At 42.5% G+C, this 72,089-nt stretch overlaps 1 protein-coding gene and 1 pseudogene across 2 annotated transcripts; one reads left to right on the top strand and one right to left on the bottom strand.

The window, feature by feature from the left end:
• Positions 1-1,134, bottom strand: part of LOC139386728 (calcyclin-binding protein-like) — a 4,659-nt pseudogene extending 3,525 nt beyond the window's left edge.
• A 36,682-nt stretch (positions 1,135-37,816) lies between these two features.
• Positions 37,817-71,461, top strand: LOC139386847 (tenascin-N-like). Of its 2 annotated transcripts, XM_071132701.1 has the most exons (18): positions 37,817-37,925; positions 42,969-43,394; positions 44,274-44,645; positions 48,970-49,233; positions 50,038-50,220; positions 50,835-50,924; positions 55,439-55,702; positions 59,053-59,316; positions 61,029-61,292; positions 62,952-63,215; positions 63,934-64,197; positions 67,552-67,682; positions 68,128-68,266; positions 68,569-68,720; positions 68,878-68,974; positions 69,121-69,285; positions 69,467-69,630; positions 70,176-71,461. In XM_071132701.1, exons 2-18 carry the CDS (start codon positions 42,971-42,973, stop codon positions 70,299-70,301), a joined length of 3,627 nt encoding a protein of 1,208 aa, XP_070988802.1. In that variant the 5' UTR covers positions 37,817-37,925; positions 42,969-42,970; the 3' UTR covers positions 70,302-71,461. The 2 variants fall into 2 exon arrangements, with proteins under 2 accessions (XP_070988802.1, XP_070988801.1); XM_071132700.1 differs by lacking the exon at positions 37,817-37,925 and having other exon boundaries at positions 42,914-43,394; positions 70,176-70,420.
• Positions 71,462-72,089: the final 628 nt, after the last annotated feature.

The following is a 72,089-nucleotide window of genomic DNA, read 5'->3' as shown; positions in this document are numbered from 1 at the left end:
CAAACTTCCAAATACGAATGTTAGGCTATTTTCTGGCAATTGTGCTGTTATTATGTGCCAGATGTTGACCACAAACTTTTATTAAGGGCCTATTTGCGAGATTGACTTGTTATAGGCATAGGCTACTGACTAAAATCTGGGTTTATAATTGCAATTCAACTTTGCCATGGTTTGCTGAGCTAGATGCAGGAAGCCTGTAGCCCTGTGAAAGGCCAACATGCCAACATCTAATTTCAGGGAAAAGTCTACAATGAAACTGATATTAAATGTAGAGAATGATACATTTGCAATAGAGCTGTGACCATGATCACAATTGATAACTTCAAATTTAATTAACTAAACATGGCCATTAATAAAATGTAATGAACTAAACATGCCCATTAATAATTGCATAATAACACAAGGCAACAACAAAAAACTTTTTTTATAGAATATTTTGATATTTATTACAACACTCCAAATTTTGCCAAAGCATATTCTGTAGGAGGGGTTAATGTGAAATCAAATAATTTAACATGATTTAAACGAATCGGGTCATGAACATATGGATTTTGAAATGAACAAGGGAGAGGTTAAACATAGGCTAAGTCTGGCATGAACTTATTCCTACACTTTACAATAACTCTGTTGCAGTGGTGTTAGGTATTCTCTGTATAGACTATTCCCTCCATCGTGACACTGCTGCCCAGTTGAAGAGCTTGTGATCTCCATGCAGCACCACAGCACCATGCGCCTTCAGAAAGGCACCACTCAGCCTCAGAAGATGCCCTTCTGGAGGCATGCAGTCATAGTCATTATACCCTTAATGTAGGTCTTGTCACACCCTGATCTGTTTCACCTGTCCCTGTGATTGTCTCCACCCCCTCCAGGTGTCACTTATTTTCCTCAGTGTATTTATCTCTGTGTTTCCTGTCTCTCTGTGCCAGTTCATCTTGTATGTTCCAAGTCAACCAGAGTGTTTTTCCTGTGCTCCTGCCTTTTCTATTCTCTTTTGCTAGTCCTCCCGGTTTTGACCCTTGCCTGTTTTCTGGATGCCTGCCTAACCATTCTGCCTGCCCTGACCTCTAGCCTGCCTGCCACACTGTACCTCCTGGACTTTGAACTGGTTTTGACCTTTTGCCCGTCCACAACCATTCTCTTGCCAACCCCTTTTGGATTATTAATAAATATCCAAGACTTAAACCATCTGCCTCCCGTCTGCATTTGGGTCTCGCCTTGTGCCCTTATAGGTCTATTTGCCTACTAGCCAAATAAAGTGCAGAGCGTGCAACTCGTCGTTCAAACATATTTGAACATTTAATTCATCCTTCATTCAGTTCAGTCAGTATGTCATCCATTTGGTCTGAGTTGCAATAGGAACTAAATCAAAGAGAATAGAACAGTCATCCATTTGTCTATTGAAATCCATATGTATTCACAATTATCTAAATTCTCAAAAGTTCTTTAGCCTATCATTTTGACAATTACATTTTTAATTTAGGCCTATCCCCCCCAAAAAATAGTCCTTCAACTTGTAGGCATTGCAATTTAGGCTATAATTTTGCGTACTGGTGTTTTGCAGAATAATTTCAGAACTCAATTTGTGTTTTTATTAGAGTGCTCCCCTAAAAAGAGATCCTAGCTCACAGGCCTCTAAATATAGCCTCTAAATAAATGTTAAACAAAATAGTTGAAAAAGCACATGCAGTGGCTGATAGGGAAAACATATCTGGCAATAAGAATAGGCTATATATATAGTCTTGACCATTTGGAACCCCTTGCCTATTTTACTCAGGACAGGTTATAAGCCAAGACTTAATCAATATTTAGTTTTGTCTCATTTATTGATATGGATCTAGCCTCTGCGTGATGAGGTGGTGCAACGCAAATGGCTATAGCAAGCTTACATTCCACAGAGTAGAATTCACAAATACAATAGTCAAAATGCCTAATATAAGGCCTACAGTCCGTGCTCCCAAATACTGGAAAAAGTGTGATACATTACATTACATGATCACCATAATAGTCCCATGCGGCTATAACAATGTATTATGCAATTATATAGCGATTAAATAACACACAACAAACAGCATGGCCTATTTAGATATCGGAACAGGCATGGCCTTAATCATATTTACTTTCTTTTTTGCAGCTCAGGTGGCTATTCTAGACAAGGCCAATCTGTGTCTTTATTATTCTCACACAAGTCATTTCCTGAAGGTCCAAGCCTATAACTACATCATCTACTGGTATAACGTAGATGATGCCTCCGGACTACCCGGCCTGATGACTCCTGGCTGCCCCCATTCAAATCAAATTGCATTTGTCACATGAGCCAAATAGAATAGGTTTAGACCTTACAGTGAAATGTTTACTTACAAGCCCTTAATCAACAATGCAGTTTAAAGAAAAATACCTAAAGAAAATAAGAAATAAAAGTAACAAATAATTAAAAAGCAGCAGCAAAATAACAATATCGAGGTTATATACAGGGAGTACCGGCACAGAGTCAATGTGCGGGTGCACCGGTTAGTCGAGGTAATTGAGATAATGCATAGATAACCTACTTGTACATATTATCTATGCATAGATAGAGAGTAGCAGCAGCGTAAAAGGGGAGGGGCGAGGGGGGGGGCAATGCAAATAGTCTGGGTAGCCATTTGATTAGATGTTCAGGAGTCTTATGGCTTGGGGGTAGAAGCTGTTTAGAATCCTCTTGGACCTAGACTTGGCACTCTGGTACCGCTTGCCGTGCTGTAGCAGAAAGAACAGTCTATGAATAGGGTGGCTGGAGTCTTTTTTTGGGAGGGGTCTTCCTCTGACACCGCCTGGTATAGAAGTCCTGGATGGCAGGAAGCTTGGCCCCAGTGATGTAATGGGCCATACGCACTACCCTCTGTAGTGCCTTGCGGTCGGAGGCCGAGCAGTTGTCATACCAGGCAGTGATGCAACCCATCAGGATGCTCTAGATGGTGCAGCTGTAGAACCTTTTGAGGATCTGAGGACCCATGCCAAATATTTTCAGTCTCCTGAGGGTGAATAGGTTTTGTTGTGCCCTCTTCACGACGGTTTTGGTGTGTTTGAACTTTGGACCATGTTAGTTTGTTGGTGATGTGGACGCCAAGGAACTTGAAGCTCTCAACCTTCTCCACTACAGCCCCGTCGATGAGAATGAGGGCGTGCTCAGTCCTCCTTATCCTGTAGTCCACAATCATCTCCTTTGTCTTGCTCACGTTGAGGGAGAGGTTGTTGTCCTTGCACCATACGGTCAGGTCTCTGACCTCCTCCCTATAGGCTGTCTCATTGTTGTCGGTGATCAGGCCTAACACTGTTGTGTCATCGGCAAACTTAATGATGGTGTTGGAGTCATGCCTGGCCGTGTAGTCATGAGTGAACAGGGAGTACAGGAGCGGAATGAGCACGCACCCCTGAGGGGTCCCCGTGTTGAGGATCAGAGTGGTGGATGTGTTGCTTACCACCTGGGGACGGCCCGTCAAGAAGTCCAGGATCCAGTTGCAGAGGGAGGTGTTTAGTCCCAGGGTCCTTAGCTTAGTGATGAATTTTATGGGCAATATGGTGTTGAACACTGAGCTGTACATGCAGCAGAGACAGTTTCACCTTCCAAGCAATAAGACTGTTGATGAAAACTCTTTGCTGCTATGGCACCTACTGATCTGTACTTAATATACTGAAGTTATCTACTTATTTCATTGTATTGTGCACACTACGCTGTATTCCTGCGCAACTTTGATTTAGATTTAATTTGATCTAGTTTACTATAACCCTGTTCACTCTGTTGTTATGAAGTCATTTTGAACGTTTTTAAGACATGCATCTCACCAACATCGGATGTAATGCTTAGCAACGCAATCTAAGAAATGGAAATTCCTCATTTCAGGAAGAGCTCATGACGTCTGGCTGCAGTTTGCAGCTGTGAGCTGTAACCTGTCACCCTGATCCGCTACAGACTCTGGCCTGCCACCCCCCAATCAGCCGCAAGCAGTAATTTCAGTGTAACTCCTGCAGCTGGAGTGTGGGGTGTCTTTGAGGGGGATTAGCTTGACTTTCCATAAATCCAATGCATGCTGGTAGGTAGTTATTGTATTTTAAATTGGAAATCAAACTATACATGCAAGTGTTTCTTGCTATGAGGAGTAGTTATCTTCAGACATTTGAGCTCTAACGGAAGCTCACAAACGAGTCATTTGAGAAGTTCAAACGCTGGCAGTTTGAACAAGAGACTGTCAGGAAGTTGGCACCAGACCTCAGACGGAAGAAAGTGTGCTCTCTGTTCACTGGTATGTCAATGATAACAATTAAGGAACAACCATAAAGTTTCAGTAAGCTAAGATTCTTATTTGTCCTGATATATTTAGAATTTAATGTTGTTCATAATTGTTTAGGGGAAATATATCTGGATCCTACCACCTCAGAAGATCTATAAAAAAGACAACTATCACTGCCTTGCCAAACAGTAGTAATGTTATGCAGCAATACCACTGCAAGCCTCTGAAAAACCTAACCCCTCATCCAAGTTGTGGGAGGCGGAAACAGCTGAGGTACGGGATTCCCAGGCAGGGCAAAGTTTTGTGGGTGGTTTTGCCACCCAGGCTGCTACGGTTGCCATGAAGGCCTGTCTGGATCCATCACACGCTGGATAATGGGGCTCTGGTAAAGTTAGGCGGACTAATCGTCCCCTTAGTGGATACTACCGATTACAGATACAATCACAAATAAACTACAGTGTAAATTACCTATGCTTCCCAAAGAGCAAAGGGGTTTAAGTAATACCCATGCAAATGTACATTCCCTGCATTCCTAATCATTTTGTATAATTCATTATTTGCATCATTGTTTTAAAGGAAAACATTCATCAAATTATTGCAGCTTGTGCACTATTTGTGCTCTCCATGAAAAGATTGTCTGTGACCAGCAATGATGGTCTCAAACATGTTGAGCGGTTCTTTGGTAAGCATTTCACGATAAGGTCTATTCTATTGTTGTATTTGGCGCATGAGACAAATAAAGTTTGATTTGATTTTGTGACCAAGACAAAGTTGACTGATCAGTAGGAGCATCAGACACACCAACTGAGGTATACTGGATTTTGAAGAATGAGATATATCTCACAATCGGTTAGTTTCACAAACCCTCTTCTGTGTGACTTGTGTGATGTCTGTTTTTGTGTATAACCAACAGCTGGGCTAATGTTGAAAGGTTTGATTGAAATCAGGGAGAAGCCATTTATCCTTGGTGATACGACTATCATTGAACTATTCTGTCCTTGTTTTTTTTATTGTTTTTTTACAGATTACATGAACTGCTTAGTGAATATGGAGGACTTTTTTCACTCATGCTAATCCACTTCATTTACAGGGGTGCCCAGAATTTCAAGCCAGGGATGCGCTGCGATCCAAACCCAAAACCTGGACGTACCTGATGTGTTAGGGATGGCGTGCCGGCACGAGCATCCACTGAAATTCCTGAACCTGAAGACAGGATAGTAGTATGTGGATGGAGGCTAATGTTTAGTTGATACATTTTTGTTATATATCACATTGGCTACGATGACTGATGTTGAACGTCATTTAAGGCTTGCAAATGCTGTGTTCCTGCTGGGGACCTAGAAGCAATGCAGGAACCAAACATCACAACGCTTCTTCACTATGACATTGCTTTCCAGCTGAAGCCTCATTTACAGGTAAAATTGATAGATTGACCTATGTCAGCTATAACAATACATTAGATAATGTATAGAATATTTAACCATCTTACCCTGTAGTAAGAGATTCATGAATCACATGATATGGTTTTATGAATGGCTTGAAACAGATTGCTTCATACCTGCTTTGTAATCATAAGTAATGTTTTACACAAAAATTCACAAAAGACCTGCTCCTACACTAAATTATTTTTCCATTTAGAAAAATAATAATTTTGCACACCCAATTTTTCAGTTTTTGATTTGTTAAAAAAGTTTGAAATATCCAATAAATGTCGTTCCACTTCATGATTGTGTCCCACTTGTTGTTGATTCTTCACAAAAAAATACAGTTTTATATCTTTATGTTTGAAACCTGAAATGTGGCAAAAGGTCGCAAAGTTCAAGGGGGCCGAATACTTTCGCAAGGCACTGTACCTGAGAAAAGTAGCTACATATCAGTCAGAGTGCTGTCTTTTGTTAGAATGCCCTTTATTGAATTCTCATCTGAGAGATGTGCAACTGAGGCATAAAATAAGTTTGATGCTGAGCAGATATTACAATAAGAAGCATTTTAGATCTGCATTTACAAAACGCAGCAAGATATTTCTTATGCTCTTATATTTTTTTCCTGCGTGAAATAACTAAGAATTCTGCATTAGGGCAACCTCTAAGTTCAACTGGCTAGATATCTAAGTAAGTAGCTAAATTAATATTGTGTTTGCTTTTTCCTGTGTTTGAGAAGTCAAAGCCCTTTGGATGAGTTATCTGGACAGATGCCACTGCAGCTTGATTCCTTCTGTTTTTTCTCTCCATTCTGGTCCGTCTGCTCCTCCCTATCTTCTCTGAGCAGGCATGCCCAGTTGCCCTAGCAACTCTAGACTCCACACAGACACATGTAACAATTTAGTGTGAATTCCTTTTAACTGCACCCAACAAAGGATTGAATGTTCTCCAGCACACAACCCCAACACAGAAGACCAGGACAGGTAAGTATGCTCAAGGTAAGTTTTAGTTTCAATTCATGGGTTAAAATGGATTGGACCCCGTTTCCCCACAGCAGACTGTACGATTTCCCAGACGGTGTCCACAAAATAGACCCTCCCCTTACTCCCTCAGGTAAATATCAGGCATGCAAAAGTGACACATTGCGAATTACTCTGATATGGCACTGCAAACAATATGGTGAAAGGCACTACAATCTCACTCTGGTGCGGCACACAATATGGGACCCACCCTTGGCCCTGCTCTACTCTGCCAACCCCTCTAAAATTACTTTCTACTGCTATGGGACAAAATAGGGAGGGGAAAAGACAGAGGGTGGCAGAACCAGATCCTCACAAAAATTGAAATATTAACATCTGTCTGGTGATACCCAGATCCGCACAACTCCCGGTCCTGGAGCACACATGGTCTGAGTCTCTGGCTTGCCTATATCACCGATGGCCCCATCTCCGATGCTGAACGAGAGGGAGACAGACGGCAGGGAAACCTGCCGACAATAGTGGCTTCCAGTAGTGTGGCAAAATGGCCCAGAGAGAAAGAGTAGTGTAAGGTGAAAACAGGAAGAAGCTAAAGCTCCTAGATGTGCGTTGTACCAATGCCTCTCTCGGTCCTCTGCTCCCCACAGCCCAGTTCGTCGTCAGGGCAGCCGCCCACTTCCTCACTTGAATTCGCCACTAAGACTTTGTCCTGCAGATACTGGTCCAGTGTGATCACAGCAAACACCTAAGACATGGACACTTGCATAAAGGCCCGATCCCACCTCAGAGACATTCTCCACTCAACTCCAAGCATCAAACACCACAAAACACAGAGCTTTAAAGGAAATGACAGCCAATCCCCAGCTACCTGTCTGATTAGCTAACTCCCTGCAGGTGCATCTGATCACACCAGCCCCTACCCCCCCCACCCCAACACACACACACTTTCTCTGTAGTCGTCCCGACTATACTGAACTAACCAACGCAACGAACCAAGTAGGGGCCCTCGGTTCTCTCTGTTGGACCTGTACCCTTGGGGGTGCAGCGGGCTCTTCTCTGGCCTGGGGAATGGCAGGGTACCTACCATGTGTAGTTCTGCCCGTCTGGCCTAGGTGCCTGGCTCAGCTGAACATTGAAGTAACTCCCCAGCCAACCAATCACTTTTTACATCAGCCGATGTCACAAAGTGCTATACATCTGGGCGAAGTCTAAAGGATGGTTAGGGGCAAGGCCGCACATGGATCCAATGAATGGTCTGTATTGTCCCCCCCCCCCTCTGGTCGGACACGAAGGACTGGCAGTCCAGGCCGAAGGTGTCCTAGAATGACAAACGGCTGGGGTTGCCATCGGGGGATTAATTTATCCTGATCACATCGGAGGTTTTGCAGGAGCACCCGTTCAGCAACCATCAATGGAAGGTCCTTTGCCTGCTTGTCGTACCGCTGTTTCTCTTGCTGCTGCTGATATCGGGTCCTTGTCTCAACCGGACTGTAGGCCCATCGTAGCTGGTCATGATGGTGCCTCACCCATCCATCTAGGTCCATCCGCAGCATCAGGGCCTCTACACCTAAAACCTCAACAGGAAGACAGGCATGCCTGCCACACGTTACAAAGAATGGGGTAAGCCCAGTGATGCTATGTTTACTGTTGATGTATGGCTGGAGAAGCATGGGTAACTACTGTCGTAGAAAATACCACTAAGGACTCCAAGTTAAATTAACATATCTTTATCATCACGGCCGGAGAGGTTACAACAAACTTAAGTCTGTCTGTCGGAAGCTTATACAAGTCTGTCGGAAGCTCTGAAGGGATGTTTTCCCTTCAGCACTCTTTATACTCATGCACAAACTAGGCGTTGCTGCTCTCAGCGTGCAATAAGCTGATCGTGACCTTGCATACATCGTTACTTTGGCCCAACGCCCAATCAGTCCTCCCTGAGAGAAGTCACAGAACATCCTAACCCAACAACAAGAAACACGTTACACGTAGTCACAGATTTGCAGAGACAGAACACATTAAACATTTCTATTACACTCCCTCCTTGTACCACCATATGGGATAATAAAAATACATTTTAATTAACATAGTCAGTCTATCATCAGGAGTGCATTTAGTAAATACTGATTCTTACATACAATAGGCATTACAATAGACAAAAATCCATCTTCATATCTGATCCTTTTTCCATTACATTCTACGGTTGCTGTCATTTAACAACATAACTAAAAACCTTCAGGTACTTAATCAAACATGGATACCAATTCATTCTTGCATATCATCCATTATGGGGGCAAAAGGGAGTTCCTGGAGAGACAGCAAGTTATCAGTATCACCACCTTTAGTGGCAATTAACATTCTCAGACTTGAGTTCCCAGGGAAGAACAAAATGGCTTACAACAAGGAAGAAAAATGATCAAACACATTCAGAGGGTGAAGACAAAATATTTAAGTGCCTTTGAAAGGAGTATCGTAGTAGGTGTCAGGCACACCGGTTTGTGTCAAGAACTGCAATGCTGTTTGGTTTTTCACGCTCAACAGTTTCCTGTGTGTATCAAGAATGACATCCAGCAACTCAATATTAGGAAGGTATTCTTAATGTTTTTAATAGTTTGCCCCTATATAACACACACACACACACACACACACACACACACCTCAACCACTTTCATCTTCTGAATCACTGTCCTCCTATACATATGTGCTGACCGAGCCTACATTGTGTATGTCTGCCTGTATACGGTGCCTGTCCTTAGCTGCCCTAAGGCACATTTTTTATTAATTTTTTCACCGTTATTTAACCAGATAGGCCAGTTGAGAACAAGTTCTCATTTACAACTGTGACCTGGCCAAGATAAAGCAAAGCAGTGCAACAAAAACACAGAGTTACACATGGGATAAACAAACATAGTCAAAACACAACAGAAAAAGTAAGGAGGTAAGGCAATAAATAAGCCAATAGTGGCAAAGTAATTACAATTTACACTGGAGTGATATGTGCAGATGAGGATGTGCAAGTATAAATACTGGTGTGCAAAAGAGCAGAAAAATAAAAACAAATATTGGGATGAGGTAGGTAGTTGGATGAGCTATTTACAGATGGGCTGTGTAGATATAAAATATAAGTCATATAAATGATTCCAGTCATTGGCAGCAGAGAACTGGAAGGAGGTGTTGGCTTTGGGGATGACCAGTGAAATATACCTACTGGAGCGCGTGCTACAGGTGGGTGTTGCTGTGGTGACCAGTGAGCTGAGATAAGGCGGAGCTTTACCTAGCAAAGACTTATAGATGACCTGGAGCCAGTGGGTTTGGCAACGAAAATGTAGCAAGGACTAGCCAACGAGAGCATACAGGTTGCAGTGGTGGGTAGTATATGGGGCTTTGGTGACAAAACGGATGGTACTTTGATAGATTACATCCAATTTGCTGAGTGTTGGAGGCTATTTTGTAAATGACATCGCCGAAGTGAAGGATCGGTAGGATAGTCAGTTTTACAAGGGTATGTTTGGCCGCATGAATGAAGGAGGCTTTGTTGCAAAATAGGAAGCCGGTTCTAGATTTCATTTTGGATTGGAGATGCTTAATAGGAGTCTGGAAGTAGAGTTCACAGTCTAGCCAGACACTGAATATGTGGACAACTATAAATACCTAAGTCAGAACCGTCCAGAGTAGTGATGCTAATAGGGCGGGTGGGTGTGGGCAGTGATCAGTTGAAGAGCATGCATTTCCTTTTACTAGCATTTAAGAGCAGTTGGAAGCATTGAAGATTGTTTGGAGGTTTGTTAACAGCGTCCAAAGAAGGGCCAGATGTATACAGAATGGTGTCGTCTGCGTAGAGGTGGATCAAAGAATCAACCGCAGAAAGAGTGACATCGTTGATATATACAGAGAAGAGTGTCGGCCCGAGAATTTAACCCTGTGGCACCCCCATAGACTGCCAGAGGTCCGGACAACAGGCCCTCCGATTTGACACACTGAACTCTATCTGAGAAGTAGTTAGTGAACCAGACGAGGAGGTCATTAGTGAAACCAAGGCTGTTGAGTCTGCCGATAAAAATACTGTGATCGACAGAGTCAAAAGCCTTGGCCAGGTCGATGAAGTTGGCTGCACAGTACAGTCTTTTATCGATGGCGGTTATGATATCGTTTAGGACCTTGTGCAGCATCACTGCACACTGCTTGGCCCAGAGCAGACTATCCTCCAAACGTTTGGACACCTGGGACCAGACTGGATGGTCTTGCTGGAGAACATCAATGTACTCCAGTCTTAGGGGGAATTGAGGTGACTTGTTCCCTCCATTGTAGGAGATGATCTGCTTTTTTATTCTCTCCGATGTCCACCTGGCTTTTCTGGAGAGCTGCACAGCAATAGTCTGTGCATCTGAAAAACAATTGAAAGAAATGGTCATGAAAATCTTGAAGTTTGATAGAAATCTTTCATATAGTTCAAAACACCTGTGGGAATGACAATTAGATATCAACAGCAGTGATATGCCAGGGAGTGATGCCGTGTTCAACAAGACTGAATTGGCTGCAGTACCTGCATACTTTCAGACCAGGCCACAATAGAAAGAGCACTTCAGGACCAGCCTATGGATTGTTGCCAGCAGACAGCGAGTCATCTTAGTCTGCAGACTTTCCAAAATTGCTGCAGTGTAGAGACCAGCATTCAATCCAGTCAGAAGACTTAATGTTGAACGGATTAAGCAGGAGAGAGGGGGCATTCAGTCTTTGGGATATGTAGTGGAAAGGGGCTGGTGGTGGTGATAAGAGTATAAAGTAACAGGGAGATCTAGTAGATTGTGGGACCAGGATAAATAGTAGGGTATACGACCGTGTCAGTCATGACTGGTAGGGCTAAGCCAGACAGAAAGGGCTATTTAGAGATGGGATAAAACCTTAGGTCAGAGATGTAGCAACTACTTACGCGACTCGATGTTGCTCTGCAAGAGTTTCCACGTCTCTCTCCTGCCAGGTAAGGAACAACGTCCTCTTGTATGAGGTTTTCCTTTATCTTACAGGTCCAAACTTCCACGTCCGACCGTGTGCTGCCTAGGACATAATCACAGGCATAATTAAATCTATTGCCGAACAAAATAAAACCACACTGCCAGTTTTGTGCTGACTTCTACATGTGCAATGCCCACAAAGTAGACAAACACGTCTTATGGAAAATGTTGGGAGTTTGACTAAAATATTGAATTGTCAATGAAACCACAGCAAGGATTTCATCACCAAATTAATCAAATGTATTTTAAAGCCCTTTTTACATCAGCAGTTGTGAAACAGCATCAAAGTGCTTTACAGAAACCCAGCCTAAAACCCCAATTGCAAGCAATGCAGAGGTAGAAGCACAATACAAGCGGTTCATGGTGTGCATGCTTGTCGGACTGATGAATAATCAGAACAGGAAACATTCACATAGATGACCAGCAGAGCCAGGTAAAGACCATAATGGCTATAAGGGGTGTAAACACTTCAAGACTCTAGGATCAGATGGCTTTCATGTTTTAGGAAGTGAAGGTATATGGGTGGGGTGTGAGGGCTAGTAACTTGCTGTTCACCTTCCCACAAATGGGCCAGAATACACTCAACCATAGGACTGACAGAAGAGAAGTCTTCAGTCTATATTTGAAGGTTGAGACAGTCTGATTCTCTCACATCGGCAAACCATTCCATAAAGAGGAGCTCTGTAGGAGAAAGCCTTGTCTCCAGCTACTGAAGCCCTGCTTCCAATTCATCTGATTGAATTAGCAGAAAAGGATCATTACATATAAACAAACATTATGAGCAAAACACATAGAATCTAACCTGGAATGCAGTCGAGCACACAACAACTCCTCCTTTGCCTCAGTTTCCTCCTTCAGGACCTCCTGCTGACAGAGTTGTATTGTCGTTGCTATAACACACGAAGGTGAACATACATTTCATAGATTGTTTCAAATAGATCAGTATGTTCTTCGCAAAATTATATTAAAAGAATCCTGAACAATGTGTCATCGCAATGCTTAACTGATTTCCTGTTACACATTGATACCTTGCTTCTCCCGGACCACGTAATAGAGGGCATCGGTGAGGGTGTCAACACGATGAGATGGTGTCATCTTTTTTGTGATCTTTAAAATTTTCCAAACTAGAACAACAACCTCTCCATCTGTTCTCTGTCAGCAAGCCCACTACCAGTCACATACCTGGTACCATCAGTGACCTGAAATTTATAGTAAAATCAGAAGCCATAATTACAATGGGAGAAGATGATTAATTAAGGGACTAGGACAAATGACAACTAGCTGTTTCTTAACCCTGTTTGGGCAACTGTCTGCAACTACAAAGAAGTGTTGTTTAACAGAATAAATGATAAATAAAATGTTTTCTTTATTACCTGACAGTCAGCATTACGAGCATAGGCATGAAAGGCTGGCACTGCAAATGTGGGGTCCACCATCAGATCGGGACTGTTTTTCTAAATGGAAAAATAATTTAGTGTAGGAACAGGTCTTTTGTGAATTTTTGTGTAAAACATTACTTATGATTACAAAGCAGGTATGAAGCAATCTGTTTCAAGCCATTCATAAAACCGTATCACGCAATTCATGAATCTCTTACTACAGGGTGGTGGTTAAATATTAAATACATAATCTAATGTATTGTTATACCTGACATAGCAATGTCATAGTGAAGAAGCGTTGTGATGTTTGGTTCCTGCATTGCTTTCAGGTCCCCAGTAAGAACACAGCATTTGCAAGCCTTGAAATGACAGTTCAACATCAGTCATCATAGCCAATGTCATACATAAATACAATACATAAACTATACATCTGAAGCATCCATTCCATCCACAAACTTCTCTCCTGTCTTCAGGTTCAGGAATTTCAGTGGATGCTTGTGCCTGCACGCCATTCCAAACACACCAGTTATGTCCAGTTTCTGGATTTTGGATCGCAGCACATCCCCGGCTAGAAATCCTGGGCACCCCTGTAAAATGAAGTGAACAAGTATGAGTGAACAACGTCCTCCATATTCATTAAGCAGTTCATTTGTATTTATTAGGGATCCCCATTAGCTGCTGCTGAGGCAGCAGCTACTCCTCCTGGGGTCCAGCAAAATTAAGGTGTTCATACAATTTTAAAAACATTACAATACATTCACAGATTTGACAACACATTGCATGCCCTCAGGCCCCTACTCCACCACGACCACATATCTACAGTAGAAAATCTGTGTGTACGTTATCGTGTATGCCTATGTGTTGCTTTACAGTCCCCGCTGTTGCATAGTGTATTTGTATGCGTTTTTAAATCCAATTTTACTGTTTGCATCAGTAACTTGATGTGGAATAGAGTTCCATGTAGTCATGGCTCTATGTAGTACTGTGTGTTGTCTGTTCTGAACTTGGGGACTATGAATAGACTTCTTGTGGCATGTCTTGTGGGGTATGCATGTGTGTCCGCGCTGTGAGGCAGTAGTTCAAACAGACAGCTCGGTGCATTCAACATGTCAATACCTCTCATAAATACAAGTAGTGATGAAGTCACTCTCCTCCACTTTGAGCAAGGAGAGATTGACATGCATATGATTAATATTAGCTTTCTGTGTACATCCAAGGGCAAGCCGTGCTGCCCTGATCTGAGCCAATTGCAATTTCTTAAACCCATTTTTGTGGCACTTGAACACTCAACCAGGTGGAACAAAACTAGGGCCTGTAGGATCTGCTTGGTTGATAAGTGCTGCTCTACCTTAACAGCACTTTATTATGGACAGACTTCTCCCCATCTTAGCTACTGTTGTATCAATATGTTTTGACCATGACAATTTACATTACAGAGTTATTCCAAGCAGTTTAGTCACATCAACTTGCTCAATTTCCACATTATTACAGGATGTAGTTGGGGTTTAGAGTTTAGTGAATGATTTGTCCAAAATGCAATGCTTTTAGTTTAAGAAATATTTAGGACTAACTTATTCCTTGCAACCCACTCTGAAACTAACTGAAGCTATTTGTTAAGTGTTGCCGTCATACTCAAAGCTAGTGGCATGTCATTAGTAAAGGTTGAAAAAGTAATGGGCCTAGACAGCTGCCCTGGGTAATTCCCAATTCTACCTGGATTATGTTGAGGCTTCCATTAAAGAACACCCTCTGTAGCCATGATATAGCAGGGGGTGTAAAGCCATAACATACGTTTTGTTCAGCAGCAGACTATGATGGATAATGTCAAAAGCTGCACTGAAGTCTAACAGCCCCCACAACATTTGATCAATTTCTTTTAGCCAATCATTTGTCATTTGTGTAAGTGCTGTGCTTGTTGAATGTACTTCCCTATAATCATGTTGAAAGTTTGTTTACTGTAAAATAGCATTGTATTTGGTCAAATATTTTCGCCAAAAGTTTACTAAGGGTTGGTAACAGGCTGGTCGGCTATTTGAGCTAGTAAAAGGGGGATTTACTATTCTTTGATAGCGGCATGACTTGCTTCCCTCCAAACCTGGGGGCACACAATTTCTAGTAGGTTTAAATTGAAAATATTTAAAATAGGAGTGGCAATATCGTCCTCTATTATCCATAGTAATTTTCCCATCCATGTTGTCAGACCCCGGTGGCTCGTCATTGTTGACAGAATGTTTTCACATCTTCCACACTTTACGGAATTCAAAAGTACAATGGTTGTCTTTCATAATTTGGTCAGATATACTTGGATGTGTAGTGTCAGCGTTTGTTGCTGCCATGTCTTGCCTAAGTTTACTAAATTTGCAACACTTGCCCAATCGGTTGTGCAGCCAGACTTAGAAGTTCAGATTTGGTCTGGACCGGCCCCGATTTAGCCCAAACATAGACGTCTATCATAGACATTCATGTTTCACAAGTCTGGCCAGAACAGTAGAGCACAGTAAGATTGGGCGGTAACCAGATATCCACCTTCATACCGTGCCTGTGCCATCCGGGGATATATTATTTCCGTGCTCACAAGGGGTGCCATTTTTTGCCCAAATGTAAATATTGTCCCATAAATGTAAATGACCAGAATGATGACAAAATGCTAACAATTTCTAAGGAAGTTATAGCGGATGCTAGGTAAATGTCAATTTCTAAGGAAGTTATAGCGGATGCTAGGTAAATGTCAATTTCTAAGGAAGTTATAGCGGATGCTAGGTAAATGTCAATTTCTAAGGAAGTTATAGCGGATGCTAGGTAAATGTCAATTTCTAAGGAAGTTATAGCGGATGCTAGGTAAATGTCAATTTCTAAGGAAGTTATAGCGGATGCTAGGTAAATGCTAACGAGCACATGCAAACATTTACTACTAGGACACAACCCAGCTCATAAGGTTATGCAACTATGTCAAAATGCAGTTTGCAGTACACACAAAACAAATAACAGGCAGCAGGGATCTAAATTAAGGAGGGGATTATCTCGGCTGCTGTTACCAAGAAGCTTGATCTTGCAAGATAACATTAAACACTTAGCTGACATTAGCAAGTTAGCAAAACCCAGCTGGAAATAATTTATTTGGATAGTTAACTTAACAGTTATAGGATTTATAGCTAGCAAACAGTGAATTTCATACAAGTGTAACTTCATCACCTCACTTAAGTTGTGCTGCAGGAGCGACTCCCCTCACATTTTCTTGTTGTGCTTCTTTATTAACAAACACAAGTGACTGGCTCAAACCTCTCTTTTGGGCTAACTAGTACCGGTAAGCTTCATAAAGAAAAAATATTTAAACAGGCGAAATGATGAACGCGATCTGCTTTATTACCCAGTGCACAAGTTGACTGCAGGTATTTATTTCAAAAGTACTAATATTCAAACTAAGCCCCCCCCCAAAATGCACTTCCCAGAATGCTAGCAAAAAGTACTAAGGAAGCCTTATAGACAACGCTAACTAAATACTAATGAGTACATTGCGAACTTTTGGAAGTTTCTGACCTAAAATCTATAAGTATCTCAAATCGCTACTGACAGTTTGTTTCATGCACAAAACAAATATTAGCCAGCAAGGCTCTTGACCCAGGAGGGGATTCTCTGCTGTTCCCAAACAAATGCTTGTTTATATTTCTGTGGAGTCACACTTTAAATGCTAGAACAGTCCACATTTAATTTCTCTGCAAACAAAACTTGTCATGAATAGAAGCATTTGCTAAAAGGTCTACAAACATGTTTTCACTTTGTCGTTATGGGGTATTGCGTGATTTTTTTATTTATTTTTTAAATTCATTTTGAATTCCAGCTGTAACACAAATGGGGAATTAGTCAAGTGGTATGAATACTTTTTGAAGGCACTGTTTATGCATGTTGTTAGGGACATAAAATTCTTAAAATAATTTTTTACATGTCACATGCGCCAAATACATAAGGTGTAGACTTTACAGTGAAATGCTTACTTAAAAGCCCTTAACCAACAATGCAGTTATGAAAAATACCAAAAGAAAATAAATAAAAGTAACAAATAATTCAATCAGTAAAATAACAATAGCGAAGCTATATACAGGGGTACCTGTACAGTGTCAATGTGCAGGGGCACCGGTGTCGAGGTAATATGTACATGTAGGTAGAGTTATTAAAGTGACTATGCATAGATAAGAGAGTAGCAGCAGCATAAAAGACGGGGGGGGGGGCAAATGCAAATAGTCTGGGTAGGCATTTGATTAGTTGTTAAGGAGTCTTATGGCTTGGGGGAAGAAGCTGTTTAGAAGCCTCTTGGACCTAGACTTGGTGCTCCGGTACCATTTGCAGAGATTACAGTCTATGACTAGTGTGGCTGGAGTCTGACAATTTTTAGGGCCTTCCTCTGACACCGCCTGGTATAGAGGTCCTGGAAAGCAGGAAGTTTGGCCCCAGTGATGTACTGGGCCTTATGCACTACCCTCTGTAGTGCCTTGCGGTTGGAGGCTGAGCAGTTGCCATACCAGGCAGTGAAGCAACCATGCTTTCGCTGGATGGTGCAGCTGTGGAAGCTTTTGAGGATCTGAGGACCCATACCATATCTTTTCAGTCTCCTGAAGGGGAATAGGTTTTGTTGTGCCCTCTTCACGACTGTCTTGGTGTGCTTGGACCATGATAGTTTGTTGGTGATGTGGACGCCAAGGAACTTGAAGCTCTTAACATGCTCCACTACAGCCCCATCGAAGAGAATGGGGGCGTGCTCGGTCCTCCTTTTCCTGTAGTCCACAATCATCTCCTTTGTCTTGATCACATTGAGGGAGAGGTTGTTGTCCAGGCACCAAATGGCCAGGTCTCTGACCTCCTCCCTATAGGCTGTCTCATCGTTGTCGGTGATCAGGCCTACCATTGTGGTGTCGTCTGCAAACTTAATGGTGTTGGAGTCATGCCTGGCCGTGCAGTCATGAGTGAACAGGGAGTACAGGAGGGGACTGAGCACGCACTCCCGAGGGGGCCCTGTATTGAGGAACAGCATGGAGGATGTGTTGTTACCAACCCTTACCACCTGGGGGCGCCCGTCAGGAAGTCCAGGATCCAGTTGCAGAGGGAAGTGTTTAGTCCCAGTGTCCTTAGCTTAGCGATGAGCTTTGAGGGCAATATGGTGTTGAACGCGGAGCTGTAGTCAATGAATAGCATTCTCACATCGGTGTTCCTTTTGTCTTGGTGTGAAAGGGCAGTGTGGAGTGCAATAGAGATGGCTACAGACGTGAGTGCTATGAGTCGGTAGTCATTTAGGCAGGTAACCTTAGTGTTCTTGGGCACAGGGACTATAGTGGTCTGCTTAAAATATGTTGGTATTACAGACTCGGACAGGGAGAGGTTGAAAATGTCAGTGAAGACACTTGCCAGTTGGTCAGCCCTGCGGCCTTGTGGATGTTATGTTTAAAAGGTCTTACATCGGCTGCAGAGAGCATGATCACACAGTCATCCAGAACTGCTGGGGTTCTCATGCATGTTTCAGTGTTACTTGCCTCGAAGCGAGCATAGAAGTTATTTAGCTTGTCTGGTAGGCTCGTGTCACTGGGCAGCTCTCGGCTGTGCTTCCCTTTGTAGTCTAATAGTTTTCAAGCCCTGCCACATCCGACGAGCATCAGAGCCGGCGTAGTACAATTCGATCTTAGTCCTGTATTGACGCTTTGCCTGTTTGATGGTTCGTCGGAGGGCATACCGGAATTTCTTATAAGCTTCCGGGTTAGAGTCCCGCTCCTTGAAAGCGGCAGCTCTACCCTTTTAGCTTAGTGCGAATGCTGCCTGTAATACATGGCTTCTGGTTGGAGTATGAACGTACAGTCACTGTGGGGACGAAGTCAGTGACTGTACGTACAGTAGATTTGCTTCTACACCTGCATTGCTTGCTGTTTGGGGTTTTAGGCTGGGTTTCTGTACAGCACTGAGATATCAGCTGATGTACGAATGGCTATATAAATAAATTTGATTTGATAGATGCTAACTAGATAAAAAATATTTGCCTACATTTGAAATCTAGCTAATGATGAACCCAATAGGGTAAATGCAGATTGGCAACCCCATTCTTCAGCCTATTTATTTATAGCCACTATGCTGCATCAGTTGGGCTACAGGTGATAATGCTTATTGCTAATAATATACCTGATAATATGGACCATGCATAGACTATTTGCATGGTCCAACATGTTGAAATAACTTAAATAAATAATTTTACCAATATGTTATCGAGCTCATCTCTGGAGGAGGAAATTACATTTTAGCATCATTTTCATACATTTTGAGTAGACAGTCCTTTTAAAGTCACTAGAACTGAGTTTCTCAGTGATTATAGATTAAGAAAATATCTAGGGGGGGACACCACGGGCCCCCAAAACAAGGAGGTGGGCAACCTCCCCCCACCGCTACAAATTCTTCCAGAGGGAACACCGGTATAGTATACTGTATTGTACCCTACTTTATTCTAATGTACTCTACTGAACTAAACTGCACTCTACTGAATTTAACTCCATTATGCTCTAATAAAACTACCGTACAATATACTGTAATGTACTCTGTCCTGTACCACACCGTACTGCTCTGAGTTGGGAGTTTATTCTTGCTCACAGATAAAACTGAAGAAATGCAGAATTTACATTACTACTAATTGCTAAACACTCATTTAAAATACATAACGTGATATAAATAGAATAATGAAGAATTGAAAACATTACAGGACATTTATGATGGAAATGTAAATATTAAAAGGTGATTAAAAAATATATAATTTTTAGGGCCTCCGGGTGGCGCAGTGGTTAAGGGCGCTGTACTGCAGTGCCTGCTGTGCCACCAGAGACTCTGGTGGCCGCGACCGGGAGGCCCGTGGGGCGACGCACAATTGGCCTAGCGTCGTCCGGGTTAGGGGGGGGTTTGGCCGGTAGGGAAATCCTTGTCTCATCGCGCACCAGCGACTCCTGTGGCGGGCCGGGCGCAGTGCGTGCTAACCAGGGTTGCCAGGTGCACAGTGTTTCCTCCGACACATTGGTGCGGCTGGCTTCCGGGTCGGATGACGCTGTGTTAAGAAGCAGCGCGGCTTGCTTGGGTTGTGTATCGGAGGACACATGACTTTCAACCTTCGTCTCTCCCGAGCCCGTTCGGGAGTTGTAGCGAAGAGACAAGATAGTAGCTACTAAAACAATTGGATACCACGAAATTGGGGAGAAAAAGGGGCAAAAAAATATATATATAATTTTTGGGAGAACCATTTAAGAGCTAGAGTTATACTGTCTGATAGCAATGTGGCGTTTCGCAGGCGGTTCATACGGGCAGTTATACAGGACAGTTCGTGGCTGTTTCTCAGGAGCCTGGTGGTGCAGTTACCTCTTTTTGGAGGGAGCAAGTTATTCAGTGGATGGTCAAGAGTGTGCATGTCCTTCACCAGATACACTGCAGCCTGCTCTCGCCTACTCTGCAGTGAGGGGAGCTGTGGTTGGACTGCTCAACCTCTGGAGATGATCTTCAAGACCCTCAACTGCACCCCGTCTAGTTGGGCCTGCTGCTTTTTAGTGCATCCAACTAACAGCACTCCACCGTATTCCAGACAAGGCCTCACCAATGTAGTATAGACCAGATCTTCAGTGGGTAGGCCATTTCTGTCAAGAACAGTCAAAAAGTGCAGGTGTTTTGAGGCCTTCCTCACTGACTACTCCCCATGTGTGTCACCACTGAGGTTAGAGGCTAGATGAAAACCAAGATACTTAGCTGTTACCACTGGTACTTCCTGTCCTCCTATGATCAGTGGTGCAGGTTGTGGATGGGTTCTAGAAAAACATATCTGAATTTCCATAGACTTTTTCTCATTCAGGAGCATGTTGTTGGATGTGGTCCACTCTTCCAGCTGTTTTGCCTCCAAGCCCATGGAAATATCCTCTTTGATGCTGGTTAATGGTATGGCTCGGAACAGCCCTACATCGTCTGAATATCCCATGTCCAGAGTAGAGGTCGGCTGATTAAATAGGGCCGGTTTAAAGTTTTCATAACAATCAGTATTTTTGGACAGGGAGACTGAACATCTGACTCCCAGCATAACATATTTTTTCAATTTATTTAACCTTTATTTAACCAGGAAGGGCTCATTGAGATTAAAATATATTTTTCAAGAGCGCCCTGGCCAAGATAGGCCGCACCAAGTCATTACAAAAAAATTACAGACAGACAACATGAAAAACTACAAGTAATCTAGTAAAAACCATTGAAATCACAAGAGTATAAAACAGCAAATTAAAAACATTGACAGGTCAGGGAATCAGCCTCAAAATCCTTCATCAGTGATTTAAAAACACCAATCGGGACAAGTTCTTCAAGTTTAAAAGTATTTTGTAAGGTGTTCCAAGACGATGGCGCAGAGTTCATAAAAGCCCTTTTACCAAATTCAGTTCGGACATTTGGAACAGTTAGCAGGATAAAGTCCAGCGAACGAAGAGAGTACCCACCACATTTCTGAACAATAAAAATGCACAAATAAAAAGGTAGTAAACCCAAAATGGCTTTGTAAATAAAAGTATACCAGTGACTGAGCCTACGAGTGACTAGAGAAGGCCAGCCAACCCTGGTATACAAAGTGCAGTGGTGTGTAAGGGTTTTGCAGTTTAAAATAAACCTCAAAGTGCCATGGTAAAGAGTGTCAATTGATCTCAAACACTGAGCGGAAGCATTCATATATCAAATATCCCCATAGTCTAGTAAAGGCATAAATGTAGCTGATATTAGCCTCCTTCTGGCTTCAAAAGAAAAACAGGCCTTATTCCTAAAATAAAATCCCAATTTCAGCTTCAATTTTTTTGTAAGTTGTTGAATATGCAATTTAAAAGAGAGACCGTCATCAATTAAAATTCCAAGATATTTATATGAGGTTACAACCTCAATCTCCTTACAGGTCGTAATAGGTGAAAGTTTCAGAGGTCTATTTCTTGCATTAGAAAACACCATTAGTTTAGTTCTCTCAGGATTGAGGATAAGCTTCAATTGACACAAGGTATGTTGAACAGTATAAAAGCAGTTTGCATGTTCTGGAAAGCTTTTGTGAGAGACGAGGCACAACAGTAAATAACAGTACCATCAGCATAAAAATGAAGTTGTGCATTTTGGACATTTTTGTCTAAATCATTTATAGTAGCTACTAAAACAATTGGATACCACAAAATTGGGGAGAAAAAGGGGTAAAAAAGAGAGGACCAAGTACAGAGCCTTGGGGCACACCATTCAAGACAGACAATTTAACAGACATAAGCCCATCAAATTGAGTGCACTGAGTTCTATCAGACAGATAGTTAGCAAACCATGCAACTGCATGCTCCGAAAGACCTACACTCGACAATCTCTGCCTTAGTATAGCATGATCAACTGTATCAAAAGCCTTAGAGAGATCAATAAAAAGTGAGACAGTGATGTTTTTTGTCAATGGCTTCAGTGATATCATGTAAAACCTTCATGGCTGCTGTAATTGTGCTATGCTTCTTCCTGAAGCCCGATTGGTACATTGATAAAATAGAGTTAGTAAATAAAAACTATTTTAGCTGTTCACTTACAAGGGTTTCAAGTATTTTCACCAGGGGTGACAGCTTTGAGATTGGCCTATAATTATTTAAAAGAGTTGGATCTCCCCCTTTTAAAAGTGGTAGGACAAATGCTGATTTCCAGATCTTTGGAATTTCATTACATTCCAGGGTTAGATTGAACAGAGATGTAAGTGGTTCAGCTTTGAAATCAGATGCCAGATTTAAAAAGCAGGGATCCAAAAGATCAGGACCTGCAAGCTTTCTCTAATCTAAGGATTTCAGGGCTACCACCTGCACTGAGAATGGCAAAAAGCTCAAAGTTTGACCAACTCTCACTGGTGTACAGAGACAGAGGACACTGAATCAAACATCCTACCAGATGATACAAAGTGCTCATTGAAACAATTCAGCATTTCAGTTGGGGCATGTTTGTTTACTATTTGGGAAAAACCATCATGAAAGAATTTCCAGGCAGTTTCCACATCAGGGATAAGCTCAATCTTGCTCCAGTGAAAATAAAACAAATCATGAAAGAAAGAAAGCCTGCTCATTAAAACACTTCAAATTTCTCTTACGAATAAAACGTGGGTTTGTCTTTGGAACCTTAGTATTTCTAACAGCAACAGCACAATGGTCACTTAAATCATTACAAAAAACACCAACCGCAGATTATTTATGTGGAACATTTGTCAATATCAAATCAATCAGGGTAGATTTATCTGGGCATTTAAGATTTGGGCGAGTGGGTGAATTAATCAACTGGGTAAGATTCATAGAATTACAAAATATTTTTAAAACATCAGACATCGGCTTTAACCAACACCATCTTGATTTGTCCTCTCTAAATAAACACATTTTTCTCCCCCTGATTTGCTTTAGCAATTTATGTTATTCTTCAATAACACAAACTCTAATAAATGTGTGTGATGACAGAGGCTAGATCTTCTGCATGCTTTTCCAGTAGCCAGGTTGGAATGACACCAGGCCCACACTCTTTACATGGGGCGAGTCTGGTCAGAGCTTGCTTTATCTGGCCAATGCTGCACAGCTCAACCTGCCTTGTAGGCATCGGCAGGGGGGAGATGGCAAGAGATGCTTGTCCATGCCTCAGCAAAGAAGACATTAAAAACAACCTGTATTCTCCCTACTGATGTTCTCTTTCGTCCCAGTCCTTTGTTAATGTAGTCCCACCATTCCTTAGGGCTTTTCTTCTTTAGGCCCTTTTCTTTTTTAGGCAATTTTCTTCTTTAGGCAGGAGTTGAACATCTCCACTTTTCAATCAATGTTCTCCACCTCATATATGGCAGACCAGTCAGTACTTTCTGTTCTGGGTTACCAGACATCCTTTTTTCCAGTGCACCTCGCTTCTCCCTCCTGATGTTGTGTTTGGGGACAACAGCAGACATTTGTGATCACTGGATCTGAGAGGAGTAAGTACAGTGGGGGTGTTATAGAGATTCTTCATATTTGTAATGATCAGATCTAGGATGGAGTTCCCTATGGGCTTGTCTTTGATCACTTGTTTCATGTCTGGATGGGAGTTCGTCAGTATCTTCTATGTTCTACTGTACTAAATCTGTAACCGTTATTCATTTGTAAGAAGTAAAACAATCTAAATATATATTTTTAAATCAACAGTTACATATCGGGATATTATTTGACGATATATACCGCTTTGACAATATCATTATATTATTTTTGTGCTAGTTGACTGTACCTGCACCAAAACTTCAGTATTTCTCCTTCACAGCTTGATCTCACTCTTCTTTTTAAACATGGATCCAATGTTTTTAGCACTTTTATTTCCATTACTGATCAAAACGTGTTTTCATGGCTCTCCCTCACTTACGGTGAGCAATATATTTGAAATATCGAATCGCAATACGCCTAAATATAGAATCACATTACATATCGTGTCGGCACTTAAGTATCGTGATAATATAGTATTGTAAGGTCCCTGGCAATTCCCTGTCCTATTACTCAGAATGCTATTGTAGTTGAAGTTGATTCTGTATATTGAACATAATCGCTGCCAGTTTTAAAGCGTTTGAAAAATGTAACTTAAGTGCATGTGATAGATGGGCGCAATAAATATTTTGTTGCAATCTTCAGCTTGCTCATTCCTATTAAGAGGAATGAACAAGTATGATTGTGATATATACTACCTTTCAAAAGTTTCGGGTCGCTTAGAAATCCCTGTCCTTGTTTTTGAAAGAAAAGCACATTTTGTCCATTAAAATAACATCAGATTGATCAGAAATAGTGTAGACATTCATTTTGTAAATGACTATTGCAGATAGATTTTTAAATGGAATATCTACATAGGCGTAGAGGCCCATTATCAGCAACCATCACTCCTGTGTTCCAATGGCACGTTGTGTTAGCTGATCCAAGTTTATCATTTTAGAAAGGTTAGCGTCCCAGAGTCGCCTCTTCACTGTTGACGTTGAGACTGGTGTTTTGGGGGTACTATTTAATGAAGCTGCTAGTTGAGGACTTGTACTTGTCCTCTTGCTCAGTTGTGCATCAGGGCCTCCCACTCCTCTTTCTATTCTGGTTAGAGCCAGTTTACGCTGTTCTATGAAGGGAGAAGTATACAGCGTTGAATGAGATCTTCAGTTTCTTAGCAATTTCTCGTATGGAATAGCCTTAATTTCTCAGAATAAACTGACGAGTTTCAGAAGTAAGTTTTGTTTCTGGCAATTTTGAGCCTGTAATCGAACCCACAAATGCTGATACTCCAGATACTCAACTAGTCTAAAGAAGGCCAGTTTTCAATTGATCAATTAGCCTTTTAAAATGATACTTGGATTAGCTAACACAATGTGCCATTGGAACACAGGAGTGATGGTTGCTGACAATGGGTCTCTGTACGCCTATGTAGATATTCCATTTTAAAGAATCTGCCATTTCCAGCTACAATAGTCATTTCCAACATTAATAATGTCTACACTGTATTTCTGATCAATTTGATGTTATTTTAAAAACAAGGACAGTTCTAAGTGACCCCAACTTTTGAACGGTAGTGTAATTGAGAATTTACAATGAACACCTTCCTAATATTGAGTTGCACCCTTTGGCCAACAGAACAGCCTCAATTTGTAGGGGCATAAAAGCATTCCACAAGGATGCTGGCCCATATTTACTCCAATGCTTCCCACAGTTGTGTGGTGAACCATTGTTGATATACATGGGAAACTGTTGAGCGTGTAAAACCCAGAAGGGTTGCAGTTCTTGACAGACAAATCGGTGCACCTGACACCTACAATACCCTGTTCTGCCTGCGGCTATGGAACCCAGACCTGTTCACCGGACATGCTACCTTGTCCCGGACCTGCTGTTTTCGACTCTCTACCGCACCTGCTGTGTCTGACTCTGAATAATTGGCTATGAAAAGCCAACTGACATTTACTCCTGAGGTGCTGACCTGTTGTACCCTCTACAACCACTGTGATTATTATTATTTTACCCTGCTGGTCATCTATGAACATCTTGGCTATGTACGGTTATCTCCACCCGGCACAGCCAGAAGAGGACTGGCCACCTCTCAGAGCCTGGTTCCTCTCTAGGTTTCTTCCAAGGTTCCTGCCTTTCTAGGGAGTTTTTCCTAGCCACCGTGCTTCTACATCTGCATTGCTTGCTGTTTGGGGATTTAGGCTGGGTTTCTGGTTAGTACTTTGTGACATCGGCTGATGTAAAAAGGGCTTTATAAATACATTTGATTGATTGATACCCCGTTAAAAAGCACTTAAATATTTTGTTTTTCCCATGGCGCGCACACACAATCCATGTATATTTTCTGAGGGCTTAAAAATCCCACTTTAACCTGTTTCCTTCCCTTCCTCTACTCTGATTATTTGTGGATTTAACAAGTGACATTAAGGGATCATAGCTTTCACCTGGGTTCATCTGGTTAGTATGTCATGGAAAGAGCAGGTGCTCCTAATGTTTAGTACATTCAGTGTATAGTAGTTTACATTTGGCCATAGAATCATGACATTTTCAATGTCTGTAAATTAGGTAGTTACATATTTTAAATATCTAGAAGAGACATTTTTACCTTACATTCGTTCATTAAAATAAAACTGATTTAAACTTTTGGAAAATACGCATACGCATTTTCGACAATACATCTTCTAACCTTTCATTCAGCACCTGAAATGTACGGGATGTCAACGTCTGGAAAATAAGTATTTTCATTTAGCTTACTGGGATCTTTACTTTGGGGAGTTACTAAAGGAGATTGAAGCCAGTCAGTCACTTAACACATTTGGGGGAACAAACACATTTTCTAGGAAAGGATAAATCGAAATCCGCAAAGGCAACTCGCTAATGTTAGTTGTTGTCGTGCGATGGAAGAGAGCTAGCCTTTCGTTAACATGCTAGCAACCGTCTCTTGCTTCTCTTTCAGGCTATAAAGTCCATAATTGAAAGTCACAATAACACAGACATCTCACCATGGACGAAAACATTAGCAATAATTCAACGACATACCTGTTTAGGTGCACAAAACGAGGAGTGAAAAACATTTACCCCCGCAAATGCAGTCCTACAGGACGTCGCCATCTTGAAAATGACGTCTTCTTCTGTAGTGCTCGAAATTTCGATTTGCACAATTACTACCACCTTGCGACTAGGCGGGAGTTGGCTTGACAGTCATTTTCACTTGCCTGAACTTGATCAGGTCAGGTTCAGTGCAAATGCAATAAATTACACACATCTTTAATAATAATACATTAAAATGAGACTTTCATGACTCAAATATGTTTACAAGTATCTCAGTGTCTAGAGAGCGAGAGAGAGAGAGAGAGAGAGAGAGACTATGCAGAACCCCATTTTCACCTAAGGATGGCAGTATTTGTTCACAGTGATGAAGTAATGTTGATGTCTCAGTCTGAATAATGTTAGGATGTAATCAGAAAGCATATTCAATGTATTTGAGCAGTTGAGAAAACACACACTCAAAGACTAGTCAAATCACTAAAGCTGAAAAACAAAACTGAAAAACAGCTGCTTCTACACACACAAACACACACACACATCCATCCTCTGAATACAGGGGATGTTTTTGCCCCATCTTGTTAAATGAAATGTTTACAGAGCATCACAAGCCAAATTATTGTTTGTAAAAACCCCAGGAAACATCTCCTTAGACCACAACCCAATGAAAACCTTTCAGGCTAATTCTTAGGAGTTTCAAACCAAAGTGCTCTGTGGTGCTTTGTTTCACATCACATTGGTTAAGAGGACAGTGATCATAACACAATAGAAGTGAATTCTTTCATAATTTCCCACAATTCCATTCATTGTAAGTAACCGTTTGAAGATGCGTTCCTGGATAAATACTAACAGATGCTAAATTGTGTTCACAATAAAGGGACACAATATGGAGCTAAGTCTCTTTTAATGAGATACCCCCACCCACACATATTCAATATGTATTTCCTTTGTTTAATTTTGTCTTAGTCTTTCAAAAGACCAGAAGTACAATTCTGCACAATTCACTACCATCTACTATCATTCGACATTGACCAAATGAGTGTTAGAGCTTGCACTCTAGTTCAACATGAATACCTTCCTCACTGAGATCGAACAAAGCAGAACGGTTTAGGTGTAAACAAGATGCAAACATTAAACCTCCGGTCTACCTTTAGGAGCATCTCAGGATAGAAGGGTAAAATGTGCTTATACCACATTGTTTAGATTTCTATGTTTTAACGATAGGGCAGTTTGACAGCTGGTGTTCATAATCCACCCTCATGATGGTATTGCTGGATATTATCTGCAAGTATAACTTCATACCTTTGCCTTAATAAGGATTGAGTAGAATATCATTATGGTATTTAAAGTAGTCCATCAAACCAATAATCAAATAGGACCTATCCTCCTGTGACTGAGAATGTATCTTTAAGACACAACAACGAAATGCCCATCTACCTGGGTGGGCATTGTAAGATTTGACATCCCTGTACACCGTGTGAGACAGCACATACACTATAATCAGCTGCAGAGTACAGACCACACAGAGTTGCCCTGCAGGTAGAATATTGCTAGCACATCGTTTTTACATACTTCATTATTTATCATAATTGTCAACTTCTTGTAATAGCCACTTAGAGAATCTGTCACAGGCATACTTGAATAGGATTCTATTTATTTTATTTAAATTTTTTAGAAACTACACATTTCTTTATACCCTACAGTTAAACAAGCGACTCTTACTTTCTACAGGATGTCGTAAAGCTCGTACCAGGGATGAATGCAAACTTCAGCTCCTATAGACATTAAAGAGGACCATTAATATTATCCAAATCTCCCTGAAAGACTGCAAAATGAAACAAACAGTGCAGACCTATTTTGGGGTTTTGATAAATCATTGACAAAGCAACCATTCATAAACAGTGAAACAAATCTAACAATTTGTCCACCTACTTTAACATCCGTGGACTGACAAACATGACATAAAACCAAACCAACCATTTAATGGCAGAACCAATGCCTTCAGAAAGTATTCACACCCCTTGACTTTTTCCACATTTTGTTGATTTAAAGCCTGAATTTAAAATGGATTCACTTGAGATGTTTTGTCACTGGCCTACACAAAATACCACATAATGTCAAAGTGGAATTATGTTTTTTTAAATGTTTACAAATTCATAAAAAATGTCAGTAAGTATTCAACCGCTTTGTTTTTGGCAAGCCTAAATAAGTCCAGGAGTAAAGCTGTGCTTAACAAGTCACATAATAAGTTGCACTCTGTGTGCAATAATAGTGTTTAACATGATTTTGAATGACTACCTTATCGCTGTACTTTACATATAAAATTATCTGTATGGTCCTTCAGTCGAGCAGTGAATTTCAAACACAGATTCAACCACAAAGACCAGGGAGGTTTTCCAATGAGTTGCGAAGAAGGGCACCTATTGGTAAATAGGTAAAAAAAGAAAGAAAAAGCAGACATTGAATATTGCTTTGAGCATGGTGAAGTTATTCATTACACTTTGGATGGTGTATCAATACACCCAGTCACTACAAAGATACAGGCGTCCTTCCTAACACCATTGCCAGGGTGGAAGGAAACAGCTCAGGGATTTCACCATGAGGCCAATGGTGACTTTAAACCAGTTACAGAGTTAATGGCTGTGATAGGAGAAAACTGAGGATGGACCAGCAATATTGTACTCTACAATACTGCAATACAATACTAACCTCTACAATACTAACCTAATTGACATAGTGAAAAGAAGGAAGCAAGTACAGAATAAAAATATTCCAAAACATGCATCCTGTTTGCAGCAAGGCACTCAAGTAATACTGCATAAAATGTGGGAAAGCAATTCACTTTTTGTCTTGAATACAAAGTACCACTCTCCATATTTACAAGCATAGTGGTGGCTGCATCATGTTATGGGTATGCTTATAATGGTTAAGGACTGGGGGAGTTTTTCAGGATCAAAAATAAACTTAATGGCACTAAGCACAGGCAAAATCCTTGAGGAAAACCTGGTTCAGTCTGCTTTCCACCAGAGACTGGGAGATTAATTCACCTTTCAGCAGGACAATAACCTAAAAACAAGGCTAAATCTACACTGGAGTTGGTTACCAAGAAGGCAGTATATGTTCCTGAGTGCCCGAGTTACAATTTTAACTTCAGATATCTCCCCCCAGTCATTACTCAGGGTTTCCAAAGAGGAGTCTCTCCCCTCTCCATTCCCTCAGTTCAATAGTCCTTATGGGCCATATGGTGTATCTCTTATAGATAACTATCTTATCAAACATAATCTAGTGCAATTGTTGTCAATTGTGATTGATAGGAGACATCATGACATGGGATCTGGAACTTTCTTGGGGCGAAGTAAAATGGTTTAGTTCTGTTCAGATTAAGCTGGATTTCTAAGAGGTGTTAGGTTATAGTCATGCTTTATGGAGGCTACTGGTAATACACTTTTTTAGTTTAATTGACAGATTTTCAATGGAATGTTTGTCCATGTTGAATCGTTTGTTTAGCACTTCACCTCACATCTACAGCCATTATTCAAATAATGTTTTGCCCTTCTCATACCACAATTGGTTTTGACCATTAAAGAGGATATAAAGACATTTTAGTGAGCTGTAAGCTAACAGCCAAGCATCACAATAAAACACAGGCTAGTCTGTATTCCCACTGACTGTAACTGTTAATAAAAAAGAGAACAAAGCTACTTTTATTTGGTTTGATCCTAAATGCCAAACAAAATGATAAGGGGATCATAACGTTTCTGAATAGTTTCGGAGCAGCGTCTGTTAAGTCACTTAGGGTGGGACCACCAGGAATAAAAGGAAGTGAGATCCCTAAAGCTCAAGCAAGAAACTCTAAATCCAAATATCAGGTGTATTAGGGTACTATTTTGAGGTGACTTGTATTTCTTAAAAGCTCTGTCTGTTATAACATTAAAACGAAAATCTTGAAACTAGGTTAGAGGCCACTATACACGCACTGCTGTGTGACTACCACTAAGACCCTAGGCACTGTCACTGATCTAAAACTTTCAAATGCGACCCAAATTAACTACCAAGACAGCTAGGTCCTCACAGACACAATTAACTACCAAGACAGTCAGGTCCTCACAGACACTCCCATTACAAGCTTGGGCAAACCAGACGAGTGCTTTCCTCATTAACTTCTTCATCAATAGTCCATCAATTCCTCTCATTAGCTAAACATTTGCTTTGTCTATTTTAACAAATCCTGCAGCACATTACATTTGGCCCGTAAATCCAAATGAGATTTCACCTGGCAAGGGTTGAGGGGAAAAGAAGAGTGACATTTCTCAACATAGGCCTACAGAAGATTCTGCGTAGTTCTTATTAACTAAAGGGGCTCATGTACACTGAGTGCACAAAACATTAGGAACACCTTCCTAATATTGAGTTGCACCCCCTTTTCCCCCCTCAGAACAGCCTCAATTCGTCAGGGCATGGACTCTAAAAGGTGACTTCAATGTTTCCCGCAGTTGTGTCAAGTTGGCTAGATGTCCTTTGGAGCCATTCTTGATGCACACAGGAAACTGTTGAGTGTGAAAAACCCAGCAGCGTTGCAGCTCTTGACACACTCAAATCGGTGTGCCTGGCACCTACTACCATACCCTGTTCAAAGGCACCTAATTATTTTGTCGTGCCCATTCACCGTCTTAATGGGATACATACACAATCCATGTCTCAAGGCTTAAACATCCTTCTTTAACCTGTCTCCTCCCCTTCATCTACACTGTTTGAAGTGAATTTAACAAGTGAGATCAATAAGGGATCATAGCTTCACCTGGATTCACCTGGTCAGTCTATGTCATGGAAAGAGCAGGTGTTCTTAATGTTTTGTACACTCATTGTATATCCTCATGGTAAATCTATGTGCCGTATGGATTCAGCCAAGCTGAATGTCCAACAAAAGGCTCTCTCAGTAAATTAACCCAAACCGCCAACTCTATCTGCTGATTCCAACCACCTGAATAGCAGCTAGGGGAAGACAGCAACAACAACGATAAAATCAATTTCACATGTTAAAGCAAATACAGTACACGTACAGTAAGAGGAGAATGTGTAAATGGGGGGGGGGGGGGGGGGGGGGGGTATAGAGGAAATGAAGTGAGATTCTGCCACTGAAATTAACATTCCTTTGACAAAGGCTGTGAATAACAAAAAGGGAACTTGGGAATATTCTCATGAAATTCAAACCGCGACTGACTGGGACTCATCAATGTTAGAAAACTGGCATTAGAACAACCAACTAAATGGAACACAGCAGCCTTTTGTAGTGTACTCTTCTACCCCCACAAGTACATTGAAACCATACTTACATATTGACAGTTAATGAAAGTCCCTCTCCGTGGAATACATGCCTTTCCATCATGTTACTCTTCAGGGTTATGGAGTGGGCCTGTTATCGGCTCTGTTCACCCACTAAAGGGGTTTAATAATGTCAGACCAGGGCTACTGTCAGTAGGAGAATGTATCCCCCAACCAGAATCATGCCATCTGCAACTCATTCACACAGGTCCAATGAGCTACTGTAAAGTAGTACCTAAATCCAATGGCTTACTTCAACATCAGAAGTATGTAGTTGATTTTATAGGAGAGTGATAACAGTCAAACTCAAAACAACAAACCTAACTGCAGCCCTGGCTATAATGTTACCTGAAAGAATACATCTCCCTATGCTAGCAGCTCATGACTAGGGGCCAACAGTTTGAAAACTTGTAACCCTTATCATGATTGCAATAACATTTTTCAAAACATTCCTAAGGTAGTATAGAAAAATCAAAAAGACAAATGGAAGCCTGTGTGAGTGTTTCTGGTTGAATGGAATGCAATTGGAGGCTGCTGAGGGAAGAACGGCTCATAATAAATCAAATCAAATTGTATTAGTCACGTGCGCCGAATACAACAGGTGTAGACCTTACAGTAAAATGCTTACTTACGAGCCCCTAACCAACAATGCAGTTAAAAAAAAATATATGAGTAAGAATAATAAATACAAGTTACGAGTAATTAAAGAGCAGCAATAAAATAACAATAATGAGAATCCGGAACACAGGGGGGTATCGGTACAGAGTCAATGTGAGGGGGCACTGGTTAGTTGAGGTAATATGTACATTTAGGTAGAGTTTTTAAAGTGACTATGCATAGATGATAACAACAGAGAGTAGCAGCGGTGTTAAAGAGAGGGGGGGGGGGGTAGCAATTTAATTAGATGTTCCGGAGTCTTATGGCTTGGGGGTAGAAGCTGTTTTGAAGCCTCTTGGACCTAGACTTGGAGCTCCAGTACCGCTTGCCGTGCGGTAGTAGAGAGAACAGTCTATGACTAGGGTGGCTGGCAACTTCGACAATTTTTACAGCCTTCCTCTGACACCGTCTGGTGTAGAGGTCCTGGATGGCAGGAAGCTTGGCCCCAGTGGTGTACTGGGCCGTACGCACTACCCTCTGTATTGCCTTGCAGTTGAAGGCCGAACTGTTGCCATACCAGGCAGTGATGCAACCAGTCAGGATGCTCTCGATGGTGCAGCTGTAGAACCTTTTAAGGATCTGAGGACCCATGCCAAATCTTTTTTGTCTCCTGATGGGGAATAGGTTTTGTCGTGCCCTCTTCACGACTGTCTTGGTGTGCTTGGACCTTGTTGGTTTGTTGGTGATGTGGACACCAAGGAACTTGAAGCTCTCAACCTGCTCCACTACAGCCCCGTCAATGATAATGGGGGCATGCTCGGTCCTCTTTTTCCTGTAGTACACAATCATCTCCTTTGTCTTGATCAAGTTGAGGGAGAGGTTGTTGACCTGGCACCACACAGCCAGGTCTCTGACCTCCTCCCTGGACGGCAGGGTAGCCTAGTGGTTAGAGCGGTGGACTAGTAACCGGAAGGTTGCAAGTTCAAACCCCCGAGCTGACAAGGTACAAATCTGTCATTCTGCCCCTGAACAAGCAGGTAACCCACTGTTCCTAGGCTGTCATTGAAAATAATAATTTTTTCTTAACTGACTCAGTTGCAGCGGGAGGTGTTTAGTCCCAGGGTCCTTAGCTTAGCAATGAGCTTTGAGGGCACTATGGTGTTGAACGCTGAGCTGCATTCTCACATAGGTGTTCCTTTTGTCCAGGTGGGAAAGGGCAGTGTGGAGTACATCAAACAAACAGTGAAGCTAAAGGCTATGTACCATAAACAAAGTCAACTTCCCACAAAGACAGGTGGGAAAAGGGCCACCTAAGGACGGTCCTCAATCAGAGACAACGATAGACAGCTGTCGCTGATTGAGAACCCTACCCGGCCAAAACATAGACATACAAAGGTGCGGACTCTGGCCGCAAAACCTGAACCTATAGGGGAGGGTCTGGGTGGGCATCTATCCGCGGTGGCGGCTCAGGTGCAGGACGCAGGCCCCGCTCTACCAATGACTCACCCCACTTTGGTGGCACCTCTGGTGCGGGCCCGGACTGGGGACCCTCGTCGCGGGCCCCGGACTGGGCACCCTCGTCGCGGGCCCCTGTCTGGGCACCCTCGTCGCGGGCCCCGGACTGGGCACCCTCGCTGCGGGCCCTGGACTGGGCACCCGCGCTGCGGGCCCCGGACTGGGCACCCTCGCTGCTGGCCCCGGACTGGAGGCCGTCTCCGGAGGCTCCAGACTGGAGACCGACTCCGGAGGCTCCGGAACGGAGACCGTCTCTGGAGGCTCCGGACTGAAGGACGTCACTGGAGGCTCCGGACTGGAGGCTATCGTTGGAGGCTTCGTGCCATTACTACTCACTGGAAGCTTCGTGCCATGGATCATCACTGGAGGCTTCTTGCCATGGATCATCACTGGAGGCTTCGTGCCATGGATCATCACTGGAGGCTTCTTGCCATGGATCATCACTGGAGGCTTCGTGCAATGGATCATCACTGGAGGCTTCTTGCCATGGAACATCACTGGAGGCTTCGTGCCATGGATCATCACTGGAGGCTTCTTGCCATGCATCATCACTGGAGGCTTCGTGCCATGGATCATCACTGGAGGCTTTTTGCCATGGATCATCACTGGAGGCTTCTTGCCATGGATCATCACTGGAGGCTTTGGGTCATGGATCATCACTGGAGGCTTCTTGCCATGGATCATCACTGGAGTGGAGAGACACACAGGAGGCCTGGATATGGGAGCAGGCACAGGACTCACCAGGCTGGGGAGACATACAGGAGGCTTAGTACTTGGCAGAGGCACCAGATACACTGGGCCGTGGAGGCGCACTGGCGGTCTCGAGCGCAGAGCTGGCACAACCCGTTCTGGCTGGATGCCCACTTCTACCCGGCAAATGCGGGACGCTGGCACAGAGCACACCAGCCTGTGAATGCTCACTCGAGACACGCTTCACCCCACAGCACGGTGCCTGACCAGTCACATGCTCGCCACGGTAAGCACCCCCCCAATTGTTTTTGGAGTGGCCTCCCGGTCTTTAGTGCCAGCCGTGACCCTGTGTAAACCTGGGCCCTTTTTCAAGCTGCCTCCACCTTGCTCTCTGCTTCCAGCTGCTCCCACGGCAGGCAATCCTTTCCCACCAGGATCTCCTCCCATGTCCAGGATCCTTTGCCATTTAGGATGTCCTCCCATGTCCAGTCCTCCTTACCACGCTGCTTGCTCTGCTGTTGGTGGTGGGAAGTTCTGTCACGGCCGTTGAAAGAACTGGACCAAGGTGCAGTGTGGTGAGCGTACATATTATTTTATTTAGAAAAGACGCCGAACAAAGCAATAAACACGACAAAACAAACTGTGAAGCTAAAGGCTATGTGCCATCAACAAAGTCAACTTCCCACAAAGACAGGTGGGAAAGGGCTACCTAAGTATGGTTCTCAATCAGAGACAACGATAGACAGCTGTCTCTGATTGAGAACCCTACCCGGCCAAAACATAGAAATATAATAATAGAACATAGAATACCCACCCCAAATCACACCCTGACCAAACCAAATAGAGACATAAAAAGGATCTCTATGGTCAGGGCGTGACATCTATGGTGTTTATACTTGCGTGCTATTGTTTTTACAGATGAACGTGGTACCTTCAGGCATTTGGAAATTGCTCCCAAGGATAAACCAGACTTGTGGAGGTCTACAATTTTCTTTCTGAGGTCTTGGCTGATTTATTTTTGATTTTCCCCTGATGTCAAGCAAAGAGGCAATGAGTTTGAAGGTAGGCCTTGAAATACATCCACGGTACACCTCCAATTGACTCAAATGATGTCAATTAGCCATCAGAAGCTTCTAAAGCCATGACATAATTTTCTGAAATTTTCCAAGCTGTATAACGGCACAGTCAACTTAGTGTATGTAAACTTCTGACCCACTGGAATTGTGATACAGGGAGTGCTAAGTTAAATAATCTGTCTGTAAACAATTGTTGGAAAGTTGGAAAATAGATGTCCTAACTGACTTGCCAAAACTATAGTTTGTTAACAAGAAATTTGTGGAGGGGTTTAAAAATGAGTTTTAATGACTCCAACCTAAGTGTATGTAAACTTCCAACTTCAACTATATATTTAGAGACAAACAGATGCCGGTGAAAAATATGACCAACCTCGACACCTAGTCTTTGGTGATGCTGCCTGTCCATTAGGCAAGTGTGGGGGGGCTGCGGTGTTGGTGTGAATTCATGCTGTTGCATGGGTTTCTATTGTATTTGCGTCATTGTTGTTATGTAACAAACCAAAATGTTTAGCGATTCGATTCATAATAAACACAACACTTTGGTACTGTTTGATGATTTTGCTCTATCCCTACCTTAACATTGTACATGTGTTGCACAATGATGGTGTGATTTATGCTTTCATGCTGGCTTAGCTGAAGAGTTGCCAATTGTTTTGTATAAAGAAAATATCTGTGTTTGCTTCTTTTTTCGAGCAGTTAATGTGGACATTTCTCAATGAAACGCACAGTGTTTGTGCCAAATTGAAGTGGTTTATAAAATCTGTGTTTATTTGATTTCAGACCACATAAGGATGTCCATGTGTTGTGTTGTGTTGTAGTAGTTTATGTAATGAAAAAAATCCTACAGTACAAATCCTACTGTAACTAACGTCTGTAATCTAGAACTAAATTCACACTTCAGATAGACTGATACATGTTGTCTAATGTGATTGGAAACTTCATTCCCTGATATGACTAGACCTGTGTTTTCTTCATGAATGTCCGTATTTTTCTTGGCTTGAGCTCACCATTAAATCCAAGCTTTCTCTGATTGCCTTACAGCACGTATTACTACTGTCCTGGACTGGTAAAATGATTCATTGCATCCATCGCTGCTACTGTGACAGGAAACGTTTCTAAAACTCAAACTAAAACTCAAACTCAAAAGCTGCATTATTAACTGAGGCAGTACAGCTGTCTATAAGGAGTAACTCAGAACATTCCAAAAAGTATCCATCGCTGCTACTGTGACAGGAAACGTTTCTAAAACTCAAACTCAAAAGTTGGTAGTGACGGGGTGGGGGCAACATGTGTGGGGTTCATGTTGAAGTATTATGATTAGTTCCAGCCTAATTTCTTTTTTTTTAAGGAGGAATGTCTCTCATTATCTGTCTCTATTCTCATTCCATTATTGAGGAGCAAGAGAAGAGACACTCCCAAACTACTGCCCATTGGCCAAAGGCATTTCGGAAGGGGATTTAACTACTTGAGGGAAAGGCTGTTGCTGCAGGAGCCACAGAGGCATTGGTTATAAGGGCCCCTTCAAACTCATGCCCTGAGCTTGTCAACAGGTGTCAGAGAGAGAAGAAATAGAGTGACAGATTCTCAGGCTTTCAGAGGAGGGAGTCACAGGGAACTGCAACGGTGAGTGAAACACTGCTTTATGTTATTGTTTTATTGTTTTATTCTTGAATGTTCAATTTGAGAGGCTTTGTAATATGTGCATAAACATTTTATATGACTGCGAGTTTTTTTTAAATTAGAGGTTGCATCTGATTTGATACATTGTTATCCATATCATGACCTGTTTAATATTTTACATACCTTTTCATTTTCTTTTAACAAATGGAATTACAGACAAGATTCATACTTACTATTGAAATAAGTAATTACCTTGAAAAAGTTATACTTACTACGAAATAAGTCATTTGCAACATTATTCCTGTTTGAGTCATTATATGATATATGATCAGGAAGCATATAGTTTTCATCAGAGCAAATGAGATGTTAACATATAGAAGTAGTCTTTTAAACAAAGTTTCAAAATTATTATAACAACTTCATTACAAAGCTAAGCTCTTTCAGTACAAGTTATACAGTAAAATAGAAAGAAACAAAACTATATGGGTTCGATTTCTTTTGATATTTTGCATCAACACCAAAAAAACTGCACAAGTTGTAACTTAGGCATCAAACCCAATACGTTTAGAGGTCCATTTCCTTGTTAATAAACTTGCCTTCTCTCACTCCTCACATTCAGCCTCTCTGGTACCAGACGGAAATGCTGGGCAGTCAAGCATCAGACTAAGCATTAACAAATTATACTTCAGTCAGTCAGACATAGAGCCAGGGGGGAAATAGCTGAAGTGTCAGCTATGTCCTTACCATGGAGTGAATATGTTGTTAATACAATATACAGCTTCAGTATAATAATTATATTTATTTTTCTTTTCTTGTAAACCATTTTATTGAAGGTGGATTTTTTTTCTTCTGAAAATAAATAGTTTCAACAAGCTTCATAGACATGAACGGTGCTTGCCTGTGGCTCAACTTGATGAAATGCTACTGTACTGGCTCAAAGTTATCTTGGAAGCAGTGATAAAACGAACAACAGATGTAGAGCGTTGCCTGCAGCTAGCCATGAATGGGGTGGTTTCTAATATGTGATCATAAGGCCTACATAAACCCAATGGGGTGACTATTGGGCTTTTGTAACCTTATCAAGGTTTTTTTGTGGTTTGGATGGCAGGATCAGCAGACAGAGCAGGGGGATATGAGTTTGAGCTCAGACTTACTCTAATTGCTTTCAGCTTTTTCTGCCTGCTAGTAAAGGAAAATTCGACAAATGTTGCAACCACATAAAGACCATGAGCTCTGAGCTCTTCCCCCTGTGTGCAGACTGCAGAGCGCTAAACTTTTCATCCCAGGCTTGTTGGTCCATTGCAATTCCCCTTGAAACGGAAAAGAACAGACTGCCTTTTATCTGTCTGTTGGTTAATGTGTCTCATGAGAGGATGGGGCATTGCACACAGTCTGTCCTTACTTGCTTCCCTTCCTTTCTCTCCTCCCCATGCAATGATTTTGGAGGGAAAATTGGGTCCCTGTGAGGATCTGATATTGATTGCATTCACAGTCTGAGTCTGAAGCGTTTCTTGTTAGTGAGTGAGGGGAAACATTCTACCTCCTCTTATTCCGTAAGTAGATGATGCACAACAGTGTTCCACTTTTTGGTAAAATGCAGCTTCCTCTACCCTTTGTTGAACCTTAACAATTAGAGGAGTGATTCTAACATTTTTAGTAGCTGTTTGAAGTTTACTACCAGCACAACTTGCCAGTCTGCAATGCATGCTGGAATTGCTTAGGTACTTTCCTGCCAATCCCGGTTGGAAGTCTGTCAAACTTCACAGCTAGTCGACAAGCCTACAAAGAATGGAGGCTGAAAAGATGAGACAGACATCCTTGTGTCTGACTATTTGAATTCCTTGTTATGTGAAGGTAATTCCCCTGTGTGTCCATGCCAACTTTGAGTGCGGAACTGCGAATACTGTTTTCTCGAAGCCTTTGAGACTGCTTCGGCTCTTCCATGACTGCACATCTGACATGCTTCACATAGAATGCGTCCCAAATGGCACCCTATTCCCTATAGCAGTGGTATTCAACTCTTACCCTACAAGGTCCCTAGCCTACTGGTTTTCTGTTCTACCTGATAATTCATTGCACACACCTGGTGTCCCAGGTCTAATCGGTTCCTGATTATAGGGGAACAATTAAAAAAACTGTGGAACTGGCTTTGAGGTCCAGAGTTGAGTTTGAGGGCCCAATAAGGTGGAATAGAGCAAGGTTTCCCAAACTCAGTCCTTGGGACCGCAAAGGGTGCACATTTGTGTTGTTGTTGCCCTAGCACTACACTGTGGATTCAAATAATCAACTAATCATCAAGCTTTGATCATTTGAATCAGCTATGTAGTGTTAGAGCAAAAAAATAAATGTGCACACCTTGGGGTTCCGAGGACCGAGTTTGGGAAACGCTGGAATAGGTTGTCATTTGGGACACAACCATGGATTCACTGACTAAGGAGAATCTTTGGTCTTACTGCTGTATCATTCCTGACGTTCCTTCCCTGCAGAGATTTAGGAGTTCATGGTAGCTGGAAGAAGGTCACATTGGAATATTCTCTAAGACATATAAAAGCCTTAAAATGGCAAGCATCAAATAAAACCTTGACAGTAAACTATAAATGAGCTTGTTAAGGATCTGTGTGCGCCAGCGCCTGGTGCCATTCCACAGGGCTGTATAATGTTCCTGTGATGTGGGTTATTGTAAGGCTGTCATTGACTTGCTGGTCTTTCCCCTTGGTCTGATCTATGTCCTGTTTGCTGATAAAGTGCCATCTACTGTAATTATTGCCAGAGAGTCAATGGGCATGAATGGCCATAGCTGTGATGTCATAGTCTCTACGGTCTGGCTACTCTAACCTCAAGGTTTTCACCCACTGAGTTGGATAACAGACACAGGACTCGTAGCAAACATGGTGGAAATTTTGTGTGGCACGAATACAGTTACTGTAAGTCATTAGCAACATAGCCAACATAATTTCTCCCAACACGTCGCTTACTGATACTACATTTTCACAAGTGTTGAGCCATTTTCCCTCTGTGAAGTCTACTGTTGGATGGAAGCTTAATGCCAAGGGTTATTTGACTAAGAGGTCATTATTAGACTAATGCTAACCACTTTCATTCAGGTAAATCCTAGCCATTTTCTTATTTAGGCTAATGTTCGCCACTTTCATGTTAGCCATTTTCATTTCTGCTAATCACAGAAGAAAGAGAAAACCCAGATGTGTCACATGGGGTATAAACTTGAAGCATCCAGTGAGGGCTTCTATTCACCACCTTAAATGGTAATAATGAAGTCTATTGGCAGGCAGAGGGTCAAGGAGGAGCAAGAGCTCATCATTTTCTCATAACGATCTGAATGCAGTTTTCTGTTCCAAAACTAGAATCTGTTACAAACAGAGTGCACGTTTTGTAGATTTGACTCCTTGCTAAAGTTTTTAAAAATGGCATGGTTTAGGAATGTAGGGTGAATTCGAGTTCTTGCACATGCACACTTCAGAGATTAGGCATTCCCTGACGTAAATATGCAAATACATGCTAAAGCACGTTAATAGGATCATGCTAGCTCTTGCTTGGCTCTGCCCACCTCATTGCCTGTTCTGACTACTGTGCTTGATTGGCTCCTATTGTAAATGATGCCTCTGTCCTATCTTGGGTTAGTTATCATAATATTTAGGCTAATGTTAGTGTAAGGGGTGCGTAACTGGTGACAGGGAAGTCAGACGCAGGAGAGCAGAACTAGGTAAAAGCTGGAGCATTTTAATTTCAAAACCAACGACATAAAGAAATAACCAACATGGGTACAAAAACTGTTCCGTTGCACACTGCAGTATCACAAACATACTGTAAACTCTCCAGGAGCATCTAAGCCATTATGTCAAACTATGAACATCTACACTAATGTTGTAGGCTGCTTATGATGCCATAACACCTATGCCATTGTGCTTATCACTTATAGGTTACTTTCACAATCCTTCAGGTGACTACATGGACAAGCCTCAGATACTGTAACACCACTTGTGTCACAGCTGACACCAACGTAATGAATTCAGCCTGTAGATGAGGTTGCTAGTGTTGTATGATTGATATAATCATTGATGAAGATTTCTTTATACAGGTTTGCAATGTTACAGGAACAATCGCTTTGCACTATTGATCTACTGTACACCATTTATCGTTCCCATTGTTGCAATATACCATATGTGAGTTAAGGTAAAAAGCCTAGTATTTGTGCATGGTTGAGTCATTTCACTTCTTTGATAGTTCCACATTGTGTGCTCCCAATTATCTATCCCATTAGTGTTTTTGCGCTACATGCATATTTCATTGACCAATCAACATTCTTTTAAAATTACCCTGCGCAATTTATTAAAGCATGTATGCTATTACTGTGGAGTTTCCAGTTGTCAAGCACCATGGCCTCACTTTTAGATGAGAGTGGAGCATACAGTCACTTAAGTTTGGTTTTCAGTTTCCACAGACCACACAAGTTCAGACATCGACTATAAGTTGCTCCACTACCAAATTTCTAATGGCTGCGTGCCAAGGACGCAGTGGTTCAATCGAACATGCTTGAGAAACAGGTAACCTCTTATTCACCATAGAGGTTTGAACCAAATTATTTCTGAAGAAGTCTTTTCAGATACATATTTGGCCTATTATTTTGATAGCATATAATTTCTCTTTCTGGGGATGTCAAAAGCTGGATGACATCACTGTCATTAGACATGACATCTTTTGGAAGACAGTGTTCCATGCTCCTTGAAACCCTTATGGTTGGCTGAGCACTATTAATAGTTAGGAACTTGGGATAAAAGTGTTTCGTTTCGAGTGATGACTGCTGGCTTTCTGCTGGAGGTTACGAGATTGCTTCATGTCCCATTTGTAAAACATAGTCTGCCTTAACTAGAACGAATGTGACTTCTTTAACAATCTTGTAAAAAAAGCCATGTTCTCTCTGGAAAATCCCCCATAATAGACCAAAAAGGTGTCAAGACCAGTGCTCTTTGTGCATGTCAAAAGTTGCATATCAATTTCACCAATTATTCCACTTATTTTCCCCTCTAGCCATGACCACTAGACTTCACTGGCTCACAAGAGCCCTATGCCTGATAAGCATACTGTGCACTGTCACTTCCAAGTATGTGACAGAAGATTATTCATCCCCTGCTGAGAAAGAAGTCACCTTCAGCCACGTCTATAAGATTGACCTGGCCAAGAGCCCTGAGTGTAAACTCGCCTTGCAGACCCTCCCTTCCCAACAGGACCAGTTTTCAGGCCTGCAAGAGCTGGAAGGGGGCGCTACTCTGGAGGGGGAAAACAACATCGTTTTCAGGCACCAAATCAACCTCAAGACCCCAAAGTGTGACTGTGATGAGTCGGAGAGCTTTACGTCTCTGCTGTACAGAGTCAACGGGCTGGAGGAGGAGGTGGAACATCTGAAGAGTCAGTGCTCCCAGGGCTGCTGTGGTGGAAAAGGTGGTGGAGCAGGAGGTAAGCCTACAGTGCAGTCCATCACCATGAGATCTGACAGAACATCTATATTCAATAGCTAAAATACATTGAGTGTACAGTTTTTGACACACTCAACCGGGTGCAGCTGATACCTATACCTACCATACCCTGTTCAAAGGCACTTCAATATTTTGTCTTTACCATTCACCCTTTGAATGGCAAACATACACAATCCATGTCTCAATTGTCTCAAGGCTTAAACATCCTTCTTTAACCTGTCTCCTCCCCTTCAGCTACACTGATTGAAGTGGATTTAACAGGTGACATCAATAAGGGATCATAGCTTTCAGCTGGATTCCCCTGGTCAGTCTATGTCATGGAAAGAGCAGGAGTTCCTAATGTTTAGTACACTCAGTGTATATCTGAAAAAAAAATGTGGAATTTAATCCCAGATGTTATTTAAAACTGTAAAACTGGTCTCCCATGTGGTGCAGCAGTCTAAGGCACTGCATCGCAGTGCTAGAGGCATCACTACAGATCCGGGTTCGATCCCGGGCTGTGTTGCAGCCGGCCGCTAGTTGGAAGGTGTTTTCTCCGACACATTGGTGTGGCTGGCTTCTGGGGTATGCAAGTAGTGTGTCAAGAAGCAGTTTGGCTAGGCAGGGTTGTGTTTCGGGAGGACACATCGCTCTCGACCTTCGCCTCTCCCAAGTTTGTACGGGAGTTGCAGCGATGGAACAGGACTGTAATTACCAATTGTATATCACAAAATTGGGGAGAAAAAGGGGTAATAAGTACAAAATAATATATATAACTGTGGCACTGTTTGAAATAATGATTGATGCACGGTCACTTACATTACACTTACAGTACAGACACTTCAGATGTCACATAACGTGATTTCCTAAACTTCCACAGGTGTGGACACTAGCTGTAGTGGCCACGGGACCTACCAGCACAACACATGCAGTTGTCAATGCAACCCTAGCTGGGAGGGTCCTGACTGCTCCATTTCCACCTGTCCTGATGAGTGCAACGACAACGGCCGCTGTGTGGATGGCAAGTGTGTCTGCCCCGCTGGCTATACGGGGAGTGACTGCAGCCAGCTGATGTGCCCAGGCGACTGCAACGATAAGGGACACTGCGTGGACGGCAAGTGTGTTTGCTTCAGCCACTTCACTGGCGAGGACTGCAGCGAACAGAAATGCGATCCTGACTGCATCCACGGCACCTGCGTGAACGGAATGTGTATCTGTGACGAAGGCTTCTTTGGGGAAGACTGCTCTACAGGTAGAAGTTCTGATATAGGCTGAGGTTATAATCAGGTCATAATATCTTATTCATTATTATATAAAAGGGAAAACTGATCCAAGATCAGCACTCTTAGTTTGAAATGGCCTAGATCTACATAGCAAACTCTACCTTTTGTTGATTCGCAGAACTGAAATGCAGAAAATCTACAGCTGTAGGATCCTTAGGGTTCTAAGGTTTCATAAACACTTTAAACTTGCCATTAGGTACTGGTTATTTGATTATTAGTTAAATAGCAGTTAAGCAGAACATTTGCAGTCAAAACATTCTGTCAGATAAATTCACTGCATCCACACTTGTGAAAGTGACAGCAATTGCTGCAGCCTCAAACTGTCTAAAGATTTAACTTTGTTAAAACCAAGTTTGTGCACAGATCCATGGTAGCTGGTCAGCTATTGCACTCAGAGATAGTAAGATTTCCAATCTGTGCTGCAAGAGAAATTTGGAGAGATTTAAAGTAATGTGCATGTAGGAACTGCTTACAACAACAACAGGGACGTGTCAAGGGGGAAGAGGGAGGCTATGTGAGTTTATGAGTTAGATTTGGAGGATAAATATTATGAGTATAGGACAAAAGCTACAGTAAACTGAGACATTTTCTGTTTTGTGTGATCAGACCTTGAGGTGCATCATCATCACCAATGCTGTTTTCTTTTTAGTGACCATCAAAAGCAATGCTAATGCCTTTATAGATTTGTACATTGATAAAGAACTCAGACACACATTTCAAATAAATCATCTAGAGAAAACCTAAATTGTTTTATTCTGCCCACAAAAGGCCTTGGTGAATTTCTGTGGATTTTTAAAAGCCAGATCAATGTCCTACAGATGCTGCATGTGGATTTGGTCTGCTTTCCATGTACGTCTCCTGAGTTGTCCCTTAACACTCTTTTCACCATGGTACAGTAGACTCAGTAAAAACAGGACCTTATGTGAGTCACTGAAAAGTGGGATGTCTCACACCGACAAATGACAGTTCCATGCAGAAATGTACATTCAGATTTCTGCTTCACATTTGAGAATCACGTCCATTTTCAAATTGGTGGTCTTGACTATTATTTGAATAACATACTGTACCCTTTAGCAATGCCCAAATGCATTGACATTATGTATGGTCACTTTTAACTACATGGAAACAGTACATGTGCTTCCCCACTTGTTTTTCATATTAATCACGACAGAGAACACTGAGCAGCACACGTTTGGCCCAGTTGATGGAAGTCCTACTTACAGTTGTCTCAAAAAACGTTTAACACCATAATGATGTGTCTTTGGCTGAGAACCTGCCGCTGTATGGCAGCATTCGCGCAAAACTGAAAGCGCGAACCCCTGCTTTTAATCAGGGCAAGGCGACCAGAAACATGACCGAATACAAACAGTGTAGGTATTCCCTCCGCAAGGCAATCAAACAAGCTCTCAGTATAGAGACAAAGTAGTCGCAATTCAACGGCTCAGACACGAGAGGTATGTGGCAGGGTCTACAGTCAATCACTGACTACAAAAAGAAAACCAGCCCCGTTGCGGACCCCGATGTCTTGCTCCCAGACAAACTAAACAACTTCTTTGCTCGCTTTGAGGACAATACAGTGCCACCAACACAGCCCACTACCAAAACCTGCGGGCTCTCCTTCACCGCAGCCAACATGAGTAAAACATTTAAACGTGTTAACCCTCGCAAGGCTGCCGGCCCAGACGGCATCCCTAGCCGTGTCCTCAGAGCATGCACAGACCAGCTGGCTGGTGTGTTTACGGACATATTCAATCAATCCCTATCCCAGTCTGCTCTTCCCACATGCTTCAAGAGGGCCACCATGTTCCTGTTCCCAAGAAAGCTAAGGTAACTGAGCTAAATGACTATTGTAGCACTCACTTCCGTCATCATGAAGTGCTTTGAGAGGCTAGTCAAGGATCATATCACCTCCACCCTACCTGACACCCTAGACCCCCTCAAATTTGCTTACCGCCCCAATAGGTCCACAGACGACGCAATGGCAATCACACTGCACACTGCCCTAACCCATCTGGACAAGAGGAATACCTATGTAAGAATGCTGTTCATCGACTACAGCTCAGCATTTAACACCATAGTACCCTCCAGACTCGTCATCTCGACCCCGCCCTGTGCAACTGGGTCCTGGACTTTCTGACGAGACGCCCCCAGGTGGTAGGAAACAACATCTCCACCCCACTGATCCTCAACACTGGGGCCCCACAAGGGTGAGTTCTCAGCCCTCTCCTGTACTCCCTGTTCACCCATGACTGCATGGCCATGCGTACCTCCAACTCAATCATCGAGTTTGCAGACGACACTACAGTGGTAGGCTTAATTACCAACAACGACGAGGCGGCCTACAGGGAGGAGGTGAGGGCCCTTGGAGTGTGGTGTCAGGAAAATAACCTCACACTCAACGTCAATAAAACAAAGGAGATGATCGTAGACTTCAGGAAACAGCAGAGGGCACCCCCCTATCCACATCGACAGGACACTAGTGGAGAAGGTGGAAAGTTTTAAGTTCGTCTGCGTACATATCACAGACAAACTGAAATGGTCCACCCACACAGGCAGCGTGGTGAAGAAGGCGCAACAGCGCCTCTTCAATCTCAGGAGGCTGAAGAAATTGGGCTTATCACCAAAAACACTCACAAACTTTTACAGATGCACAATCGAGAGCATCCTGTCGGGCTGTATCACCGCCTGGTACGGCAACTGCTCCGCCCACAACCGTAAGGCTCTCCAGAGGGTAGTGAGGTCTGCACAACGCATCACCGGGGAAAAACTACCTGCCCTCCAGGACACCTACACCACCCGATGTCACAGGATGGCCAAAAAGATCATCAAGGACATCAAACGCTGCCTGTTCACCCTGCTATCATCCAGAAGGCGAGGTCAGTACAGGTGCATCAAAGTTGGGACCGAGAGACTGAAAAACAGCTTCTATCTCAAGGCCATCAGACAGTTAAAAGGCCATCACTAACATTGAGTGGCTGCTGCCAACATACTGACTCAAATCTCTAGCCACTTTAATAATTAAAAATTGGATGTAATAAATGTTTCACAAGTCACTTTAAACAATGCCACTTTATCTAATGTTTACACACCCTACATTACTCATCTCATATGTATATACTGTACTCTGTACCATCTACTGCATCTTGCCTATGCCGTTCAGCCATTGCTCATCCTTATATTTATATGTACATATTCTTATTCATTCCTTTGTTGTTGTGAAATTGTTAGATTACTTGTTAGATTTTACTGCATGGTCAGAACTAGAAGCATAAGCATTTCGCTACACTCGCATTAACATCTGCTAACCATGTGTATGTGACCAATAAAATATGATTTGATTTGGTGATTTGATTTGTAGATGTATGATTCTCTTCTTTATGAAGTCCAAACATAATTTCATAATTTTCTTCTTCAAAATATGCCTCCCTCGTTATCAATCAGTGAGGACAAAAATGTCAGTTCCATTTGCTTTTTCCGAATGGTTAGATGTTCATTTATTTGTACTTTTAGCTGTTCTGAAATATTATTTAAGGGCATAATTGTTACTGGCAGTGGCTGTAGAAAACGGCAGCAAAAGTTGTATTAACTGCCACTGGATGGAAATGCTCCTGCTGAAGAGACAGAAAACATTGAGCTTCCTGCCTTTAACATATGGAACAAGGTCCAAGCCTACTGTGAATTCTTTCCTGGTAAATGTGGTCTCCTTAGCACCTATTTCATATTTCCCCCAATGTACACATGCTTTTTCTGCACTTTAATTCCTCGAATTCAGCACATACGCTCGGTCGTCTGTGTCCGTATTTCCCTGTATCCGCAGGAATATCTTGGCTTGGAAAGTTTGCTTCATACACTGCTGACTGGCCGTCTCCTGGGCTCTTATTCATGTTATTGAAGAGTCCCCCCATACTGTCTGATTCGCCCGACCCTATTTCCACCATCTTGATTGAAGGATCGTGTCTAGATACAGTATCACGCTGTAACTGCAGAAAATGAATATATTTTCCCCAATTTTCTAAATGGTGTTTTCCTTAAATCAGATATGTTATTTCTGTCAGAGTTACATTGAGTGAAGTGTGAAAAGAGTATAAAGGAGAGAGCAATAACATAGTGAACTTAGTACACCTACTGACTTCGCCAAGAGGTCCGGAATTCTTGGCGTAACAACTGAAGTGTTGGACTGACAGGCCCCCATGTTTATCCTGGTTGGGGCTACCCCTCAAATTCATCACAATAACATAGTGAGTAACATAAAGTTTTGAACCTTAACTAATCATACCTCTGTGTCCCCCTCAGTGTCGGGCCCTAACGGCCTGCGTCTGGTAAGGGTGACTGATAATTCTCTGTTGGTGGAATGGGAGGCTGTGAAAGCAGCAGAGTACTACATCCTGACCTGGCACCCTGAGGGCAATGAGGCAGAGCTGGAGCGGTTCACCGTGCCCAACACAGAGACCTCCTACCTGATCACAGGACTCAGCCCAGGTGTCACCTACATAGTGCAGGTGTACGCTGTCATCAAGGAGATCCAGAGCGAGGGGGACAGGATTGAGGCGACCACAGGTAAGGGAGTGAAGTGAACTACAGAGGAAAGTACAGTATGTTTCTCATAACATTGATTTTCATATTTTACTCAAAAGTCCAGGTGCTTTTGTTTGTGGTAAGTGGTTCTGAATGCCAATTTAAATGTCCTGTCGTCACATAAAACTCTCTATGTACAGATCACCCCAATAATCCTGAATACTGTTTGTACTAAGTGATTCACTTAGTGATCGTTTGCTTACCATTAGGTTTAAGGTAATTACACCAGTCAGCCTAATTAAAAGGAAATGAAGCTGTAGACACATTTTATGGAAAGAGAGACACAGAGCACCGAGCCTTGGGCCCTGGGCTCTGCTGTGCGGTTAGCCATGGAAAACATCTCAGTGCATGACATTCCTGTCTGGGTATGAGAAAAGGCCTGATCATCCGGCTATGATGAAGAATTAGCGTGAGACAAACAGTTCTCAGTCACACAATATGCTTAACTTCAAACGTTATCCCTTTCAAATGGTTTTAAATTAAAAAAAATCTGATTATAAAGAACTGTTAAAGAACATTAGCCAGACTATTTTCCCTGGCCTGGAATGGATTTATATGCAAAATCACATATAGGAAACCTCATAGAAACCAGTAGGAAACATGCCCTGGTCCTTGGTTCTGTATGATAGCGATGACACTCTTGGGTACCCTATTAGACGTCTCTCATAACTTGTATCTAACTATAACACCATTAGTGACAATTTATATGTCAACGCAGGTGACATTTAAATGGCTAAATGTCATTATTCTGGCATATTCTAATGAGACTATGTTGAACCTACACAGAGGTGTCTGGTATTGATGGTATCCGAGTATTGGGCCAGACTGAGGACTCTATCCAGGTGGACTGGCAGAACCCTGCAGCACCTCTGGACCATTTCAGACTGACCTATGCTAACCCTGACGGGCAGGAGGAGGAGCAGAACGTACCAATGAGTGCAGAGGCCAGGACCACCCACACCATCGTAGGTATGTCATTTAAATTGGAGAACACCGTCTGAAATAGATTTGAATAGAATAGTGTGAGGCCCAATGCAGGACATGAGAATCGGGTACAGGGAGTGAACCATTTAATACAGACGGACATGTAACGGAACAGGGACAGCGTCTGGACATAAACACGACACAACAAAATGCTACTACAGGGAACAACACAGAGGAGCAGACATATACACAGGAGCAATCAACACAGTGAGGGAGTCCAGGTGAGCCCAATGAGCAGAGCTGCGCGTAATGATGGTAACAGGTGCTTATGATGACGGGTAGCCTGGCACCCTTGAGCACCAGGGAGGGGGAGCGGGAGCAGGCATGACAAATAGTCCATCATATTTTACAACCTTTGAATAGAATAGGACTTCATGTTTTACAACTGTTACCTGTGTAACTGTCTGTTCCCTAATGGTCTCCACCTCTCCCCATTTGCGCAGAACACGCATAACCCTTTGAGTATTCACAGATCTATGTACCCGTAACGGCTAATCATTCAATTGTGTTCAAGTGTATTGTGGTAGATTAAGAACCTTGAACTACTATGAGGTTTTGCAAACCTGTATGCTTACTTGCCTTGTGTGTGTGTTATACAGGACTGCAACCTGGCACTGAGTACCTCATCACAGTGCAAGGCATCAAAGGGACCATCGAAGGGAAAGCCTCCTTCGCCACCGGGGTCACAGGTGACTGCTGCTGATACTAAACAACAGAGACTTTCTGGGGGTTTCAGAAAGTGAGGAGACAGTGTCTTCGTCCCAAATGGCCCCCTATTCCCTATATAGTGCACTACTTTTGACCAGTGAGCCCTGGTCAGAAGTAGTTCATAGGGAATAGGGTGCCACCTGGGACATGGGTACTGTATCCAACATCAGCGAGCGGTAACCACCCTCTGTGGCCCACTGGACCATAGTCCAACTCAAAACCACATGTGGGGGGGACGATCTCAATGGACATTGAAAGGACTATAACCAAATCAAAATGATGTAGAAATTATAATAGACCTTCATTTATAGTCTCTTTTCACTCTGTCCAGCTTGCTAATAGTCATCGCAATGGAAGCTAGACTGTCAGGGAGCATCGAAAATTCCAAAAGCGATAGATAAAGGACTATTTTTGCACATTTTGACGGCAAGGCAATATAATCCATTTTAAGTGCGGCCCCCTGGACCTCGTTGAAGACCGAATGTGGCCTGCAGAGAAAATGAGTTTGACACTTCTGCTCTAAACCATTCCCAACTCTACTGTGAGAACAGCGGAGTAAAATAGGCACAGTATGTGTTAGAGTCCGTAGCTTGATAAAGTACAGTACTGTACCCTGGTATTAGGTCTCACTATAACCGCCAATGATAGTAGAATATGAACGTGGTCAGGAAGACTAATAATTATGGGTAGTGATTATGGGTCATAAATCACAGTTTAATAATCTGGACAGATTCTAATGATCGTGGTAAGAGTGTCTGGATCAGGATCCGAGCCCTAAGGTCAGTGTAGTTCATGATTTACATAAGCCACCTGGTCCTTTAAAAATATGAACATGGGAATCACTTATTTGGATCTCACAAGCATTCTCTTGAGTATTTTGCGTGAGGATGAATTCATAAAGGATGTTAACTTCTACAGCCGGTCCTGCCAACCCGATACCTGCCACTTATTTGACCGACTGAAATGACAGCTTGGCCTGCTCCTTTTGTTGGCTGTTTATTTCAGGAGATGTATTACAGTAGTTCAAAAGCAGAGCTGTCCCAGTCTCATTACGGTGATGGTGCTTTAGTTTTCTCAACCCTCAGGTGACATTTAATGGGTTTCATTTGGGAGTTAACCATTGTAGCGTTTCCAGTTTGATGGTTGTCAGGTGTCTTTCCATTACCTCACACATCCTTCTTCACAGAGCTAATCTTCACACAAGACAAGGTGGCCTGTCTCAACTTCCACCACGGAAACCTTCACTTGAGGAGTTGCACGAAAGGCTTATAGTGATTTTGGAAGTTGGAACTCCAGAGTTCCCTTAGATAGGCGTAGAATTGTTTCAAGATGAGTGTGTGGGCCGGGAACTTTTAAAAGGTCACCTATTATTGCTACTGCCCAGTTTGTTCTCCTCAGAGCGATATAGTCACACACGCGATAGAAAAACAGGAAAATTCGAACATAATAGCAATCACATAGAGGCAGTTTATTGTGACTGTCTGTGAGTATATGAGCCTCCTAATAACCGTACAGAGTATGAAACGGTATCCTGTGGGGCCATCCCTGACAGCTCACATTATGTAAGCCTCAATTAGAGGAGCTTTGTTCCTTCCTCTCAGCAAGTTATACATTACAGAACATTTTCTCACAAGTGGCCGGTCCACTTACAACAAGAGGGGGAAATGGCTTTTCAAGTCCTCTCTCTTTCAGGAAAGATCTGCTATTTATTTACTGTGAAAATCAGCTAGAGTGCATTGTCTTCTTTTATTGAATGGCATTATAGTATTTTGTGAAACAAATGTCTCTCTTCTCCTGTCATAAATCATAAATCCTTATTTCATAGACAATGAAACGGTGGACTAGAATGTTAGACCTTGTAACGTGTGCACGGTTCCTGCGTCAGTATTGTTGCCAGGGCTCAGTAAGGAGAGATAAATTGTAGCAACCTGAAAGCATTCGGGACAAGCCAAAATCAACAGAATTGCTACCTGTCACAGTAACCTGCCAGAGGATTGTAAGGCTCATAAACACAACATAGTAGTCTACTGGTGCTACCGCATCAGATTCAATAAGGTTTACACAGGAGCGGCCATATAACTAGAAGCAGATGCATGGCTAGGTGAAAGTCAGGGAAAGTGTTTATTCTTCATCATGGTCCCTGGACTCTAAGGCCATGTGGAGCTGTGCAGTACAGCTGGGCTGCAGTCAGTGATGTGGGCGGAGGAGTACTCTGGCATCTTTCAGAGTTAGTCTGAGGCACTGAAGTTACTAATCTCTCCTGCCACCTAATTGCAGTGTGGATGGACTCACGTACAGACTGACCCACATGGGACGAATTGCACCCTTCTGGCTCCTCGAGCACTCGACTTTCTGCTGTCATTGTCCGTTTAAATAAAGCTTGTGAATGGGAACAAACTACTAGCAGCTTTCTCCCCAGCCTGTAAGGATGGTGAGGAGGCCTACTGATGGATAAGCTGTTTTCCACATGGTAAACCGCAACCGGTGTTTTGTAGTCTCCCCACTCAGCTACCGTGGCAGTAGAACCTTGAGCTATCCAAAGCCGTCATACATCACGACATGGCCTCGCCAAACGTGGTCTCTTCCCACGGAAACATAACACCTACCAACGTGCTGATCTGTTTAAGCGTGAGCAACCAAACATGGGAAAGGATCAGAAAGCTGTGGCACGTGTGGCTGTCTGCATTTTTAACTCCTACACGGTACATAGGGCTTTCTCCGAGGCTACTGATACTATGTGTAACTTATTTGCATTTTCTTGTGATTAACCCCTGTCAGCTTGTCAAGCAATGTACCCACATACAGTGGCAAAAAGACAGCAGCTAAACCTTGTAAGTGCCTCCCGATGCCGGCACTCTCTCTTTGGACGCATCAATAATCCGTTTTCATGATGCGGATAGCGTGGTGACATAGAGCTGACCTTGGAGGAGTCGCAGAGGGATAGCCTAAATGATGATTGCTTTTACATGTCTTCTCACTTCCTCTCTCTGTCTGGCTGCTGATGCCACTGATGCTTGCCTTCCCTGACCCCCGTAGAGCTGCAAGCTCCATTCCCCTCACTCACCCTGCTCTGCTGGATGCTCCTCTCTGGATCCTCCCTGTCAGTCTGCTCACATCCGCCATATATCTTCTCTGTCCCATGATACTTTAAGCCCCTTGACTTCCTCGTCATAGAGAGAGCGTGCCCCAGCAAGCATGGGCCCCATCTGGGTATTTGGTTGGCAAGGTGGGCACAGGCTAGCCCACATCAAGCCCACACCAGCCCAACACGGGCTAATCCACAGTAATTCCATATCAGCCCAACAGAGACTATCCCAGCGTGGGTTAGCCCACACCAAGCCCACACCAGCCGACACAGGTTAGCCCACACCAAGCCCAACACAGTCTATCCCAAACCAGTCCCAGCTAGAGGCGGGGGCTCATTCAAATATTTAGTTCCAGTTAAAGCGTTCTGTTGTGTAATGCCCACATGTTTTAAAATCTTGTTTACAGCCAATGATGAAGTCTCAAAAAATATTTAAATAACATACAGTATGAGTTAATAGTTTCTCTTGTAAAAATCTATGTATTAGAGATGGGCATTTCGAGTCTTTTCGGTGAGCTGGCGCATTTGGCTCTTCGTTCATGATGTTAAAAAATAGCAAATCTCCAATGTAAAGCCCTTAGGCCGTAGGCTGCCCGTAGGCTGCCCGTAGGCTGCCCGTAGGCTGCCTTTATGTCAGATCATGAAATGCAAGTTCAAAATATTTTTTTATTTGGCCAAATTCTTAGATGGCCTGTAGTTATTATTGTTAATATTTTTTTCATGCACTGAAAAAATGTGCATGGACCAGCATGACGTGCTGTTTATTGTTTCTGCAGTGAGGATTCACCTTTAGAGAATTATGTTGTAAATTAGCTGAAGGGAGGATGGCTCATAATAATGTCCGGAACAGAGCAAATGGAATGGCATAAAACACCTGGAAACCATGTGTTTGATGTATTTGATACCATTCCATAAATTCTGCTCCAGCCATTACCACGAGCCCGTCCTCCCCAATTAAGGTGCCACCAACCTCCTGTGGTAGTAGCAGTATGCAAATCAGGGAGCCAAATGAAGACCTGTGCTGGGAAAATATTGGCTTATTTCAGGCAAAGTAAGGACTGCCTTCAACAGATATGAACTGCCCACACAAATGCCTTAGGGACCAATGTGAAGCTGATGAGCAAAGGCGCATTGGCAACCTATATGTGGTCAATATTTTTACTCGCATTGGGCCAACATTGTGCCAATGTAGATGTATATGCTGGGTCTGCGTTCCTCTTCCAGCCTGCTCCTAGGGTCTCTGTCTGCTCCTCACAGGAGTGAAGAGCCCAACAGAAAATCATTTGACCGACTTGGATAAAAGAAATGTTTGATTGGTGTTTTATAAACCACATACCTGAGTGTCCTTATAGAAAATAGTGATTCTTCATACAACGTCTTCTCTGCCTACATCCTCATATATGTCAACAGATCTTGACGATCCTACTAACCTCTTGACCAAAGAAGTGACAGAGGATACCGCTACCGTGGAATGGCAGAAGGTACAAGCAGAGATCGACGGCTACGTGATCAGCTACAGCTCTGCGGAGGGCTCCAGTGGGGAGATCTCTGTTGGGCCAGACAGCACCTCATACAGGCTGACTGGGCTGAGGCCTGGAGTTATCTACACAGTCTACATTGGGGCTGTCAAGGGCTCCCGGGTCAGCAGGAAGAGCTCCACAGAAGCTGAGACAGGTAAACTGTTAACCAAATGCCTGACTTGTTTTTGTTTCAGTTCTTGAAATAGTCTTAAGTGATGTCTGTCTTTATACTTTGATCCTGATGGCTTGTGGATGAATGGGAGAGAACTTGTGCAAGAGGACATTTTTTTAATGTTGGGGTCTTGTGGATAGTTCTTAGGGCTGTATTTTCACTTTTTAAGGGATGCACTTTACAAAATGACAACATGGTACAACAAAAAAACAGCCAGCCAGACTTTCACCCTCAGCACTTTTGTGAATATTTATCTACTTTACATCTTTTCCAAGAGGGAAACTCTTGCTCAGACCTGTGCTGGGCAAGCTATTTAAAGTAATTAGGTAGACACTTCTTTTGAAATGAGTTTATCATAACCTATAGCTGTGGAGCATGTTTGTGGAAATGTTTTAGAGACATTTAAGGAGAGCTTAAGGGAGCTAGAAATGGTTCCTTCCTCATTTAATTCTGCTCATTTGAAAGAAACACCAAACATATGCTTCCCTTGTGTGTCAATGTGATGGGATAAAAGGAGGAAGCAGTAACGGCTTGGTGGGGCTGTTTCAATAACCCCTCGGTTCACCTAACTATTTGTTTAACTTTCACTTACTGGCAATCCAGTCAGCAAAATACTATCAAATACTTGAGATCAACGTTATACATAAAGGAAAGGGAGAGAGAGAGAGAGAGAGAGAGAGAGAGACGCAGAGTGAGAGAGAGAGACGGGGAGAGATAGAGAGAGAGAGAGAGAGAGAGAGAGATGGAGAGAGAGAGAGAGAGAGAGAGAGATGGAGAGAGAGAGACAGAGAGAGAAAGAGAGAGAGAGAGAGAGAGAGAGAGAGAGAGAGAGAGAGAGAGGAGAGTGCCTTTTAACTGCTGTTTATGGCATTAAAACAGAAGGCTCAAGTACTATGCCAGCTGACACCCACCATCAGGAAATACAGGCTATAGATAAGCACTGTGTAGGAAATCTCCTCTTGGCTCTCATAGCGCAGAAATATCACACCCAGTGGTATATACTTTCCGTATCAGTGTATACATTTCCTCCCCCACAATCCCATTGATACCAAAAGTAAACAATATGCTACATTAGGTTGTAGGTGAGGTTTGGTCGTCTGGCCTCCAGGGACTGTTGGTGTGCGACATTGGAAGCCTATTGGATGCCTACAGCTGCATTGTCATGGACGCCTGCTTCAGTGAGAAAATGAAACAGACATAGTACACTAACCTGTCCCATAAGTCAAACAACGGGATTCCACATGGATACAAACATCTGAGAGGGGTGAAATTCAAGCAGGGCTCCCCATGTTTCCCATGTTTTGTCTGCTGACTGGATGGGGGTAGGTTGGGGAAGGCTAGGATTACTGGATCAGTAAACGTAAATGAACTGTGACACAGGACCAATGGAAGGTGGTACACAGAGCTTTCTGCTCTCAAACAAGTGTTAACAACTGGTAACAAACAGGGTGGTGGTACAGTGCCTTGCGAAAGTATTCGGCCCCCTTGAACTTTGCGACCTTTTGCCACATTTCAGGCTTCAAACATAAAGATATAAAACTCTATTTTTTTGTGAAGAATCAACAACGAGTGGGACACAATCATGAAGTGGAACGACATTTATTGGATATTTCAAACTTTTTTAACAAATCAAAAACTGAAAAATTGGGCGTGCAAAATTATTTAGCCCCCTTAAGTTAATACTTTGTAGCGCCACCTTTTGCTGCGATTACAGCTGTAAGTCGCTTGGGGTATGTCTCTATCAGTTTTGCACATCGAGAGACTGACATTTTTTCCCATTCCTCCTTGCAAAACAGCTCGAGCTCAGTGAGGTTGGATGGAGAGCATTTGTGAACAGCAGTTTCCAGTTCTTTCCACAGATTCTCGATTGGATTCAGGTCTGGACTTTGACTTGGCCATTCTAACACCTGGATATGTTTATTTTTCAACCATTCCATTGTAGATTTTGCTTTATGTTTTGGATCATTGTCTTGTTGGAAGACAAATGTCCGTCCCAGTCTCAGGTCTTTTGCAGACTCCATCAGGTTTTCTTCCAGAATGGTCCTGTATTTGGCTCCATCCATCTTCCCATCAATTTTAACCATCTTCCCTGTCCCTGCTGAAGAAAAGCAGGCCTAAACCATGATGCTGCCACCACCATGTTTGACAGTGTGGATGGTGTGTTCAGGGTGATGAGCTGTGTTGCTTTTACGCCAAACATAACGTTTTGCATTGTTGCCAAAAAGTTCAATTTTGGTTTCATCTGACCAGAGCACCTTCTTCCACATGTTTGGTGTGTCTCCCAGGTGGCTTGTGGCAAACTTTAAACGACACTTTTTATGGATATCTTTAAGAAATGGCTTTCTTCTTGCCACTCTTCCATAAAGGCCAGATTTGTGCAATATATGACTGATTGTTGTCCTATGGACAGAGTCTCCCACCTCAGCTGTAGATCTCTGCAGTTCATCCAGAGTGATCATGGGCCTCTTGGCTGCATCTCTGATCAGTCTTCTCCTTGTATGAGCTGAAAGTTTAGAGGGACGGCCAGGTCTTGGTAGATTTGCAGTGGTCTGATACTCCTTCCATTTCAATATTATCGCTTGCACAGTGCTCCTTGGGATGTTTAAAGCTTGGGAAATCTTTTGTATCCAAATCCGGCTTTAAACGTCTTCACAACAGTATCTCGGACCTGCCTGGTGTGTTCCTTGTTCTTCATGATGCTCTCTGCGCTTTTAACGGACCTCTGAGACTATCACAGTGCAGGTGCATTTATACGGAGACTTGATTACACACAGGTGGATTGTATTTATCATCATTAGTCATTTAGGTCAACATTGGATCATTCAGAGATCCTCACTGAACTTCTGGAGAGAGTTTGCTGCACTGAAAGTAAAGGGGCTGAATAATTTTGCACGCCCAATTTTTCAGTTTTTGATTTGTTAAAAAAGTTTGAAATATCTAATAAATGTCGTTCCACTTCATGATTGTGTCCCACTTGTTGTTGATTCTTCACAAAAAAATACAGTTTTATATCTTTATGTTTGAAGCCTGAAATGTGGCAAAAGGTCGCAAAGTTCAAGGGGGGCGAATACTTTCGCAAGGCACTGTAGGTACACTTTAAGATAGGGTTAGTCATTGAGGTTAAATTGAACACTGATAATTAATTAAAAAATGCCTTGAAAAATGTATTTAAAAAAATACATTGTTAAAGATCTTCATGTGATAACACTGCACTGGTAGAATTACATACATATGCTTTATCATAGTTCCTAACACATCTAGCTTTTAGTGCCTGCTACTTACATAGTATGTGCTGAAACTACTGAAATTAACTCACACTCATACCTCTCCAGAACTAGATGTTCCTACTAACCTGTTGACCAGAGAAGTGACAGAAGACACAGCGACAGTAACATGGGATAAAGTCCAGGCTGAAATCGACGGCTACCTGATCAGCTACAGCTCTGCTGAGGGCTCCAGTGGGGAGATCCCTGTTGGGGCAGACAGCACCTCATACAGGCTGACTGGGCTGAGGCCTGGAGTTATCTACACAGTCTACATCTGGGCTGTCAAGGGCTCCCGGGTCAGCAGGAAGAGCTCCACAGAAGCTGAGACAGGTAAACTGTTAACCAAATGCCTGACTTGTTTTTGTTTCAGTTCTTGAAATAGTCTTAAGTGATGTCTGTCTTTATACTTTGATCCTGATGGCTTGTGGATGAATGGGAGAGAACTTCTCATCCTATGCTTTATGTAGGTCCTTTGTGCAAGAGGACATTTTTTTAATGTTGGGGTCTTGTGGATAGTTCTTAGGGCTGTATTTTCACTTTTAAAGGGATGCACTTTACAAAATGACAACATGGTACAAAAAAAAAACAGCCAGCCAGACTTTCACCCTCAGCACTTTTGTGAATATGTATCTTCTTTACATCTTTTCCAAGAGGGAAACTCTTGCTCAGACCTGTACTGGGCAAGCTATTTAAAGTAATTAGGTAGACACTTCTTTTGAAATGAGTTTATCATAGCCTATAGCTGTGGAGCATGTTTGTGGAAATGTTTTAGAGACATTTAAGGAGAGCTTAAGGGAGCTAGAAATGGTTCCTTCCTTATTTAATTCTGCTCATTTGAAAGAAACACCAAACATATGCTTCCCTTGTGTGTCAATGTGATGGGGTAAAAGGAGGAAGCAGTAACGGCTTGGTGGGGCTGTTTCAATAACCCCTCGGTTCACCTAACTATTTGTTTAACTTTCACTTACTGGCAATCCAGTCAGCAAAATACTATCAAATACTTGAGATCAACGTTATACATAAAGGAAAGGGAGAGAGAGAGAGAGAGAGAGAGAGAGAGAGAGAAAGAGAGAGAGAGAGAGAGAGAGGCAGATAGAGAGAGAGAGAGGCAGATAGAGAGAGAGAGAGAGAGAGACAGAGAGAGAGAAAGAGAGAGAGAGAGAGAGAGAGAGAGAGAGGGAGGAGAGTGCATTTTAACTGCTGTTTATGGCATTAAAATAGAAGGCTCAAGTACTATACCAGCTGACACCCACCATCAGGAAATACAGGCTATAGATAAGCACTGTGTAGGAAATCTCCTCTTGGCTCTCATAGCGCAGAAATATCACACCCAGTGGTATATACTTTCCGTATCAGTGTATACATTTCCTCCCCCACAATCCCATTGATACCAAAAGTAAACAATATGCTACCTGCTACGTAGGTGAGGTTTGGTCGTCTGGCCTCCAGGGACTGCTGGTGTGCGACATTGGAAGCCTATTTGATGCCTACAGCTGCATTGTCATGGACGCCTGCTTCAGTGAGAAAATGAAACAGACATAGTACACTAACCTGTCCCATAAGTCAAACAACGGGATTCCACATGGATACAAACATCTGAGAGGGGTGAAATTCAAGCAGGGCTCCCCATGTTTCCCATGTTTTGTCTGCTGACTGGATGGGGGTAGGTTGGGGAAGGCTAGGATTACTGGATCAGTAAACGTAAATGAACTGTGACACAGGACCAATGGAAGGTGGTACACAGAGCTTTCTGCTCTCAAACAAGTGTTAACAACTGGTAACAAACAGGGTGGTGGTAGGTACACTTTAAGATAGGGTTAGTCATTGAGGTTAAATTGAACACTGATAATTAATTGAAAAATGCCTTGAAAAATGTATTTAAAAAAATACATTGTTAAAGATCTTCATGTGATAACACTGCACTGGTAGAATTACATACATATGCTTTATCATAGTTCCTAACACATCTAGCTTTTAGTGCCTGCTACTTACATAGTATGTGCTGAAACTACTGAAATTAACTCACACTCATACCTCTCCAGAACTAGATGTTCCTACTAACCTGTTGACCAGAGAAGTGACAGAAGACACAGCGACAGTAACATGGGATAAAGTCCAGGCTGAAATCGACGGCTACCTGATCAGCTACAGCTCTGCTGAGGGCTCCAGTGGGGAGATCCCTGTTGGGGCAGACAGCACCTCATACAGGCTGACTGGGCTGAGGCCTGGAGTTATCTACACAGTCTACATCTGGGCTGTCAAGGGCTCCCGGGTCAGCAGGAAGAGCTCCACAGAAGCTGAGACAGGTAAACTGTTAACCAAATACCTGACTTGTTTTTGTTTCAGTTCTTGAAATAGTCTTAAGTGATGTCTGTCTTTATACTTTGATCCTGATGGCTTGTGGATGAATGGGAGAGAACTTCTCATCCTATGCTTTATGTAGGTCCTTTGTGCAAGAGGACATTTTTTTAATTTTGGGGTCTTGTGGATAGTTCTTAGGGCTGTATTTTCACTTTTAAAGGGATGCACTTTACAAAATGACAACATGGTACACAAAAAAACAGCCAGCCAGACTTTCACCCTCAGCACTTTTGTGAATATGTATCTTCTTTACATCTTTTCCAAGAGGGAAACTCTTGCTCAGACCTGTGCTGGGCAAGCTATTTAAAGTAATTAGGTAGACACTTCTTTTGAAATGAGTTTATCATAGCCTATAGCTGTGGAGCATGTTTGTGGAAATGTTTTAGAGACATTTAAGGAGGGCTTAAGGGAGCTAGAAATGGTTCCTTCCTTATTTAATTCTGCTCATTTGAAAGAAACACCAAACATATGCTTCCCTTGTTTGTCAATGTGATGGGGTAAAAGGAGGAAGCAGTAACGGCTTGGTGGGGCTTTTTCAATAACCCCTCGGTTCACCTAACTATGTGTTTAACTTTCACTTACTGGCAATCCAGTCAGCAAAATACTATCAAATACTTGAGATCAACGTTATACATAAAGGAAAGAGAGAGAGAGAGAGAGAGAGGCAGATAGAGAGAGAGAGACGGAGAGAGAGAGAGAGAGAGAGAGAGAGAGAGAGAGAGAGAGAGAGAGAGAGAGAGGGAGGAGAGTGCATTTTAACTGCTGTTTATGGCATTAAAACAGAAGGCTCAAGTACTATGCCAGCTGACACCCACCATCAGGAAATACAGGCTATAGATAAGCACTGTGTAGGAAATCTCCTCTTGGCTCTCATAGCGCAGAAATATCACACCCAGTGGTATATACTTTCCGTATCAGTGTATACATTTCCTCCCCCACAATCCCATTGATACCAAAAGTAAACAATATGCTACCTGCTACGTAGGTGAGGTTTGGTCGTCTGGCCTCCAGGGACTGCTGGTGTGCGACATTGGAAGCCTATTTGATGCCTACAGCTGCATTGTCATGGACGCCTGCTTCAGTGAGAAAATGAAACAGACATAGTACACTAACCTGTCCCATAAGTCAAACAACGGGATTCCACATGGATACAAACATCTGAGAGGGGTGAAATTCAAGCAGGGCTCCCCATGTTTCCCATGTTTTGTCTGCTGACTGGATGGGGGTAGGTTGGGGAAGGCTAGGATTACTGGATCAGTAAACGTAAATGAACTGTGACACAGGACCAATGGAAGGTGGTACACAGAGCTTTCTGCTCTCAATCAAGTGTTAACAACTGGTAACAAACAGGGTGGTGGTAGGTACACTTTAAGATAGGGTTAGTCATTGAGGTTAAATTGAACACTGATAATTAATTGAAAAATGCCTTAAAAAATATATTTAAAAAAATACATTGTTAAAGATCTTCATGTGATAACACTGCACTGGTAGAATTACATACATATGCTTTATCATAGTTCCTAACACATCTAGCTTTTAGTGCCTGCTACTTACATAGTATGTGCTGAAACTACTGAAATTAACTCACACTCATACCTCTCCAGAACTAGATGTTCCTACTAACCTGTTGACCAGAGAAGTGACAGAAGACACAGCGACAGTAACATGGGATAAAGTCCAGGCTGAAATCGACGGCTACCTGATCAGCTACAGCTCTGCTGAGGGCTCCAGTGGGGAGATCCCTGTTGGGGCAGACAGCACCTCATACAGGCTGACTGGGCTGAGGCCTGGAGTCATCTACACAGTCTACATCTGGGCTGTCAAGGGCTCCCGGGTCAGCAGGAAGAACTTTGTTGACGCTGAGACAGGTCACTAACTCGTCTCGTGATTCAAAGTGTTGAAAAACCCTGTAGATGTGGATGTTACTTAGAATAGGAAGTGTTTGTGTTAGATAATTCATCTGGGACTATACAAAGTAGTGTTACCAGTAAAAGTGTCAAAGAGATAATCAATCAAACTTGTCTCACATATCCTTAGTCATTCCACAACTGACCATCACAGAAAATGATATATTCTAATAATATGTATACTCAAAAATACATTACACTTCAAAATTGAAGTTTGTCTGATGTTTTTATATCTTAATGTCAAGATTAGTCCACTTTCTGCACACCATTGACTGAGTACATCCAGCTATATTCCTCAACCTCCTAAAAAATGGAAACAAATTTTCATTGCAAAGCTTGAAATGATATAGTGATAACCTTTCCCAGGTCATTTAGAATTTTGCCATATAGCTGCAGCTACAAAACAGATGGCCTGTAACATGAACTTATCTCAACAGATGATCACTTTTGAGGCCTAAAAACATCCAACAAACATTGCTATTGGGTTGTAATTCCCCAATAATTCGATATTAGTTTGTTAATTATTCTATGCAAAATACTTGTGCTACTTTTTAACAAATCCTGACATGAAAATGATCTCGCTCTTGGGAAACACAACTTTTAATCTCCCAGATGAAAAAAAAATGTAATGCATGGTAGACTGTGTATAGTAATAATCCATTTACTAATGGTTCTCCAGATTTGGATGCTCCTACTAACCTGTTGTCCAGAGAAGTGACAGAGGACACAGCTGATGTGTCGTGGGACAGACCTTTAGCGGACATTGATGGCTACCTGATCAGCTACAGCTCTGCTGAGGGCTCCAGTGTGGAGATCCCTGTTGGGGCAGACAGCACCTCCTACAGGCTGACTGGGCTGAGGCCTGGAGTCATCTACACAGTCTACATCTGGGCTGTCAAGGGCTCCCGGGTCAGCAGGAAGAGCTCCACAGAAGCTGAGACAGGTTTTCTATCTGTATTTTCATGATAATCCCACAAATTCATTGTCCAATGAGTGAGATAGTCATTTCTGAACAAGAGGTTATGGTGTTTTTGTTTTTCACCTTTATTTAACCAGATAGGCTAGTTCTCATTTAGGATAGTTCTCATAGGCTAGTTCTCATTTACAACTGCGACCTGGCCAAAAGCAAAGCAGTGCGACATACAGAGTTGTATAAACAAACATACAGTCAATAACATAATAGAAAAAGTCTATATACAGTGTATGCAAATGAGGTAAGATAAGGGCGGTAAGGCAATAAATAGGCCGTAGTGGCAAAATAATAAAAATGTAGCAATTAAACACTGGGGTGATAGATGTGCAGAAGATTAATGTGCAAGTAGAAAAAAATAACAGTACGGGGATGAGGTAGTCTAATGTGCTATTTACAGATGGGCTATGTACAGGTGCAGTGATCTGTGAGCTGCTCTGACAGCTGGTGCTTAAAGTTAGTGAGGGAGATTTGAGTCTCCAGCTTCAGTGATTTTTGCAATTTGTTCCAGTCATTGGCAGCAGAGAACTGTAAGGAAAGGCGGCCAAAGGAGGAATTGGCTTTGGGGGTGATCAGTGAAATATACCTGCTGGAGCGCGTGCTACGGGTGGGTGCTGCTATGGTGACCAGTGAGCTGAGATAAGGCGGAGCTTTACCTAGCAAATATTTATAGATGACCTGGAGCCAGTGGGTTTGGCGACAAATGAAGCGAGGGCCAGCCAATGAGAGCATACAGGTTGCAGTGGTGGATAGTATACGGGGCTTTGGTGACAAAACGGTTGGCACTTTGATAGACTGCATCCAATTGCTGAGTAGAGTGTTGGAGGCTATTTTGTAAATGACATCGTCGACGTTAAGGATCGACAGCATAGTCAGTTTTACGAGGGTATGTTTGGCAGCATGAGTGAAGGATGCTTTGGTGTGAAATAGGAAGCCGATTCTGGATAAAATTTTATTGGAGATGCTTAATGTGAGTCTGGAAGGAGAGTTTACAGTCTAGCCAGACACCTAGGTATTTGTAGTTGTCCACATATTCTAAGTCAGAACCGTCCAGAGTAGTGATGCTGGAAGTGCAGGCAGGTGTGGGCAGCGATCGGTTGAAGAGCATGCATTTAGTTTTACTTTCCTTTAAGAGCAGTTGGAGGCCACAGAAGGAGAGTTGTATGGCATTGAGGCTCGTCTGGAGGTTAGTTAACAGTGTCCAAAGAAGGGCCAGAAGTATACAGAATGGTGTCATCTGCGTAGAGGTGGATCAGAGACTCACCAGCATCAAGAGCGACATCATTGATGTATACAGAGAAAAGAGTCGGCCCGAGAATTGAACCCTGTGGCACTCCCATAGAGACTGCCAGAGGTCTGGACAACAGACCCTCCGATTTGACACAATGAACTCGGTCTGAGATGGAGTTGGTGAACCAGGCAAGGCAGTCATTTGAGAAACCAAGGCTGTTGAGTCTGCCAATAAGAATGTGGTGAGTCAAAAGCCTTGGCCAGGTCGATGAATACAGCTGCACAGTATTGTCTCTTATCAATGGCGGATATGATATCGTTTAGGATCTTGAGCGTGGCTGAGGTGCACCCATACCAGCTCGGAAACCAGAATGCATAGCGGAGAAGGTACGGTGGGATTCGAAATGGTCAATGATCTGTTTGTTATCTTGGCTTTCAAAGACCTTAGAAAGGCAGGGTAAGATAGATATAGGTCTGTAGCAGTTTGGGTCTAGTGTGTCGCCGCCCCCTTTGACAAGGGGGATATCCGCTGTAGCTTTCCAATCTTTGGGGATCTCCGACGGTACGAAAGAGAGATTGAACACGCTAGTAATAGGGGTTGCAATAATTTTGAGGGATAATTTTAGAAAGAGAGGGTCCAGATTGTCTATCCCGGCTTATTTGTAGGGGTCCAGATTTTGCAGCTCTTTCAGAACATCAGCTATCTGGATTTGCGTGAAGGAGAAATGGGGTAGGCTTGGGCGAGTGGCTGTAGGGGGTGCAGGGCTGTTGACCGGGGTAGGGTTAGCCAGGTGGAAAGCATGGCCTAGCATAGAAAAATGCTTATTGAAATTCTCAATTATCCTGGATTTATTGGTGGTGACAGTGTTTCCTAGTCTCAGTGCAGTGGGCAGCTGGGAGGAGGTGGTCTTATTCTCCATGGACTTCACAGTGTCCCAGAACTTTTTAGAGTTTGTGCTACAGGATGCAAATCTCTGTTTGAAAAAGCTAGCCTTTGCTTTCCTAACTGCCTGTGTATATTCTTTCCTAACTTCCCTGAAAAGTTGCATATCGCGGGGGCCATTCAATGCTAAGGGCAGTCAGGTCAGGGGTGATCCAAGGGCTATATCTGTTCCTGGTTCTAAATTTTATGTGGCATGCTTATTTAAGATGGTGAGGAAAGCACTTTTAAAGAATAACCAGGCATCCTCTACTGACGGAATGAGGTCAATATCCTTCCAGGATACCCGTGCCAGGTTAATTAGAAAGACCTGCTCGCTGAAGTGTTTTAGGGAGCTTTGACAGTGATGAGGGGTGGTCGTTTGACCGCAGACCCATTACAGACGCAGCCAATGAGGCAGTGATCGCTGAGATTCTGGTTGAAGACAGCAGAGGTGTATATGGAGGGCAGGTTGGTTAGGATTATATCTATGAGGGTGCCCATGTTTACAGATTTGGGGTTGTACCTGGTAGGTTCATTGATCATTTGTGTGAGACTGAGGGCATCAATCTTAGATTGTAGGATGGCCGGGGTGTTAAGCAGCACGAGCTCTGAAGATAGATGGGGAGCAATCAGTTCACATATGGTGTCCAGGGAACAGCTGGGGGCGGAAGGTGGTCTATAGCAAGCGGCAACGGTGAGAGACTTGTTTCTGGAAAGGTGGATTTTTAAAAGTAGAAGCTCAAATTGTTTGGGCACAGACCTGGATAGTAAGACAGAACTCTGCAGGCTATCTCTGCAGTAGATTGCAGTTCTATCTTGTCGGGAAATGTTAGGGATGGACATTTCAGGGTTTTTGATGGCCTTCCTACGCCAGGATTCAGACAAGGCTAGGACATCCTGTGTGGAGGCATAATCCTCTTTGAGGAGCTGTCAGGTTCCTTCGCTCTTAGTGGAATTCTGGTCAACCCAAACCAACAGTTCAAGGATCTGCTCAATATGAGATACAAACAGTGACATTTATTGGAGAATAGAGATGGAGGAATGTAAGGCATGATAAATAGTACTTCATCAGGTGTCATATTCTTATTTTGCCATCCAATTACTGCGTCTGGACATTTTCATTCATGCATTCTATTTGACTAAATGGCTTCTGTTTTGGGATGTTCTCTCCATAGAAATTGACGCACCAAAAAACCTGAAAGCATCGGATGTTAAACTGAATGTAGCTACCCTGACCTGGACTGCTCCCTTAGCCAGAATCGATGGCTACATCCTCACATTGATAGCTGAGGATGGCAGTTTGAAGGTACTAATTCTCAGTAACACACACTCTAGTTGTGGGCATGGAAATATGCAATGTCATGATATATGTATGTAGCTATAGAAACCTATTATATTAGCCAGTTGTGTTTTTTTTCGTAGCTTTCGGTATTGGAGATCACAATTTCATTTCATCCTATATGAAAGGGAAAGGAAAGGGAAAGGGGGATACCTAATCAGTTGAATGCCTTAAACTGAAATGTGTCTTCCGCATTTAACCAAACCCCTCTGAAGAGGTGCGGGGAGCTGCCTTAATCGACAAAGTTACTGTTGGCGTGCATCGTGTACAAAATACAAGTATTCTCAGTGTTATACCCCTGACCTCTAGTGGCGAAACATTTGTAAAAACCAACGTCAGTGGTCTTTAGTTCTGTGTCAGTGACTCTTCCTTGTCTCAGTGAATGATTGTAATTCCACTGTGTTCTGAATAGGCTGTGGAGAAGAAGCTGAGGGCAGGAGAGAGCAGCTTTGCCATGTCGGGCCTGGAGAAAGGAAAGAACTACATTGTTACCCTCCTTGCTTACAGAGGACCAAAGAGGAGCAGAGTGATAGAGATCACATTCAAAACAGGTACACTGTGCCCTCTATGAACATCATCCACACACCAGACTAGTCTAACTCAGTGTGGTGAGACGTTAGCATTTCACTACACTCTTGTGCTATAATTTCAATTTGATTAGTAATGTTTCATTTCTTTCTCATCTTACAATTAATTGGTCACTTGTGAAATATAACTGAAAGCCAACTTTCAGGGCAATTAGCTTGCTGCTATATCAGAGTAAATTACTTGACACATCGTTACATATTTTTTTTCCCCTGAACCCCATAACGGTTATAGTTTACTGGCATCATTGCACTTGTATCCTTCACAGTGGGTTTGTTGTACCCATTCCCCATGGACTGTACTCAGATTAAGAAGAATGGTAACGTGGCAAGTGGAATCTACACCATTTACGTCAACAGTGATCGCACCAAGCCCATGGAGGTGTACTGTGACATGGACACTGATGGCGGTGGATGGGTGGTACGCTCAAGCTAAAGTACATTTTGATTGATGGTATTGATGACTGAAAGAAAAAAACGGTCTGGATAGATGGACCATCGATTTAAGTGGTCAATCAAACTATCAATCAAATTTGTGTGTGAGCAGAGACTGAGATCTACAGTACATCACTCCCCAGGTGTTCCAGAGACGCAACAATGGACAGATGGACTTCATGAAGCGCTGGAGACAGTACATGGCTGGTTTTGGGAACATGACTGATGAATTTTGGCTTGGTTAGTACTGTATAAACATCATTTTCATCTCCTGTATCTCAATAGGACTGTTATGTTCCTTGGAGTTCCTCTCATGGAATTGATATTGACGATAATGATGATGTAAATGTAATAAGTCCTCAAAGTTCTCTTACTCTAACCCACAGGTCTGGACAATATCTATGAGCTGACCAATACTCCCACGCAGTACGAGCTGCGAGTGGACCTTGGTGTGGGTTCAGAGAAGGCCTATGCTGTCTATGACAACTTCAAGATAGCCCCGGCTAAGCAGAAGTTCAATCTGACCATCGGTGAATACAGTGGAACAGCAGGTGGACCATCTCTTTGCATCTTTCTAACAATTTGTTGAGGAATACAAGCATAAATATTCCACACATTAAACAAACTCAGGGCTCCAACCCACACACATAACCAATTACCACACAGCTGTGACTGTAATGAATAGAATTTTCACAATGGATGCTGTGAATCAGGTATATGATTGTTTTCCAGGCGATGCCATGAGCTACCATCAAGGTCGCCCCTTCTCCACGGTTGACAATGACAATGACATTGCTCTTGGTAACTGTGCCCTGACACATCGTGGTGCATGGTGGTACAAAAACTGTCACCTTGCCAACCTCAACGGCAAATTCGGAGACAAAAGACACAGCATGGTAAGACTTGTGCGGCATAGTTTTTTGGGGGTGTAGTGCAAGATCGTACAAGCAGATGGCGCTGATAGCATAATACAGAATCCATGGTAGTTGCACGTGAGCGTCTGGTAGGGGTTTTCTATTCTTAGTGTGAAATGGCTGTCCTAGATTTATCAGCTTCCATAAAGGTACACTTTTCTCAAAAAGCCTTATAAATAGGTGTTTATAGCTAACTTTCATTCTCAGGGAGCCTAACAAGAACTGTTTTGTGTCTGCATGAAGAACGCTGAGAGGAAATGGGAGGGAATTGTTTTGTCATATCAAGTTATACCATGCCTCTCTTAATGAGATGCAAAATACGTTTGTGTCAGTATTGATGAAGACATCACCGGCACAGATAGAACTTGATAGAAGTTTCATTAAGGATCATTCTATATTTTACCTTATTTTGATAGATATGAGACAGTATGAAATCCTCTTCAGTGTGAAGCAGTTACTAGTATCAGGAAACATCTGGCTGACTGTGGCTAATGTGTAGTCCTGTCTCTCTTTCTAACCTCTACCAGGGTGTGAACTGGGAGCCATGGAAGGGTCACCTGATGTCTCTTGATTTCACTGAGATGAAGATTCGGCCTGTGGCCACTGCCAGGAAGAGGAGGTCGCTTAGAAGCAGTATAGCTCCCAGAAAATAGTCCCTCTGATGAACTAAAGCAGTCAATGGGAACCTCATTACAAACCAGGCAAAGTAGCTAGAACCTCAAACCAGGAACATCAATCTATCTCAGAACTATTGTAACTTACTTTATGTTAACATATCATATGGCTGCAGCCATAAACGTCTTTATTTTCCATAGGATATTTGTATTATATTGGTTTATTTCATATATATTATGAACAAGTGAACTGCAACTTTCACTGTATAGTGTTATCACATGGGCAAAGTAAAAGGATTTCGTATCTTGGCTCTGTCCTAAAGCGGCATTCCTCGCAGACGTAGATTCTTAGCAAATGACCTCTGTCCTATTGTACTGTATATGATTACATTTTATAGGCTGGCTCCATGGCATAAAACAGTCACCACATTCATAACACTGTCTGCTCCTATTATGCATAATCAGTTAGATCACCCAATGATACCGTGTTTTTAGACTAGTTATACTGCTCTTGTTCACATTCATAACATAGCATAGACCCTGACTCTCTGTTCTAAGTTCTGGTCTCTGGCCTACAGAGTTAGCTACATTTCACATTTCAGATGTTATGCATAAGAAATAGAATGTATGACATGCTCCTTTGTAAGATTGTATTTTCAAGTGTGTATTGTAATTGTGTCGTTCCACGAAGAGTGCCTTTTGCGTCCCTTTGATATTTTAAGGAGAAATTAAAAGCCTGCTATATTAAATGAAGTGCCCTTTAATATAGACCACATGGAAAATTAAATCAATCGGATTCCTAAAATGAATATTGGCTCGCTAAAATGCCAAAATTCAGCATTTTGACATGTCCCTCCATCCACCCTGTGTCACTTCTAGGAAGATTTTAACCCACTTAATCCCAAAATGTCTCCAAGTTTCACCATCATTGTAAAGCCCTACTTAAAGTGTTGCTATGACAGTCATTTCTGAAGACTATTATGTATTTGTGATTAGTGATTCATTTACATCTGTCCCTCGTTTTAAGGTCAACACTGTTATGTGAACTGAACACGGTTTTTGCATTACATTGAATATCTAATAGTCAAATCATAGAGTAAAATCTTTTATTGGCCATTTTCTGGTGTTGTGGTGTCAAGCATAACATGTCAACCTTTTTACCCATAGATTGACAGGCTATAAATGTTTCAACAAGTTCATTTTTTGGTGAAGCTTGCATTCAATTGCCACTGCCTGTTGCACACAACATACTTCCGTTCCTCCTGTCACAAAGGGATTTATGGCTGACTTCAGAAGAAATTGTCAGCCCTGTTATGGCCATCCCTGTTACTTTATTTCACACTTAATAGGCATTTACTATAGTCATTTGAGATGGGAAAACATGATATTCATGAAGTTGAATGCTAAATAACAAAATGTTCAAGTTAGGTGAAATCAAACTTTCTCTTTTTTTCTTATACATTTCTCAAAAGGCAGCGAATTGGTGGAATGACCCAGTTGCTGTGTTATATGGAAGTCCTTTTTAGCACTATGTAACGGCTCTCGTCGAAAGGAGTGGACCAAAGCGCAGCGTGGAAAGTGTTCATGATTTTATTATCCAAAAAACACTCAAAAATAACAAAACGAAAGCGCCCAGTTCTGTCAGGTAACAGACACTAAGGAGAAAATAAGACCCCACAAAATCCAAAAGGAAAATGACAACTTATAAATGATCCCCAATCAGAGACAACGATAAACAGCTGCCTCTGATTGGGAACCACACTCATCAAAAACCAAAGAAATAGAAAACAGACTTTCCCACCCGAGTCACACCCTGACCTAACCAAT

This window comes from Oncorhynchus clarkii, chromosome 28 (assembly GCF_045791955.1).
Source record: "Oncorhynchus clarkii lewisi isolate Uvic-CL-2024 chromosome 28, UVic_Ocla_1.0, whole genome shotgun sequence".
Taxonomy (NCBI): domain Eukaryota; kingdom Metazoa; phylum Chordata; class Actinopteri; order Salmoniformes; family Salmonidae; genus Oncorhynchus; species Oncorhynchus clarkii.
Note: the sequence above shows the minus strand (reverse complement) of the source record. Positions and strands in the feature narration are given on the sequence as shown.

Excerpts from the sequence above, each read along its gene's own strand:
- LOC139386847 (XM_071132700.1), top strand. The coding sequence starts at position 42,914 with ATGTCAAAAGTTGCATATCAATTTCACCAATTATTCCACTTATTTTCC. Across the intron at positions 43,395-44,273 it reads AAAAGGTGGTGGAGCAGGAG|GTGTGGACACTAGCTGTAGT; the intron begins GTAAGCCTACAG and ends AAACTTCCACAG. Across the intron at positions 59,317-61,028 it reads CTCCACAGAAGCTGAGACAG|AACTAGATGTTCCTACTAAC; the intron begins GTAAACTGTTAA and ends ATACCTCTCCAG.